A 59312-nucleotide genomic window follows, 5' to 3' on the forward strand; every position below is an offset into this window, starting at 1 on the left:
AACACATGTTCTAACTTATGCATTTGACAAATAGTTTGTATGAAATTTATGTTGTTAAGGAGCATATTTTCAAGGACACTACAAATCAATCATGGAGGTGCAGGAGACCTGAATTTTCCATGATAATCATTGTCATTTGTTAGGCTCAGCAAATGATGATATTGTAGTAGATCTTCAGCTCCGTCTTTTTTTTTTTCCTTAATACATGCACACACACACCCCATACACTCACGCTGGTGGAATTTCACCACCTATGAGTACTTGAACCCTTGATCGGGAGTTGAAACTCCTGAGAGTCTACCACCCGAGCAAGAGTAAGGACCCATCTTCGGCTCCGTCTTACCATCCAAATAATGGGGAATCTCATTGCTTGAATAGGATAATCGGAGAGTGGACCAAGGCTGTTCATATATAGGTATAGATTGGCTGTGGAAACTCCTATGCATTCAAATTTCATCGTTGAATCCTCCTCCTCCATGCCTCTCCAATGGAAGAGGAAACTTTTACATGTTGCAAGTCAAATACATAAGTTAAAATGGTACTTTGGGGCGTAGACGTAAACTGTACATCACGCCTTTGTGGACCCTAGCTAATGTTGAGAGCCATGGAAGCAAACTTTGAATTTGAATCAAACATGCGAAAGATAAATGCAAATAAATAAACACAGAAAACACACAATTTTATGTAGAAAAAAAATCCTTTGTGAAAGAAAACCACGGCATAAAGCGACAAGCAATTCACTAGAAAAATAAATTAACAAGAGATAGAATTAACTTACAAATGTGAGTACCCCTCTCAAAACCCTAACTCTCCCTTAGAACAAGCCTCTTGATTACTTAAGATTACTCTAGTCCTGCATTACACCCATATATATAGTATTACACTCAGAATAGGAAACAAGTTGCACAATTATGCAAAACTGCACTTGCCATCGATCGATCGACATCGATTGAGCAATCCTTGATTGATTGAGTCTACATATTTGATCAATCGAATATACTCAAAAGTGTCCAGAGAGTTAATTTATTTTTTTCAATTTTTCCTGATCGATTGAATCTAGATGGTTGATAGATCGAAACTTCCAAAATCTGTCTAGTGAGCAAACCCGTATATTTGGGGGTATTATCGATCGATCGAATCAGACTGTCAATTGATCGAAATTCTTTGTTCCAGCATAGTTGGAGACATCAATTTCAACAATCTACACAGTGACTTCAATCTTCATGCTCCATTGCTTCAAGTTGCTATCATTGTCTCTAATCGTCTCAATTAGAATATCAACACTGTCGTCACTTTTTGTGCACACTCTGTCTTCATTACACCTTTTCAAATCTTAGAGAAGTAGAATAGAATATGAATTACTCTGCAAGAGCTACCTTTATAAGCATATCCGTCAGATTCATTCTCATGTAGATCTTCTCAAGAATAACATCATCTTCCTCAAGCACTTGTTGGATAAAGTTATGATAAACATCAATATGTTTAGTATTAGAATGATAAACCGAGTTCTTCACCAAATTAATAACGCTTTCGCTGTTACAATTTATAGGTACGACCTTCTACTAAAGACAACTCATTCATCATTCCTTTCAACTAAACATATTTTTTGAATTCTTTTGTCACTGCCATATATACTGATTAACTTTGGTTGTAGAAAGAGCAACGACAGACTGAAGTATCGACATCCAATTAATCGCTCCACTCGCTAATACAAACGAGTAATCGGAAGTCAACCTTTTATTGTCTATGTTTCTTGTGTAATTAGAATCCATATAACCTATAAGTTTTTCCTCTGATTTTTCGAATGTCAAGATTTAGTCCTTCGTACCTCGTAGATACCGAAATAGTCATTTCACTACCTTCCAATGTTGTTTGCTAGAGTTTGGCATGTATCTACTCACAACACTAACAGTATGTGAAATATACAGTCTCATAGAGACTATGACATACTTTAAATTGTCAATTGCGCTCGAGTAGGGTATACGAGACATAAAATGCTTTTCTTCATCTGTAGCAAGACATTGCTATGAAAAAAATCGAAATTGAGTATCATAGGGTGTGCTAACTGGTTTAGGCTTGTCCATTCTAAACTTAACCACTACTTTCTCAAGGTATTCTGCTTAAGACAATCGCAACCTGCTCCTTTCCTTATCTTTGTGTATATCAATGCCAATAATCCTTTTTATAGTCCCATGACATTTTGTTTGACCAAAGGTTAGACATGTCCTTTCAAAACGCTATAAACTCTCCCAATATTCCTTCATTAATTAATTGATTAAAGGATATGTTTAACTACTTGATTATCATAACATTATATTTTGATTATCACGGAGGTTTTCAGGTTGCATTTATTATTATTTTTTAGGATTCGACGCAGATGTCTCATGTCCTTTAAAGGCCACATGTTTATATGGATACATGTTTTTCTTTTCCTAAATGTTATAACGGATACAGTCGTCTCTAAAAGTGATGTCGCTCTTTTGTTCGAACTGTAATGATTTGTACATTATCTTTTGAGGAGTTGGACCTTTAGTGACATTTTCCTCACCTGTATGCTCATTTGTTATTTATATTGCCATCATTTGTATCCACATTCCCATCAAAATATTGGAGCATTGAAGCTTGATCCAATGTCCAAATTCAAAACCACAGTATTATTTTATTTTGAGAATCAATACATATAAATCAAAATTAACGAGATTCAAATATAAATTAACTCTTATATTTAAAAGGAAAAATCTAAATCTTTCGGTTTCAATTTTTCACTTTAGTGTTATACCCTATGATCACATAACACTCTACATCATTGGATCTCTGGCTCCCTATAAACTTCTACAAGGAATTTAGGATGTGTGTTTTGACTCTGAATTGATGCACTGTATAATACCCCGATAATTTGTGTGGTCGTGTAGGTACACGAGTACGTATCTTAGTACACATCCCAGATTGAACCCATACCTTACGAGAATAATACATAAACTTATGCTCACGTACACACACGTAGACCTTCGTACACCATACAATGACCTTTGAAACCTAAAACACCTTTGTATACTTAGACTAATTATCTAACCAACCATTGAAATAATTACACATAGTGGAAGACATCTGACCATTCATCTTGTTATCGGATTGCCCAATCATTGTAAACCGACTTACGAGATCGTCCTATCCATTCATTTGCCCATCCATCTATAAATCTGACCATTCATCTCATCTACTAACTCACGTATATACCTACCTAACCGTCGAGATCGTGATTTAGTGACCCCTACCCCACTCTCAATTGGAAGTACATTCACACCCTTCTAGTCATCCCAAGCCGACACATTATTACACACTTGATCTACCATCAATCCGAATCATTAGAATTACTCTTCAAGCCCATTATGCTATCCAACTTAATTTTGGTCTCAATCTAGACCGTTAGAACATTCCTAGTAGACCCTTTCAGTAATTCGATTGTCCATCTCAAGATGGACCCTTATATCATTATAAACTATAAAACCATCTACCTAAATGTAGATCCAAACCACCTAATCATCAACATCTAAACCTAGATGGTGGTTCAGCAATCAAGCTAATGGCGTTAAATATCAATTCATCCCAATAAGTATTACCACATGAACGATATATACATAGCTATTTATATAGCGTATAAATGTTATTCTAGTCGTTTCATTGCCGGGCAGCCCACTTGAGTTTCAAATCTACTTCATTTTCAGACCCACGTCTTAATATGGGCCGATGGATGGCTTGGATACCTTTCAAACCACACAAGTGGGGTCTATAAGACCCTGTTGTTAGGAAAAGAAAAAAAAAAAAAAAAAAACTCAACATGAGTCTGCATGTCACTACGAGAATAGAAGAAAAAAATCAAAGTAAGATTCTTGCACAAAATGGTTAAGAATTTTGTAATCTGAACACATGGAGGTATATTTGCTATTTTTGGGATTCCAACAAGGACCTTCCACTCTAGTATCATATCAAATATTGCTATGATACCATGTCAAATAACTACTTAATTTAAAAGCTCAAACTGTTAGAGGATGGCGCATGAATGTATATCAATGGAATTTAACAGAGAGCACATTCAATATGCTGTCCATTGTCTGCAAGATCATATATATGATTAGCTGAACAGTGCAATGGAAAAAAAATACTTGATTGGTAGGCATTGGATAATGTTTTTATAACTGTGGGCCTTAAAAAAACCCATCTACAAGGTTCATATTTGATGGGACCACCTAAATAAAGGGCCTAGATGATCACATGGTGGGGCGGATGGATGGAGCAGATTGGGTCAGCCACCTTAACATTTCATCTATTAACCTCACATGCTTACTTTAAAAGTTGCTATGTTTCATTTAGTTTGTAACGCTTGCGAATCATTGGTTTTAAGTGGACCATGACGTTCGCCATATTGGAAACCATCCATACTCATGTCCACAGCCCCTACCTACATCGCACACATGATCTCCAAATCTAACCGTCCAAATGTTGGGCCCCACATGGCATAAACTTACTCATTGAATTTGGGCATAGATGTACAGGTCTGGCCTCAGTTGATACACCGGCCTTTCGATGGCAAAGATGAAATGTACAATCGCCCATGGGTTGCAGCAGATGTAGCTCAATGTGTCGCATCTTGCCATGCTAAGGTTTGATGTTTGGGGTCCCACTCCCCAGCATAGAAACACCCAAAGCACATTTGACACGCACCACACAAGCGCCCCACACGTGTGGCGATGGAACGTGTGAATGATCTAATTCCATGATCAAGTAGTGTCCACTGCCCATTCATCATCTTAACCATCGTAAATGAGAGTACGACTGGTTGTCCGTTGTCCAACTTTTCATCAGTCCATACATGTACGGTTCATGTGATTTGATGGCCCATTCGATGAATGGCCAGTCAGGATTTTGGGCCAAAGATAGATGAAATGGGGGCTGTTGGAGCTAATAAAAGTGCAGCAATCAAGCCCAGCTACAAGGCCCATTAAAAAAAGATCGGCCCAATAGCAATCACAGCTCAGATCTCTCACACGTGTGAGAACAAGAGCGTGCCACAAGGGTGCACCTACAGGCGTGAAGCTGACTGCCGTACTGAGATTAGGGCTGAACATCGGCAAGTTGGGTCCGGTTGGTGCTCAACCCTAGCCCAACCCTAGGTTCCTATACCTTAAAATTCTATTCCAACCCAAACCAACTTTGGGTTGAAAATTCTCGACCCAAGCCTAACCCAAGCGAGCTTGGTTAGGTTAGAATGGGTAGATATATGCTAATATTTTCATTATTACATTAGTATATTGTATTTTCAATATGTATTTTATTTTTATAACTATAGTTTTATTAATTATATATGTAGTTTTTTACAATAAAGAAGTTCATTATTTCTAAACAAATAAGTTAAAATATAAGATAACTAGTCCTTTAAAAGTCATATTGCATATCAAGCAGTCTATTTGGGAGAGAGAAATACAATGTATTTGTCTACAACAAGGATGATCTGCATTCAATTATAATTAATTTATAAGGAACTTATGTATTGATCGGGTTCGAGATTGGGTCGGGCAACCCGAGATTTCAACCCGAGCCCAACCCAAGTTTTATCAGGCTGGTGTTTGCCCAAGCCCAAGACCAAACACGGTACATCCTACCCAAGCCCAACCCAATGTCGAGTGAGTCATGCGACAAGCAGGTTCAACTCGCCCAACCTTCAGCCCTAACTAGGATAGTATGCCAGTGTACCAAGTAAACTCTGTGGGGCCACCATTATGTATTTGCTATCATCCATGCCATCCTTCCATTTTACAAGCTTGTTTCATCGCTTGAGTCCAAAATTGAAGCATATCCAAAGCTCTAGTGGACCACACAACAGAAACACAAACGAATAATGACATCCACTATTGAAACCTTCCATGGCATATGATAATCTTTATTTGTTATCTAATATGTTCGTAAGGTCACTCAGATTGTCATGGCTTTGACGATACACCAAAATGGGTTGATCCTTGAGTGTTAGGCTCACTTTGATGTATGTGACTTATATCCATGATCCAAATTTCAAGTGGACCACATTATAAGAAACCGTGATAATTGACTATTAAAAACTTTTTGTGTGGTCTCTTCATTTGAGTCTCTGTGACCTTATCAATAGGTTGGATGGTAAAAAACATTCCAGTGGCCTCAAGAAATGGTGGAGATTAAATCACAATTGTATATGTAGTGTCGTCCACTTAAGATTTCAATTTGCTTCATTTTTTTGTAGGGCCGTACATGAGTCGATCTAGCTCGAAAAGCTCGCTCGACTTCGCTCGAGTCAACTCGGATTGACTCAATTTGAAAGGCTGACTCGGGGCGAGTCAAACTTATTTTCTAACGCTCGAGTTAAGTTTGAGCGGAGTTAAAGCATGGTGCATTTCAACTCGACTTGACTTGACTCGAAGCTTGAGCTCAACTTGGCTTGAGTAATATATTTTAATATTATATGTTATACATATATATATATATATATATATATATATATATATATATATATATATATATATATATATATATATATATATATATAACTGTAAAAAAAAGTTAAAACTTAATATTGTTGACGTTTAATTTGATAGTATCTAAATGTTTATGTGACACTCTTTTTTTTCTTAATAATGTAGTATATGAAACATTTTGGACTTAATATTGTTAACATTTAATTTATGTTTTTTAGTAAAAAATATAATAAATTGACATATAAACAAATTCCACTCAACTCAAGGTAAACTCGAATCAACTCGAACCACTAACTCGACTCAATCTCAAAAGCTTTGGCAAACAAGCCAACCTTCAATGTTGGGTTCGAGAGCAAGATTGAGTTCAAACTTGAGTATAGCATGGATGAGACGAGTCAAGCTTGGCCTACCTCAAGTCAACTTGGCTCAATGTGCAACCCTATTTATTTGGGACCATGACCTAGAATGAATGGTTGGACAGTATAGATTCAAGGAACATACAACAAAGCTGGGCCATAGTTAAACCTCTACGAAAACCATGCCCCACACATACATGCACGAAGGAACAACGCAAATATCAGCTTTAACCTTTGCTTCTTTTAACTTCCTAATAAGTTTTCACATGTAGACATACACTGTTTCATGTAGTGTGGTACACTTACCTTTGGATATGCTGGTAAAATAGATGGACGGAGTGAATAAGAAACATACATCACGGTGGGCCCCACAGACGCAATACACTGCACTAAGGGTCAGTTTGGGCGGTGGGATTAGAAGGGATCGGGTAGGATGGGATTTTAAAAACATAATTATTATCAGGGGGTTGTCCCATGTTGCCATGGGATAAAATTAATGCCATGCTTTGTTGATAATATGGTGGTACATTGAATGGATATACCCACCATCATTTAAAATTATTGAGAATAACACACATGTGTTATATCTAAACCGTTCATTTGTTTTGTAACTTCATTTTATGGCATGGGCCTAAAAATGAGGTAGATCCAAAACTTATGTAGTCCTAAAAAAGTTTTCAAAGGGATTGAATGCCTAAAAATGAGGTAGATCCAAAACTGACGTAGCCCCAGAGAAGTTTTCAACAGTAAGTATTCAGTCACTGTTGCATTTTATGGTAGGGTCCACTTGAGCTTTAAATTTACCTAATTTTTTGGCCCATGCTTTAAAATAATCTCGATAAATGGGTGGACGGTGTGGATATAGCCCACACATCATGGTGAGACCTACCCAACTTCTCGAACATCGAGTGAAATTGGCACAAGACCCAATGCAATTCCATTTAGGGCCTATTTGGGAGCGTGGATTTGGAACCCCCTGGATTCGCAACCGCCAGGATTGGAAACCCCCTGGATTGGCAATCCTCTCTGTGTGTTTGGCACCCTGGAGTGTGAATCAACTTTAATTCAAAAATACCTATATATGGTATATTTACAGGGGTTTGAATTTAATTACTAAATCAACTTTAATATCCCCAATTAGTGAGATATATAATTTTTGACACTATGGTTGTGATAAGCCCGCTAAAATATATGTTTTGCCTAAAAATGATGAAATTCCAAGTCTCAAATGGACCGCAAGCACAACATCATGTCTGAGTGACTAACCAATGATTTTTAATCGTTGATTAGTATAGACAATGTTTGGACGGTGCTGGACAATATTTGGACGGTGCTGATCTATATAAATAATGTTTGGACGGTGCTGATCATTGTTAGTGGGCCATGTGCCTAGTAGAATGATAGTGTACAGTGACATAGATTTATCCCTGCAACTATTGAAATGATTTTAGGTGTAATCCAAGCTCCCACCTTGGATTACAAACCCCCTCAAAGAGGGGATTCGGAACCCCCTGGATTGGCAATCCCCAGTTGCTTTATGCTGCCAAACGACCAAGGGAATTTGAAACCCCCTCTAATCCCCTCCAATCCAAGGTGCCATACGACCCCTTAATGTACCATTTAATGTAATTCCGAGCTTTACCATTCTGGTTTGGAGTGGAATCGGCACGGGACTAGATGAATCCCATCCCACCGAATCCCATCTAATCCCACCGCCCAAACTGTCTCTAAAGGCGTACTAAAATTAAAAAAAAACAAAAAGTGACAGCGACGTCTTCATCACAAAAGCCAGGATTTCTTTCGCGTGTCTAGCGTCTTGCCTTTATTCTCTCACAGCCGAAAGCGACATACGAATGTCTTGAAGAGATGATTCGCGGCACACATGCCTCTATTTTACACAAATACAAGATCCGATCCATTCATTAAGTGGACCCAGATGTGATAACTACAAAATTAAAAGATCACATCAATCAAATTGTTGAGTGGGGCACCTCTCGCATAATTAAAAATGTATGAGTAAAAATCACCAACTGTTCGAATATACCAGCTGGGACTCTGGAAAACGGCAGCATCACACACAACCCCACTTATAAATGGACACGACCTTCCACACGTATTCTAAGTAGTCCCGTGTGCCGCGATTCACCTCTTCAATTGCTCATAAGGCGAGTAGCTTTTGTATTTCTAAGAGCAGCACACCTAAATAGGCATGCGCGTAACGCGGCGTATTGCGATTGGCAGTTGAAAACAGACTCTGGAAATGATGACGTCAGCGTCGACACTGATTCCTGGCCGTTCATCAATCAGGACTGGAAATAAAGGCCCATCTTGGTGTCAGGCAAAAACCGGAGTAGTCTCTGCTCACCCGACTCCGATACTCGTTAAACTACGCCCTGCTTCCCCTATCTTGCGCCTCTCCCCCGACATCCCTCTCTACTCTGCTCGTAGGGTGCGCATGGCGCAAACCTTCACCACCCGAGCCACTCTCGGCCTCACCAAGCCTACTCCCAGCGTCATTCCTCATGTCACTCTCTCTCTCTCTAATATATGTCTACCATCTGTTCGATAAAATGGCTGAGATTTTTATTTATTTATTTATTTATTTATTTTTTTGATGGGTTCTTTCTGTTGGGGGAGTTGCGTACTACGTTTGCTCTTCGGGGAGTGATATTTACACTCCATGTTTTTGACGTATACACCAGTTTCCTTTCTTGTTTTCTCATATTTCCATGGAACAGAAAGAAGTCGAAGTAAAGAGTATGAAATGACACCATTTGGGGGGTTGCAGATATCGTATCAATTTTTTTTCCTACGGGATGTGTGATGGTTTTGTGGATTTTTATCTGGACTTGGTTTTGTTGGCAATCAGTTTGATAGAATTTCTTAATGTTGTATGTACATATCAACTGTCTTCTGCATAGCCTCAGGGGGTCGTTTGGATGATGGTAAATGGGGCAAGTGGTAAATGATTTACTGGTAAATCACTTAAAGGTTGTAAATGATTTACAGCCTGTCTGTTTGGCTTTAAGTTGTAAATAGTAAATCATTTACAGTGTTTGGATAGCCTGTAAATTGTAAATGAAATCTGCTTTACAGGCTTTCATTCAAAAAAAAAATAGAGCGGTTGTCATCTCCTCATTTACTAGTAAATGAAAACTCAACTTTTTGCAGGTAAATGAAAAGAGGGCTTTGCTGATAAATCATTTACAAGTAGTAAATGATTTACTAGCAAATTAGAGTATCCAAACACAAGTTGTAAATGGTTTGCTAGTAAATCATTTACTACTTGCCCCATTTACCACCATCCAGATTACCTCTTAGTGTTGTATTCCATTCTTAAACCTGAGTTGCATTGTGGCGGGTCAGATCAGTTGAACCTATCCCACTTGAAATTAAATGGGTGAGTCAGGTTTGGTTGGGTTGGGTCAGAGGGTAATGGGTTGTGGGTCAGGTTTGGGCTGAACCCGACCCATTGCCAACCGTAGATGTATGTGTTTCGTTGATAGATGCAGGCTTTTAACTATCTTTTGAATGTTCGTTTCACATTGATTACAGGCTTCTTTGTTCAAGCTTTTCATTTTTGAGTTATGCATGATTTCATGTGTACTTTGCATGGTGCTATTCCATATCTCCTCCTTAAAATATCCTTTCAATGTATGTATCTGTATGTATTCATTGTGGACTTCAGGGATCATTTGAGCTTTTAAGAAGCACCATGTTTGTTTTTAATTTTACTCTTCCAAAAAAGTTTTTTTTTTTTTTTTTTTAATATTATTTTTTTTAAAATTTTTTTTAAAGTGCTTGAATTGAGGTTCTCTTGGGTTCATTCATATGGCTTTTGTTTTTTGTTTTTTTCAACGAAACTTCAGAATAATTTGGGCTTTCAAGACTGCATGTGGTTCGGTTGACCTGGCACTCCTTCACAATTATTTTTATTTTCTGTTTGGATCCATTTTTTAGTTCCTTTTCTCCATTCTTACTGGATGTAAGTGTTTTCATATGCATATACATTTGTGTTTTTTGATATTGTTGGGATGATTGTTCTTTCTTAAGTTGTTCTTTGGTATGGCATTCCCACATGCTTGATGATTGAAGCATTTCAGATACTTCTTGAGTGAATTTTTATAATCTTTTAAAAATTATTATTTGATATATTTATTTAGATTCTTAAATTTTTATGGCTTTTTTTTTTTTCTTCGAAAAGTAACACTACCAGGGATTGAACCCTAGATCACTCACACACACTACATTGTCACCCCCAAGCTCTTCTAACGAGCGGGAGACCTTAATTTTTATGGCATTCCATATGTTTCTTGAGAAATTCTTGTTATTGAGACTAACTATGGTGGGTGCTGAGTCTACTACATTTGAGAGACCAATATCTCTACATCCATGAATATTGTGTTTCCCTTATGCTTAGATTTTCATGATTTTAACCATCCACATGTTGATTTCACTTGGGAGAATAAAGGGCAAAAAAAAAAAAAAGAATAAAAATAAAATGATTGTTTTGTTCTTTTGATAATCTTTTGCCCACAGATTGCTTTTTCTGCGAAAGAGATCGAGTTTTCAGAATGGAACGGAGAGTTACTTGCAGTTGCTGTGTTGGAGAAAGACATGTCTAAAGACGAGAGTTCCAAGTTTAAGAATGCAATTCTGAGAAGGCTAGATATGTTGCTTGGTGGTCTGTTGGGTGACGCATCAGCAGAGGAGGATTTTGCTGGAAAAACTGGGCAGCTAACACTTATCAGGCTTCGCGAATCAGGTTTCAGAAGGATTGGCTTGTTTGGACTCGGGCAGTCCACACTTTCTCCTGCACCGACCACCTATCAAGGCCTTGGTGATGCCATTGCAGCAGCAGCTAAAGCTGTTCAAGCGAGTAATGTTGCTGTTGTTCTTGCTTCATCTGAGGGGTTTTCTGAAGATTCCAAGCTCAACACTGCTTCTGCAATAGCATCAGGTATATATTCAATCGTTCCGATCTTTTGCAGGAATGAGAATGAACATTGCATTAGTCTCTCACGTTTTCTTTTAAGAAATATCCAGTGTTTGACTTGTGCACCAAATCATCAGTTTGCGAGTCATTGAATGTTGATGATACGTGTAGCATTTTCCCAACTGCTCTTGTTCTTTTGCTAGGTGATGGAAAGTGTTGGGCCTCGGTCTTGTTGACATCTGATCAACATTGGGCAGTGATATGACTTGTACTCTGATGTTTCTGTGTGCAAATCAGACACTGGGTCATGGGTGAATTTTATTTTAGTCGATTAAACTTCATTGAATACCAATTGTCTCCTTCCACTGAAAAAAAAAAAAAACTCATTGAATAACAAATCTTCCCATTGTGTGCCAATTCATTATATGCCTAACTTTGGTTTTGATATTCTCCTGATGGTTGGACTACTCCAGGAATCTTGCTCGGTGTTTACGAAGATGAGAGGTTTAAGACAGAATCCAAAAAGCTGTTGCTTAAGTCGGTGGATATTCTTGGTCTTGCAGTTGGAGCTGGAATAGACAGCAAGCTCAAGTATGCGGGTGATGTTTGCTCTGGGGTGATTTTTGGAAGAGAGCTTGTAAATTCACCACCAAATGTACTCACCCCTGGTCCGTACTAGTTACCCATCCAATAAGGATTTCCTTTCTTATATACAAGAATGTAACTGCACGATGTGCAGTGCACATTCAATTGTTTGTTTGGGTGGAAGGTGGGTTGGTTGCTTGGGCCCTGCATGATGTTTGTGTGAAATCCACTCCGTCCATCACATGAACCATATCATATCCACAGAACCTAACAAAATCAACTCTGTGAAAAACTTTGGTGGGCCCACACACAAACCTCTAGTCTTAGTCCTCTCTTGATTATTGCATGTGGTGTAGCCCATCGGAATTTTGACCAATCATATTTTTAAATCCATGGCATAATAGCGTAGGGCTCACCTGATGGAGGGATGGATGTGACACACACAACATAGTGAGCCCCACTAATCTCCTGTGTTATATGGTGCGAATGAGAAAGTTTCCTCAGGATTACCATCGGTTACCACTTACGAAGACATCACTCCTCATCTCATTGAGTCAAAAGAAAGAAGAAAAGGGAATAAAACCCCCCAAAAAACCATTAAAAAAATGGAGAGATGCTTAGGAGAGGGCTACCACGTAGGCAGCCCTACGTAGGAACAGGGATTCATTTAGTATATGTACAAAGCCCTGGATTTTGCTGGTTAGTGAAATGCTCTCCTCCGAGCAGTACTGCACAAAGGCAAAGGCATTCGCGTGGTTTGCTTGGGATGGGCCACACAGATATGTGTTTCTTACATCTGATCCAACCACAAGTGCGCCACCCAATGTGAGGCCTGTGCCCAAAATCAACCCCATCTATGATTCAGGTGGGCCACACGACAGGAAGCAGTTGGCAAGGGGACGTCCACTCTTGAATATTTCATGGGGCCCATCATATTGCGTATTTGACATCTACTTTGACCATCAGATGCATCCCACCACTTTCGGCCAAGGGCAAAAAAATCAGCCCCATCCATGATTCGGTGAACCATACCAAGGGTTACGGTTGGAAGTTGGATGTTCCCCTGTTCATTGTTTCCCTATGGTGTAGCCCACTTAAATCACAGATTAGACTGATTTTTGGGCCCTAGGCCTAACTTTATGCGACAGATCTGATGGTTGGCTCAGCTGTGAGAAATGCATCATGGTGGGGCACACCCCAAGAAGACCTCTTGAATTTCTGTGTGCAGTACTGCTTGCAGTTGATCAGTTCTTGTTGGTTTTGCTATATTATATATTTGTTTGGTGATGCTTTTCTTTATAATTCTGTCCTAGGAATGAGGATGACTGTGGGTTCTGCTGACGACTTAAATTTTATTACTCTCATCTTTCAGTTGTACTGGCAGACGAGGCTTCAAAAATTGCCTCCATGTATTGTGATGTTCTTACAGCAACAATATTGGACGAGGATCAATGCAAAGAATATAAAATGGGTTCGTATTTGGGCGTTGCAGCTGCATCTGCATCTGCAAACCCCCCTCGTTTCATCCACATCCATTATAAACCTCCAAATGGGCAGGTGAAAGCCAAATTGGCGATAGTAGGGAAAGGACTGACCTTTGATAGGTAGTCATTCTTTTGCTGGATGGTCTTCTTTTCTTTTTTTTTCCCGTTGGGTTACTTTGCAATATATAAAATGTGAGGGTTCTTAATTTTATAAGCATTATTGATTGTTCTTTGTCTTCTACGTTGTCAGTGGTGGCTACAACCTTAAGACAGGGCCAGGCTGTTCTATTGAGCTCATGAAATTTGATATGGGAGGTTCTGCAGCAGCTCTGGGTGCAGCAAAATCCATAGGGCAAATTAAACCGCCAGGAGTAGAGGCAAGTTGGAAAAAATTCACGAGTGTCGATGCAATTTCTAGAAGTTGAAAGTGGCGTGGCATGCTACTAAGTCATCATCGTCTTCATCTATGCCTTATCCCATCTAATTGGTCCATTGACATGACATGCTATTAAATATGGGTAACAAAATTGTATTTTCCAGGTTCATTTCATTGTTGCTGCTTGTGAGAACATGATTAGCGGTACTGGCATGAGACCTGGGGATATAGTCACAGCTTCAAATGGAAAAACAATTGAGGTAATTCTTCTTGTTGTTTGTTGGGAGGAGTATTCAGTTTTTGTTTGTCTGTAATGTTTGTTGTGTTCATCTCATTTCAAAACTATTCATCATCCATCAAAAAATGATTGCTCCAGATTCACGCATATTGTGACCAACTTATTGTTAGAAAAGTGGTTTCATGTGTTCTTTATTATCTTTTCTATGAGATCATTTCCATTATATGTAATGTTCTACTTGCTTCTTCTTCTTTTAGTTTTCTGTATATACATATACGGTCGATCAAGGTTTTTAACATTGTGGGGTTGAGTGGGTCTGTCCTACAAGGCAAGGTGTAGGCCTTATGTGTTCCGGGTTGTTAACATCAAGAGATAAATCCAAAAATATTTACAAAAAAGAAAAATGTAAGAAGTAGAAAACTTTGAAATGAGTAAAAAATCATTAAAAAATATATTGTAGACACTGAGTATGGTATGAGGCTAGTTTTTAGAGCCAAGTGCCTCCTGCCTCAAGGCTTATGCCTTAAGGGAAGGTGGAAGAAAAAATATTCAAGGGAAGGCGGATGAAGAACGACTCAAGGCTGTTCCTGAGGCTGAAGCCTCATATAGCAGATGGATTGATCCTCTTAGAAATTGACAAAAAAAAAAAATTATAGTGGCCAGTTGTATTCTATCTCAGTAATGCTGAATCAATGAACCATTTGTTTGTGCACTATCCCTTGGTATTGGAATTGTGGTTGTGGTGTCTTAATCAATTTGTTACGGTCTGGCGCATGGAAAGATTGCTAGGATAGCTTTTTTGCATGGAATCTAGTGGGTCTAAGGGCAAGAAGGTGAGGATTCTGTGGAAGCTGTATTTGTTGGTAGTATGGTCCACTGGAAGGAACACAGCAGGACCTTCCAAAATAAGTCAACTTCCCTGAGGCAGGTCATTGAGAGGGTTAAGGGGAGACTGATAGCTTGCGCTAGTGTTTTGGAGACCTTTGAGGGTTTTAAGAGTTAGGGTTTATGTGGGGAATGGGACGCTATCTAATTCATATCTTTGTATGGTCTGATCTGATTCTTGTCCTTCCTAGCCTTTTTTCCCCATTTTTATTTTTTATTTTTTGAATCTTGGAAAAAAAAATCCACAAGTTGTCTCCTAAAGTATGGGTATTTACTTTAATTCTTTGTTGCAGGTCAATAACACTGATGCAGAAGGTAGACTAACGCTTGCAGATGCTTTAGTTTATGCTTGTAAACAAGGTGCTGAGAAGGTATTGTCACCTCCAAAAACACAACTCTATTTTGTTGGCTGGTTCTGTTTAGGGCTGTCAACAGGCTGAGCCTGGGTTGGTGTTGGCCCGGATTTTGAACTGTTTCAGGCCGGGCTGTTGGACCGACCCTATTCAAAATTCTGATTTTGCAGGCCCGAGCCCGGCCCATTGACACCCTAGTTCTGTTTATCTTTTAGAATTAATTGTCATCAGCTATCTTAATAAAGTATTCTGATATGTATAAAAAATTGCAATTCATGGTGGGAATACCTAAAATAAATAGAAGTTAGGCTTGTCATGGGAAAAAAAGAAGAAGAAGATAAATAGAAGTGAAATGTGTCTCATGCAGCATTTTACTGAAATGTGTCATGGGAGCTCAATATTGAAGTCATCCACTTCTCAATTGTCCAGAGGATGATCAGACAAGGAGGCATTCTTTTGTACCGAAAATAAGGAAAAGTAAGAACAGATCAAAAGGAAATTAAAGAAATTTCAGTTTATTTTGAAGCGATTTCAATGTGAAAAACCCTTTACCAATCAATTACTCTTGATGATGTGCGGTCTGTGTTGATAGGGGTAAAAGCAGTCATGCAATAACCATTTCAAAGAATTGCAGACTACATAAATATCATTCTATGGCCATAGATTTGTCTAAATCGACAAGGAAATGATATGAAGAACAGCTAATTGTCCTAAAAAGTGATGGAATTTACAAAGTCCTGATCAAAACCCTGTGAGTAAACAGGAAACAAATTGGAACAATTCCCAATCACAGTTCCTCACTATGCTTTTCCAATAATCATTTACATTGTACGTATTGTGTAAGTATGATGGGTATATCCTGGAGGTTTCACTTGATTTTTGTAGGTTGTTTATGAACCTTTGTTTTAGCTTGATATGTTGATCAATCTTGACATGGATCTAAAGTTTAATCTCAGAAGCCATGTTGGTAGTCTAAGTATGTAGATCACAACCTTGAAGTTGGATGGGATGAGTTATCTTTTGTGGTCTCACTCTCCGCAGATGTCTATTGGCATTTGGTGGTAGAAAGAAGTTAGGATATATTAATTGCAATGTTAAGGAGAGCCTTCTATGGAAAAAGATGGTTATACAATTTGCATGTCTGAGAACTAAATTGTCATGTCATGGCTTCTTCACTCAGTGAAGCCTCGAATCAACGGTGGGCTTAAGTTCCTTCGTACAACTAAAGAAGTGTGTATTATAGATTGCTCAAAATTACTCTCAGCATAGGAATATTGCCTGTCAAGACACTGGAAACCATCTCTTTGGGATAAATTCCTAGTAAAGTGCTAGACAACTGTGTGTGATAAGTTGGAGGAGTTATATACTGCAACACTTTGTATTGTCTGAAGAGGGAAGGATGAGGTTTGAATTGTGAGCCGAACTAAATGCTGAGTATGAGTTGATTCGTGTTCAGATCTTAGGGAGATATTTCTTCTACCCTTGGGTGATGTATTATGTATATGCTGTTTTGCACGATGAGGCTCCACATGCAATTATGCATCCTTACCGTGGATGATCATGATGTGCATTCTAGATCAAAAAATTCCAATAGATCTTAAGCATGCCTTTTTGTTTTGATTCTCTATGACCTTTCGTAACATTGCATGCGGGTAGTTGATCTGGCAACACTAACTGGTGCATGTGTAGTTGCCCTTGGGCCCACTATTGCAGGTATGTATATCTTAGGATCATGGATTTCTTCTACATCTTCAGGATTGTTGTTATCCTTCCAGGTTTGCAGTACATAATGCACTTTGTTGCTGCCTGAAATGTTTTTCTAATTTTTCTCTGCGGAAGTTTCTACAATAAAATAATGAGAAAAAAGGAAATCATCTTTTTGATGGACCTTTTCCAAGTAATCCTTCACGGTTTGTCATGATTGAAAATCCATGGTTGTGGTGATTCTATGACCTTAAAGCCAGCGGCAGTCAGATTTTTATTCTTCCTGATTTTACTGTCTTAAAATTTTCCTGTTCCTCCCCCTTTTTTTTTTTTTTTCATTTCCACGGTATTTTAAACTAGTCCTTTTGTCAGTTCTTATTATTCAATTGGGCTGATTTTCAATAAATGGAAATTGTTTGCTTCTACATTGGATGAAGTGTATTCAACTTTTCAGGCTCACCCATTTCCAGTTCCACATGTTTGTACCATGGTGTTCAGCCTCTCAACAACAAACCCGAATAGACAATGCATAATGCTGTCAACGGACCAGGCCAAGGTCTGTCCAAGCCCGACTTGCAAAGTAAAACTTAGGCCATGATTATGCACACCTTGAGCTTGAGTCCAGCCTCCCATTTTTGTGCAAGGTCTGGTTTGTTCACTAAGTCTGCCTAGTGTTGTTTTATGCAATCTTGGACCGCATATGCGGTTTTTGGACCATTGGAGCTTATGCGATCACATAACCTCCCAACGGTCAGATTTCTAACTGTTGAGGCCCTTTTTCATTCCATTTCTCTCCCTTTTTAACCTTAGGTTTTCTTTACTCTAATGCTCTTACTCTCTCACTCTAATATACAATCTCTCATTTTGTCTCTTGAGCTGTCTCATAAACTCTTAATCTCATTCAAGAATCAATTCAAGACTCCTTTCTCTCTTTCAAGTTTCAAGAATTAAGAGTTCAAGACTCTCCGTCTCTCTCTCATTTTTTTTCCTTAACTCTCTTAGTCTCTCCTTATTCTCTTACTCTCGTACTCTTTTATCTTCTCTCATAATCTGTTCTCTCGTAAGTACTTGTTACTTTGTATATGTATCATTTGAGTACTTATTACTTTTTTACCTTATTTGTTGTAGTCTAATAGATGTAATGTAATAAATAAAACAAAATATGAAAATTTAATGAAATGGGTAAAAAACTATTCCAAATAGTAATTTTACACATTTTTTTCATAAATTTTTGTTTTTTATTTTCTTTTATTTTTTGATATTTTGATATTTTCCAACAAGAGGAAGAAGAAGAAGTTTAGGGGTGTGTGTGCCCACATATGTGATTATGTGATCGCATATGTGCACAGCCACCCCAGATCACCTAGGATGGCTTATGCAGGTTTTCCCTATCATGCATGATATATCACTAAAATACCCTTGAAAATTTAAATCCTAAATGGGTCGGGTGGGATTTGGCTCGGGCTGGGCTAGTGAATTCTTAAACCTAGTCCATCCTAGTTATCAAACAGGCTTAAATTTTAGGCCTGACCCAGTCATTGGACCTAGTATTCCACCCAAAACCCAGACTGAAGCTTAGCATAAAGTGGGCCAGGACCAAAACCCCGATGGGCCAAGCCTGCCCATGGACAGCCCCAATTATGCATAAGAGCAAATTAGGCCCACAATCTACAGAAAATGATCACTAGACCAAAATTTGCTAAGATGATCAATGGAGTCTTATCTTATTAACTTGAATGTCTTGTCACTTTGACCACATTAATCAGGCCTATTATTTCTTTCAAGGTAATTGTGCTTTTAGTTTTTTGGCTGAGTTAGTTCTGTCAATTGCATCTGACTAAGTCTAGCTATATACATGTAGGCATGTGATCTCCTAGTTTTTGTACCATTTCCATCTCAAAATCATGGTGAAAACTGGCACGAGGCTTGTTGTATCTGAATTGATTCCAATTTATGAACTATGGTCCACATGAATTCTTCATACCTTACCAGTTATCACGGTGCAAATTTTGTATGTCAAACCTGAGTACCCCACCTATGATAGGATGGAAAGTTGGATAGGAGGGGTCCACCATGGGTTGCACATGATCCCAATATTGTCCTGATTAGATGATCACAAACATTCAAATGAGTGCCTGGGAAATGGACGGGAAGGCTAGTTTCACTCTTACCATCCATGTCATATGCCTTAATTCTATGGTTAGGGTTATCCAATAATGGCCATGTTTTTAGTTCATATTAGTGTGGTTTCCTTCCATCAAAACCTTTGTTGATCGTAAGCGGGGCCCACGTGAGCCTTGGACAGGAATTCTCACCACAAGAAGGTATGGCCCGTGTGGTAAATCCATCCAAGACAAAGAGCTTCAAATTTGTAAAGGAAAAACGTGTGGTGTTTTCATGTGATATGTAACTGCAATGTTCTTCAGTATTGTTACATGTATTGCTAATTGCCGATACCCACGAAAATATCCTTGACTAAGGGAAACAAGGGGAAATGGTGGAATTCTTCAGTGAAACTTCAGGAGATGGTAAAATACACATATTTGCATATTTAGGAATCAAATGATTGCAAAAAAGACATTTACATGATAAGTTTCCATTTAATGGGGGCTTAAAAGCAGTTGTTGTCGTTCAACCATCCATCCATGCATATATACATGTCTAATCATCCAACCATCCATGCATGCATGCATACATATATACATGTCTAACCATCCAACCAACCATCTATCTGATCCAACCATCCAACCATCCATGCATACGTCCATGCATACATACATGTTTAACCTGTTGTATTTGTGTTTTAAGATAGAAGTTTTTAAATATTTTCTTTTCCCTCCAAAATTTGAAAATTAAGTTGCTTTTGTGTTGTGGGTAGATTTGTCCAAGAAAAATTTCCGGCTTATTAGAAGGGCTTTTTACCTTGGGGCTTGAGCCCCTTTTAGGGGGCATGTGAATTTGGTCCTGTCGGGGGGCTATGCCATTAACTATAATCTATACCATAGACCACACATGTGCACGTGCCAAGCTGAGCCGAGTCCGAGTGCGTATGCACCGCGACACGACGGGATGGGCTGTGGCTGGGGCCACGAGTGCGGGTGTACTCTCATATGTGTGTGTGTGTGCGTGCGCGCCTGCATGTGCGTGCGTGTTTCTTGTGGGACTTTATTTTTGTGCGAGGTGAGTGCACCGTTGGGACTGAGGATGCTTGCTCTGGAAACTTGTTGCACTTGGGATGTTGTCCAATGAGAGTAGATTCGATTTCAACCCAAGTAACTCGCGTCACCTCGACTCAACTCTATAAGTTGCCTATGTCATTTTCTTTATTTTCTTTTTGGTTTTCCGTTTCATAGTCTATTTGATTTCAACCATATAATCCAACATAACTATCCATCCATGCATATATACATGTCTACCATCCAACCATCCATTCATGCACACATGCATGCATGTCTAACCATCCAACCATGCATGCATGCATGCATACATACATGATCCATCCAACCATGCATGCATACATACATTATTCATCCATCCATGCATGCACACACACACATACACACATGCATTTCATTATATACAACCATCCATTAAAAAAATGAAATGGAATTTTTTTAAATATACAGATTTTTTAATAGTTTTTTTTTTTTTTTAGAAAATATGATTTTTCACCAATAAATGCAACCCGTTGATCATAAAATGGACCATACATGAATGACTCAAGTACTATTTGAAGGGGTTGGGTTTATATGAGTTCAGGTTTTGGCTGGGGAGTGGGTACAGGTTGAAGGGTAGGCTTAGGGGATGACGGTGAGGTTCCTTGCGCAGGTGACTCTTAGGGTCGTAGTGGCACTTGCATGGTTTCCTTGTCCATTGAAATTCTTAAAACTTTTCTATAAAAACTTCATTCTTAGAGTCATTGATGAGAGAAACGAATTCATAAATAAGAAAACGTCAAAAGAAAATAGGAATTTTTTAAAAAAGATTGAAATTAATTATTCTAATTAAACATATATTTTTTTTTGAAAATAAAATAATAAATTTTTTTTTTCAAAAAAATCAAGAGCTCAACATCAATCAATAGATCAACCCCACATCATTATATTAAAAATTGGGGCCCCAATTACATATTTTTGGCAAGAAAATGGAGAAAAAATCGGATTTACCCTAATTTCCCAAAATTTCCCCATTTTGATCCTAAAATCTCTTGATTTTTCAGCCAAATCCATGCAAAATAAACCCCCTTTTTTTTTTTTTTTACAACATTCATACCTTGGAAAGTTTCAGCCCTAGGCTCTTTCAATCTAAGATTTGTAAGGTGTTTACACACCTCTCCCACAGAATCCCCCCATGTATTGACACTATCAGCAATGTTATTGTTGATGTAGGGAACCTTTATAAAGGAAAGGTGGTAATATCAAAATGTGTGTCAATATCAGCGATACCCAGACATAATGAACTTCATCGATGTTTTGGTATTGTCAACTCGGTGATAACCGATATTATTGATAATATCATCGATAATCTGAACTAAGACCAAGTTGTGCTCACGAAGCTCTCCATATCCATTCATGTGGCACGCATGCAGGGGATCCGGGCTTCTAGTCTATTGGGCTCAATTGTGGATTGGCATACCTAAAATTCACGCTAGTTGGACAATGCTAGTCACCAATTGGAGGACATTTGACAATTGCAAATAGATAGATGAAAGTCCAACCAATGGTTGACATTCAACGGGCCAAAGCCCACAAATTGGTGGCCACAATCATCTGATACCTGTGATTTTTTGGATATGTCCATCACGGTGAGACCCATGGATTAGTGGTATGGATTTGCACATGTTACACATTTACAGAGATAATGAGTGTTTGATAACCAACAACCAACTTTGTATGCGTTTAGCATTTGTCTGTAGATGAGGTACTACACAGTACCTCAGCTGAAGGATGATGATTTCAGCTTGCCAGTGTTTTTGGTTTTGTACAAGGTGCCCATGGTTCAGTGATTTAAAGTGTCGATAGGATGGGCCCTATCATGGATTCCTCACATACCAAAAGAACTCCAATATTGGAAATCAAATGCATAATCTAACTATGTTTATTCTTTTGTGCTGAATGCGGACCATTGTCATATTTTCTTCCTAATTGTGCATTTTCTGGACCCCCAATCTAAGGGTGAAGATTTTTCCATCTGGGATTTTTATTTTTATTTTTATTTTTATTTATTTATTTTTTTTTGCGCATGGGCCATTGACAAACTGAAAACCTGAGCAAACTGTGCATATCATTCGGTCCAGCATCATATGATAGCTCTTTTAAAATATCTTACATACTCGCAGTGCATTGAAGCTGACTTGTAGGACTGATTTTAACATTTCATGCTGATGAATCTCATACAGGAGTCTTCACACCCAGTGATGAGCTAGAAAAGGAGCTTCGTACAGCTTCAGAGGTCACTGGTGAGAAGTTTTGGAGGCTGCCATTAGAGGAAAGCTATTGGGAGTCTATGAAATCAGGCGTGGCAGACATGGTCAACACTGGACCACGCCAGGGCGGTGCTATCAGTGCTGCACTTTTCTTGAAACAGGTCTGACTTGTTTCTCCTTTCCTGCTCTTTGTTTTACCTCTTCTAAATGTGGCGGGAAGTTTGCTGGGCTCATGAAGACTTGTGGTGATGACTAGGGGCAGGGTATGGCATCATGTCTAATGGATTTACATGTGAGCGTGTGGCCCATTCTCTCCTCGGTCATCAGTTCAGCCCACCAATCTAAACCAGGAGTATTGAGTAATGTTCGATGGTTAGCAGGAATGAGGAATTATAGATATAATCCTCAGCAACTGGTGGTTTGCTTTGGTGATTGATTGCATACATGCAGGGAGCATGGCTTGAAACATTAATCTGATAGGTCCTGGATGGGGAACACTGCTCTCAGATTCCAATCCTAACCCTTTGATGTTTGCTCGTTTTCTTATTTTTCAAATTTCCATTGAACGAGGACCGTTGCCGCTTTTTCCTCCCTCGACCCTACTTTTGCTGGACTCTGTTTGATGGGTTATGATCTTCCAAACTGGGAGATATTTGGACCCATCAAATAAACAGGTCTGGATCTCCACGCCGTGGGCCCCACATGTACAGAATCCTGAACCCCTCAGCAAATCATACAATTGGTGAGGTGCATGACTGTAATTCCTCAGAAGAAAGTATCCTTGGCAGATGCCACCTTGGGTGGTAGCAACTCAGTGAATTTCTCGGCAAATGAATTCGATGGTCCTTGATTTCGTTCTTCCGAGCATTGCCCAGTTGCCACATGGTCTGATTGAAAACTTAGATTAGTAAGTAATGATGAAATGAAATGACGATGAATTCTCCACTTATGCAGTTTGTTGATGAGAAGGTCCAGTGGCTTCATATCGACATGGCAGGCCCTGTTTGGAACGAGAAGAAGAAAGCTGCCACAGGATTTGGGGTCTCCACATTGGTGGAATGGGTTCTGAAAAACTCATCTGCTTAGCTCTCGCTGAAATTCTCTGAAATCAGCATAGCATCAGGTTTAGTAATATGTGATAAAAAGCTCAATTGGGCTTTTGCCAAATCCAATTGTGGCGTGAAATAAAAAAGATGGATGTGAGTGGGAGAAATGCGCAGTTGAGTGTGTGTAAGTATTTATAATAACAGTGCCATCTGCTATTTATGATTTTGATCTCATAAATGCCATAAATGTTAGAATCAAATGACCTCTTCTTGGGGACTCTTGATTTTTATTGGTGAATGCTTGAAATGTATATGGATGCATCCTTCAAGGTATGTTTCACAACATACACCCAGATGCATGCATGCCCATTTTATACCTTAGAAATTTCGAAAGATCTGGACCGTCTAATGTCATGTAAATGAAGAAGGGTATCTCATGAGACTGGGAACTGCAATGGAAGAGTGGTCTTCTTGACCGTAGGGCGTCATTTGGGAAATGTTAATCAGCGTCTTAATCTCTATTTTTAACCGTTCAAAAAATGGGTTTGAGAAGCTTGATTAACAAGCCAATGTGAGGATTATCCGGGATCTCCACCATGTGCGGCTATGATCGAGAGGGAAGCTCATTGGCTGGTGTGGGTACGGGTCGTGTGAAGACCAGCGCTGACGCTACTCGAGCTCCAAGTTGTACGAACGGTTCAAAGGAGATCAAAGTTACATGGGCCCCAAAATGATGTATTTATTATATCCACATCGTTCATCCTTTTGTCGAGATCATTTTGGAGCATGAGCCCAAAAATGAATCATATCCAAAGCTGAACTGGACCACACCAGAAATAGCAGCGGGGATAATGATTTTCACCGTTAAAACATTCGTGAGGCCCACCATAACGTTTAATTTCCATCCAATCTGTTCATAAGGTCACAAAGACCTGGATGAAGATGAAAAACAAATATCATATTGATCCAAAACTTCTGTGACCACCAAAAGGGTTTCAATGGTAGAAGTTCAATCCCCCCCTGCTTTTTGCAGTGTGGTCTACTAGATCTTTAGATCTGTCCTATTTGTAGGCTCAAGCCTTATGATGAGCACGCCAACGGTTTGGATATAACAAATACCTAATGATGGGATCCATGGAACTTGGTGACGTCAACACACCAGGTAGATCGCAGGTGTGTGGTACACCGGCCAATCCGCTTCCAAATCATTTCGGGAAATAAGGGCCTGTTTGAGAGCGTGGATTTGTAACCCCTTGGATTCGGGACCCTAGAATTAGAAACCCTCTGGATTTGCAATGCACCCTGGAGTGTGAATCAACTTTAATCCAAAAGTACCCATCTGTAGTATATTTACAGGAATTTGAATTTAATTATTAAATCATCTTTAATATATCTAATTAGTAAGATATATAATTTTTGATACAATGGTTGTGAGAAGCCAGCTGAAATATATGCTTTGCCCAAAAATGATAAAATTCTAAGTCTTGGATGGGCCGCAGACAGTTATGAAATATGTAATTTTTGATACAGTGGTTGTGATGTTACTCTTTTGTTCGAACTGTAGTGATTTATACATTATCTTTTGAGGAGTTGAATGTTTAGCGACATTTTCCTTACTTGTATGCTCGTTTGTTATTTATATTGCCATCATTTGTATCTACATTTCCATCAAAATATTGGAGCATTGAAGCTTAATTCAACGTCCAAATTCAAAACCACAATATTTTTTTTTTTTTGAGAATCAATACATGCAAATCAAAGTTAATGAGATTCAAATATAAATTAACTCTTATTTTAAAGGGAAAAACTAAATCTTTCAGTTTCAGCTTTTTTACTTTAGTGTTATCCCCTGTGATCACATAACACTCTACATCATTGGATCTCTGACTCCCCATAAACTTCAGCAAGGATTTAGGATGTGTGTTTTGACCCCGAATTGATGCACTGTATAAGACCTTGACAATTTGTGTGGTCTTGTAGGTACACAAGTATGTATCTTAGTACACATCCCAAATTGAACCCATACTTTACAAGAATAATACATGGACTTATGCTCATGTACACACACTTAGACCTTCGTACACCACACAATGACCTTCGAAACCTAGAACACCTTCGTATACGTAGGTTAATTATCTAACCAACCATTGAAATAATTACACATAATGGAAGACATCTGGCCATTCAAGTTGTTATCGGACTGCCCAATCATTGTAAACAGACTTCGAGATCATCATATCCATTCATTTGCAGCAAGGATTTAGGATGTGTGTTTTGACCCCGAATTGATGCACTGTATAAGACCTTGACAATTTGTGTGGTCTTGTAGGTACACAAGTATGTATCTTAGTACACATCCCAAATTGAACCCATACTTTACAAGAATAATACATGGACTTATGCTCATGTACACACACTTAGACCTTCGTACACCACACAATGACCTTCGAAACCTAGAACACCTTCGTATACGTAGGTTAATTATCTAACCAACCATTGAAATAATTACACATAATGGAAGACATCTGGCCATTCAAGTTGTTATCGGACTGCCCAATCATTGTAAACAGACTTCGAGATCATCATATCCATTCATTTGCCCATCCATTTATAAATCTGACAATTCATCTCATCTACTAACTCATGTATATACGTACCTCACTGTCGAGATCATGATCTAGTGACCCGACTCTCAATTGGAAGTACATTCACACCCTTCTAGTCATCCCAAACCTACACATTATGATTCACTTGATCCAAATCATTAGGATTACTCTTCAAGCCCATTATGCTATCAAACTTTTGGTCTCAATCTAGACCGTTAGAACATTCCTAGTAGACCCTTTGAGTAATTCGATTGTCCATCTCAAGATGGACCCTTGTATCATTATAAACTAGACAACGATCTACCTAATTGTAGATCCAAACCACCTAATCATCAACATCTAACCTAAATCGTGGTTCACCAATCAAGCTAATGGCGTTAAATATCAATTCATCCGAATAAGTATTACCACATGAACAGTATATATAGCATGTAAACGTTATTCCAGTTGTTTCATTGTCGGGCAGCCCACTTGAGTTTCAAATCTACTTCATTTTCATACCCATGTCTTAAAATGGGCCGCTGTATTAGATCAATGGCTTGGATACCTTTCAAACCACACAAGCGGGGTCTATAAGACCTTGTTGTTAAAAAAAAAAAAAATTTTAAAAAATAATAATAATAATAATCTCAACATGCATCTACATGTCACTACGAGAATTTAAAAGTAAAAATTTTTAAGATGCATGTCACTACGAGAATTTAAAAGTAAAAATTGTTAAAAAGATAAAAGATTTAAGTGAGATTCTTTCACAAATCGTTAAAAAATCCACGAAGCAATTCAATGTCCACACTTCTCATCGCGGACACATATTTACTAGTTTTGTAATTTGAACACACGAAAGTATATTTGCTATTTTTGGGATTTGAACAGGAACTTCCTTTCTAATATCATGTATGAATGTATATGAATGGAATTTAACAGAGAGCACATCCAATATGCTGGCCATTGTCTACAAGATTATATATATGATTATGTGAACAGTGCAGTAGAAAAATAACTACTTGATTGATAGCCTTTGGATCATGTTTTTCAACGGCGGGCCTTAAAAAAACCATGTATATGTGGGACCATCCAACATCGGCCACTAGGGTTAACGCGTACAACCCACCTACAAGGTTCATATTTGATGGGACCACCTAAATGAAGGGCCTGGATGATCACATGGTTGGGCGGATGGATGGAGGAGATTGGATCAACCACCTTAAAATTTCATCTATTAACCTCAAATGCTTACTTTAAAAGTTGTTATGTTTCATTTAGTTTGTAACGCTTGCGATTCATTGGTTTCAAGTGGACCATGACGTTCGCCATATTGGAAACCATCCATACTCATGTCGAGATCCCCTACCTACATTGCACACATGATCTCCAAATCTAACCGTCCAAATGTTGGGCCCCACGTGGCATAATCTTATCCATTGAATTTGGGAATAAATGTACAGGTTTGGCCTCAGTTGATAGCAGCGCATGTTGCCGTGCTAAGGTTTAACGTTTGGGGTCCCACTCCCCAGCATAGAAACACCCAAAGCACATTTGACACGCCCCACACAAACGCCCCACACGTGTGGCGATGGAACGTGTGAATGATCTAATTCCTTGATTAAGTAGTGTCCACTACTGCCCATTCATCATCTTAACCATCCTAAATGAGAGTACGACTGGTTGTCTGTTGTCCAACTTTTCATCAGTCCATACATGTACGGTTCATGGGATTTGATGGCCCATTCGATGAATGGCCAGTCAGGATTTTGGGCCAAAGATAGATGAAATGGGGGCTGTTGGAGCTAATAAAAGTGCAACAATCAAACCCAGCTATAAGGCCCATTAAAAAAAAGACCGGCCAAATAGCAATCACAGCTCAGATCTCTCACACGTGTGAGAACAAGAGCGTGCCACAAGGGTACACCTACAGGCGTGAAGCTGACTGCCGTACTGAGATTAGGGCTGAAAGTCGGCGGGTTGGGTTGAGTTAGTGCTCAACCCGAGGTTCCTATACCTTAATTCTAATCCAACTCAAATCAACCTTAGGTTGGAAATTCTCAACCCAAGCCCGCGCCCAACCCAAGTGGGCTTGATCAGGTTAGCTGGGCTGGTCTGGTAGATATATGCTAATATTTTCATTATTACATTAGTATATTATATTTTCAATATGCATCTTATTTTTATACCTATAATTTTATTAATTATATATGTAATTCTTTTATAATAAAAAAGTTCAATATTTTTAAACAAACAAGTTAAAATATAAGAGATTTAGTCCTTTAAAAGTCATATTATGTATCAAGCAATCTATTTGGGAGAGAGAAATACAATGTATTTGAAATTTTTTGTGGCTACAACACAGATGATGTACACTCAACTATAATTAATTTATAAGGAACTTATATATTTGATTGCGTTTGAGATTGGATGAGGCAACTCGAGATCTCAACCAGAGCCTAACCCAAGTTTTATCGGGGGTCCTTGCTCTTACTCCAATGGTAGACTCTCGGAGTTTCAACACCTGGTTGAGGGTTTGAGTACCCATAGGTGGTGAAATCCCACTATGGCGTGAGTGTGTGGTGGTGTGTGCACGTGTGTAAAAAAGAAATAATCCAAGTTTTATCGGGTTGGTGTTTGTATGCCTCAAGCCCAAAACCAAACACTATACATCCTGCCCAAGTCCAACCCAATGTTAAGTTAGTCATGCATTGGGTAGGTTCAACTCACTCAACCTTTAGCCCTTACTAGAATAGTATGCTAGCATACCAAGTAAACTTTATGGGGCCACCATTATGTATTTGTTATTATCCATGCTATCCTTCCATTCTAGGAGCTCATTTTATTGCTTGAGTCCAAAATTGAAGCATATCGAAAGCTCAAGTGGACCGCACCACAGAAACACAAATGGATACTAACATCCACTACTGAAACCTTCCATGGCATATGATAATGTTTATTTGTAATGTACTATGTTCCTAAGGTCACACAAACTGTCATGGCTTCTACAATTGCAGCATAATGGGTGGATCCTTGAGTGTTACGCTCACTTTGATGTATGTGACTTCTATCCATGATCCAAATTTCAAGTGGACCACAATATAGGAAATCGTGATAATTGACTATTAAAAACTTTTTGTGTGGCCTCTTCATTTAGGTCTATGTAACCTATCAACGGATTAGATGGTACAAAAAACATTCCAGTGGCCCTAAGAAATGGTGGAGATTAAATCACAATTGTTTATGTAGTGTAGTCCACTTAAGATTTCAATTTGCTTCATTTTTTGAGACCATGACCTAAAATGAATGGATGGACGGTATAGATTCAAGGAACATAACATCAAAGTTGGCCCACAGTTGGATATCCACCAAAACCATGCCCCACGCATGCATGCACGAAGGAATAACACAAATATCAGCTTCAACCATCACTTCTTTAAGCTCCTAATAAGTTTTCAACCATAGACATTCAATTCACATGTAGTGTGGTCCACTTAGCCATCGATATGCTGGTAAAATAGATGGACGGCGTGAATAAGAAACGTACATCACGGTGGGCCCCACAGACGCAATACACTGGGAGTACTTTAAAAAAAAGTAACGGCAACGTCTTCATCACAAAAGCCAAGATCTCTTTCGTGTGTCTAGCGTCTTGCCTTTATTCGCTCACAGTTGAAAGCGAGTACGAATGTCGAGGCGCTTCGCGCCAGGAGATACTGAAGAGATGATTCGTGGCACACATGCCTCTATTTCACACAAATATAAGATCCGATCCATTCATTAAGTGGGCCCGGATATGTTAATTACAAAATTAATATATCACATCAATCAAATTGTTGAGTGGGGCACCTCGTATGATTAAAAAATGTATGAGTAAAAATCAACAACTGTTCGAATATACCAGCTGTGACTTTGGACAACGGCAGCATCACACACAGCCCCACTTGATGCATGGACACGACCTTCCACATGTGTTCTAAGTAGTCACGTGTGCTGCGATTCATTTCTTCAATTGCTCAGGCGCAGCGCACATAAATAGGGAACCGAATTGGCTAGTGTACCTCAACACCAGCTAAGCTGTATTAACGTCAGCAAGTCTGTGGGTCTTATCATGAGGTATTTATTATATCCCAACGGTTCATACCTTTAGCGAGCTCATATTAAGGCTTGAGACGAAAAATAATACAGATATAACTATCAAGTGGACCACACTAAAAAAAGCAGTGTAGGATTGAACGTCTACTATTAAAAGCCTTTTTTGGGTCACAAAGTTTTGGATGATTATGAAATTTGTTTTTCTTCTTAATTCAATTCTCTGTGATCTTATGAATAGATTGGATGAAAAATAAATGTTATGGTGAGCCTTACGAATTGTTTAACGGTGAAAATCATTATCTCCGCTTCTATTTGTGGTGTGGGCCAAATGATTTTTGGATATGATTCATTTTTTGGATAATAATCTAAAATGATCTCTAAAAATATATGAATGGTGTAGATATAATAAATACATCACTGTGGGGCCATGTAACTTTGATCTCCTTAAACGTTCGTACAACTCGGAGCTCGAGGAGCGTCGTCTTCTCACGACACGTACCTATACACTAGCCAATCCGCTTCCCATAAATAGGCATGCACGTAACGCGCCGTATTGCGATTGGCAGTTGAAAATAGACGCCGATAATGGAAATGATGACGTCAGCGTCGACACTGATTCCTGGCCGTTCATCAATAAGGACTGTAAATAAAGGCCCTTCGTGGTGTCAGGCAAAAACCGGATTAGTCTCTGCTCCCCCGACTCCGATACTCGTTAAACTACGCCCTTCTTCCCCTATCTTGCGCCTCTCCCCCGATATCCCTCTCTACTATGCTCGTAGGGTGCGCATGGCGCAAACCTTCACCGCCCGAGCCACTCTAGGCCTCACCAAGCCTACTCCCAGCGTCATTCCTCATGTCTCTCTCTCTCTCTCTCTCTCTCTCTCTCTCTCTCTCTCTCTCATATATGTCTAACATCTGTTCGATAAAATGCCTGAGATTTTATTTTATTTTATTTATTTATTTTTTGGGTTTTTGTGTTGGTGGGTTCTTTCTGTTGGGGGAGTTGCGTACTACGTTTTCTCTTCGGGGAGTGATATTTACACTCCATGTTTTTGACGTATACACCAGTTTCCTTTCTTGTTTTCTCATATTTCCATGGAACAGAACAGAAGTCGAAGGAAAGAGGAGTATGAAATGACACCATTTGGGGGGTTGCAGATATAGTATCCATTTTTTTTCCTATGGGATGTGTGATGGTTTTGTGGATTTTTATCTGGACTAGTTTTGTTGGCAATCAGTTTGATAGAATTTCTTAGTGTTGTATGTACATATCAACTGTCTTGTGCATAGCCTTAGGGGTCGTTTGGATGGTGGTAAATGGGGCAAGTGGAAATGATTTACTAGTAAATCACTTAAAGGCTGTAAATGATTTACAGCCTCTCTATTTGGCTTTAAGTTGTAAATAGTAAATCATTTACTGTGTTTAGATAGCGTGTAAATGGTAAATGAAATCTGCTTTATAGGATTTCATTAAAAAATAAAAAATAGAGCCGTTGCCATCTCCTCATTTACTAGTAAATGAAAACTCACCTTTTTGCTGGTAAATGAAATGGGGGCTTTGCTAGTAAATCATTTACAAGTTGTAAATGATTTACTAGCAAATTAGAGCATCCAAACACAAGTTGTAAATGGTTTGCTAGTAAATCATTTACTACTTGCCCCATTTACCACCATCCAAATGACCTCTTAGTGTTGTATTCCATTCTTAAACTTGAGTTGCATCGGGGTGGGTCAGATCGGTTGAACCTAACCCACTTAAAATTAAATGAGTGAGTCAGGTTTGGTTGGGTTGGGTCAGAGGGTAATGGGTCGTGGGTCAGGTTTGGGCTGAACCCGACCCATTGCCACCCCGATATGTTTGTGTTTCGTTGATGGATGCAGGCTTTTAACTATCTTTTGAATGCTTGTTTCACATTGATTACAGGCTTCTTTGTTCAAGCTTTTCAATTTTGAATTATGCATGATTTCATGTGTAGTTTGCATGGTGATATTCCATATCCCCCCCTTAAAATATCCTTTCAATGTATGTATTTGTATGTATTCATTGTGGACTTCGGGGATGATTTGAGCTTTTAAGAAGCACCGTGTTTGTTTTTAATTTTACTCTTCAAGAAAAAAGTTGAATCTTTTTTTTTTTTTTTTTTTTTTTTTGCTTGAATTGAGGTTCTCTTGGATGCATTCATAGGTTTTTGTTTTTGGTTTTTTGTTTTTTTTCAAGGAAACTTCAGAATAATTTGGGCTTTCAAGACTGTGCATGTGGTTCGGTTGACCTGGCATTCCTTCACAATTATTTTTATTTTCTGTTTGGATCTATTTTTTAGTTCCTTTTCTCCATTCTTATTGGATGTAAGTGTTTTCATATGCATATACATTTGTGTTTTTTGATATTGTTGGGACGATTTGTCTTTCTTAAGTTGTTCTTTGGTATGGCATTCCCACATGCTTGATGATTGAAGCATTTCAGATACTTCTTGAGTGAATTTTTATAGTCTTTTTAAAATTATTATTTGATATATTTATTTAGATTCTTAAATTTTTATGGCTTTTTTTTTTCTTCGAAAAGTAACACTACCAGGGATTGAAACCTGGATTACTCACACACACTACATTGTTGCCACCAAGCTCATGTACCGAGCGGGAGACCTTAATTTTTATGGCATCCCATATGTTTCTTGAGAAATTCTTGTTATTGAGACTAACTATGGTGGGTGCCGAGTCTACTAGATTTGAGAGACCAATATCTCTACATCCATGAATATTGTGTTTCCCTTTTGCGTAGATTTTCATGATTTTAACCATCCACATGTTGATTTCACTTGGGAGAATAAAAGGGCAAAAAAAATAATCTAAAATGATTGTTTTGTTCTTTTGATAATATTTTGCCCACAGATTGCTTTTTCTGCGAAAGAGGTCGATTTTTCAGAATGGAAAGGAGACTTACTTGCAGTTGCTGTGTTGGAGAAAGACATGTCTAAAGACGAGAGTTCCAAGTTTAAGAATGCAATTCTGAGAAGGCTAGATATGTTGCTTGGTGGTCTGTTGGGTGACGCATCAGCAGAGGAGGATTTTGCTGGAAAAACTGGGCAGCTAACAGTTATCAGGCTTCGCGAATCAGGTTTCAGAAGGATTGGCTTGTTTGGACTTGGGCAGTCCACACTTTCCCCTGCGCCATCCACCTATCAAGGCCTTGGCGATGCCATTGCAGCAGCAGCTAAAGCTGTCCAAGCGAGTAATGTTGCTGTTGTTCTTGCTTCATCTGAGGGGTTTTCTGAAGATTCCAAGCTCAACACCGCTTCTGCAATAGCATCAGGTATATATTCAATCATTCCGATCTTTTGCAGGAATGAGAATGAACATTGCATCATTCTCTCATGTTTTCTTTTGAGAAATATCCAGTGTTTGACTTGTGCACCAAATCATCAGTTTGCGAGTCATTGAATGTTGATGATATGTGTAGCATTTTCCAAACTGCTCTTGTTCTTTTGCCAGGTGATGGAAAGTGTTGGGCCTCAGTCTTGTCAGCATCTGATCAAGATTGGGCAGTGATATGACTTGTACACTGATGTTTCTGTGTGCAAATCAGACACTGGGTCATGGGTGAATTTTATTTTAGTCGACTAAACTTCATTGAATACCAATTGTCTCGTTCCACTGAAAAAAAAAAAAAAACTCATTGAATAACAAATCTTCCCATTGTGCGCCAATTCATTATATGCCTAACTTTGGTTTTGATGTTCTCCTGATGGTTGGACTACTCCAGGAATCTTGCTCGGTGTTTATGAAGATGAGAGGTTTAAGACAGAATCCAAAAGGCTGTTGCTTAAGTCGGTGGATATTCTTGGTCTTGCAGTTGGAGCTGGAATAGACAGCAAGCTCAAGTATGCGGGTGATGTTTGCTCTGGGGTGATTTTTGGAAGAGAGCTTGTAAATTCACCAGCGAATGTACTCACCCCTGGTCAGTACTAGTTACCCATCCAATAAGGATTTCCTTTCTTATATACAAGAATGTAACTGCACGATGTGCGGTGCACATTCAATTGTTTGTGTGAAATCCACTCTGTCCATCACATGAACCATATCATATCCACAGAACCTAACAAAAATCAACTCTGTGAAAAACTTTGGTGGGCCCACACACAAACTTCTAGTCTTGGTCCTCTCTTGATTATTGCATGTGGTGTAGCACATCGGAATTTTGAGCAATCATATTTTTAAATCCATGGGATAATAGTGTAGGGCTCACCTGATGGAGGGGTGGATGTGACACACAACATAGTGAGCCCCACTAATCTCCTGTGTTATATGGTGCGAATGAGAAAGTTTCCTCAGGATTACCATTGGTTACCACTTACAAAGACATCACTCCTCATCTCATTGAGTCAAAAGAAAGAAGAAAAAGGAATAAAACCCCCCAAAAAACCATTAAAAAAATGGAGAGATGATTAGGAGAGGGCTACCACGTAGGCAGCACTACGTAGGAACAGGGATTCATTTAGTATATTTTCAAAGCCCTGGATTTTGCTGGTTAGTGAAATGCTCTCCTCCGAGCAATACTGCACAAAGGCAAAGGCATTTGTGTGGTTTGCTTGGGATGGGCCACACGGATATGTGTTTCTTACATCTGATCCAACCATTAGATGCGCCACCCAATGTGAGGCCTAGTGCCCAAAATCAACCTGATCTGTGATTCAGGTTGGCCACACGACAGGTAGCAGTTGGCAAGGTTACGTCCACTCTTGAATATTTCATGGGGTCAATCATATTGCGTATTTGACATCCACTCTGACCATCAGATGCATCCCACCACTTTCGGCCAAGGGCAAAAAAATCAGCCCCATCCATGATTCAGGGAACTATACCAAGGGTAACGGTTGGAAGTTGGATGTTCCCCTGTTCATTGTTTCCCTATGGTTTAGCCCGCTTAAATTACAGATCAGATTGATTTTTGGGACCTAGGCCTAACTTTATGCAACACATCTGATGGTTGGCTCAGCCATGAGAAATGCATCATGGTGGGGCACACCCCAAGAAGACCTCTTGAATGCCTGTGTGCAGTACTGCTCGCAGTTGATCAGTTCTTGTTGGTTTTGCTATATTATATATTTGTTTGGTGATGCTTTTCTTTATAATTCTATCCTAGGAATGAGGATGACTGTGGGTTCCGCTTACGACTTAAATTTTATTACTCTCAACTTTCAGTTGTACTGGCAGACGAGGCTTCAAAAATTGCCTCCATGTATCGTGATGTTCTTACAGCGACAATATTGGACGAGGATCAATGCAAAGAATATAAAATGGGTTCGTATTTGGGCGTTGCAGCTGCATCTGCATCTGCAAACCCCCCTCGTTTCATCCACATCCATTATAAACCTCCAAATGGGCAGGTGAAAGCCAAATTGGCGATAGTAGGGAAAGGACTGACCTTTGATAGGTAGTCATTCTCTCTCTCTCTCTCTCTATCTCTCTCTCTCTCTCTCTCTCTCTTTCCGTTGGGTTACTTTGCAATATATAAAATGTGAGGGTTCTTAATTTTATAAGCATTATTGATTGTTCTTTGTCTTCTACACTGTCAGTGGTGGCTACAACCTTAAGACAGGGCCAGGCTGTTCTATTGAGCTCATGAAATTTGATATGGGAGGTTCTGCAGCAGCTCTGGGTGCAGCAAAATCCATAGGGCAAATTAAACCGCCAGGAGTAGAGGCAAGTTAGAAAAAATTCATGAGCGTCAATGCAATTTCTATAAGTTGAAAGTGGTGTGGCATGCTACCAAGTCGTCATCATCTTCATCTATGCCTTATCCCATCTAATTGGTCCATTGACATGACATGCTATTAAATATGGGTAACAAAATTGCATTTTCCAGGTTCATTTCATTGTTGCTGCTTGTGAGAACATGATCAGCGGTACTGGCATGAGACCTGGGGATATAGTCACAGCTTCGAATGGAAAAACGATTGAGGTAATTCTTCTTGTTTTTTGTTGGGAGGAGTATTCAGTTTTTATTTGTCTGTCATGTTTGTTGTGTTCATCTCATTTCAAAATTATTCATCATCCATCAAAAAATGATTGCTCCATATTCACGCATATTCTGACCAACTTATTGTTAGAAAAGTGGTTTCATGTGTTCGTTATTATCTTTTCTATGAGATCATTTCCATCATATGTAATGTTCTACTTGCTTCTTCGTCTTTTAGTTTTCTGTATATACATATACGGTCGATCAAGGTTTTTAACATTGTGGGGTTGAGAGGGTCTATCCTACAAGGCAAGGTGTAGGCCTTATGTGTTCCGAGTTGTTATCATCAAGATATAAATCCAAAAATATTTACAAAAAGAAAAATGTAAGAAGTAGAAAACTTTGAAATGAGTAAAAAATCATTAAAAAATATATTGTAGACACTGAGTATGGTATGAGCATAGTTTTTAGAGCTGAGTGCCTCCTGAAGGTGGAAGAAAAAATATTCAAGGGGTGGCGGATGAAGAACGCCTCAAGGCTGATCCTGAGGCTTCAGCCTCATATAGTGCATGGATTGATTCTATTAGAAATTGACAAAAAAATTATAGTGGGCAGTTGTATTCCTTCTCAGTAATGCTGAATCAATGAACCATTTGTTTGTGCACTATCCTTTGGCATTGGAATTGTAGTTGTGGTGTCTTAATCAATCTGTTATGGTCTGGCGCATGCGAAGATTGCTAGGATAGGATTTTTGCATGGAATCTAGTGGGTCTAAGGGCAAGAAGGTGAGGATTCTGTGGGAGCTGGAAGGAACACAGCAGGACCTTCCAAAATAAGTCAACTTCCCTGAGGCAGGTCATTGAAAGGGTTAAGGGGAGAGTGATAGCTTGCACTAGTGTTTTGGAGACCTTTGAGGGTTTTAAGAGGTAGGGTTTATGTGGGGAATGGGACGCTATCTAATTCATATCTTTCTATGGTCTGATCTGATTCTTGTCCTTCCTAGCCTTTTTTCCTCTTTTTTTTTTTTTTTTTTCTTTTTTTTTTTTTTTTTAAATTTTTAAATTTAAATTTTTTTTTTTTTTAATCTCAGAAAAAAATCCACAAGTTGTCTCCTAAAGTATGGGCATTTACTTTAATTCTCTGTTGCAGGTCAATAACACTGATGCAGAAGGTAGACTAACGCTTGCAGATGCTTTAGTTTATGCTTGTAAACAAGGTGCTGAGAAGGTATTGTCACCTCCAAAAACACAACTCTATTTTGTTGGCTGGTTCTGTTTAGGGCTGTCAACGGGCTGAGCCTGGGTTGGTGTTGGCCTGGATTTTGAACTGTTTCAGGCTGGGCTGTCGGACCGGCCCTATTCAAAATTCTGATTTTGCAGGCCCGAGCCCAGCCCATTGACACCCTAGTTCTGTTTATCTTTTAGAATTAATTGTCATCAGCTATCTTAATAAAGTATTCTGATATGTATAAAAAATTGCAATTCATGGTGGGAATACCTAAAATAAATAGAAGTTAAGCTTGTCATGAAAAAAAAAAGAGAAGAAAAGAAGAGAAGAAGATATATAGAAGTGAAATGTGTCTCATGCAGCATTTACTGGAATGTGTCATGACAGCTCAATATTGAAGTCATCCACTTCTCAATTGTCCAGAGGATGATCAGACAAGGAGGCATTCTTTTGTACCAAAAATAAGGAAAAGTAAGAACAGATCAAAGGGAAATTAAAGAAATTTTAGTTTATTTTGAAGCGATTTCAATGTGAAAAACCCTCTATCAATCAATTACTCTCGATGATGTTTGGTCTGTGTAGATTGGGGTAAAAAAAAGTCATGCGATAACCATTTCAAAGAATTGCAAACTACATAAATATCATTCTATGTCCATAGATTTGTCTAAATCGACAAGGAAATGATATGAAGAACAGCTAATTGTCCTAAATAGTGATGGAATTTACAAAGTCCTGATCAAAACCCTGTGAATAAACAGGAAACAAATTAGAACAATTCCCAATCACAGTTCCTCACTATGCTTTTCCAATAATCATTTACATTGTAGGTATTGTGTAAGTATGGTGGGTATATCCTGGAGGTTTCACTTGATTTTTGTAGGTTGTTTATGAACCTTTGTTTTAGCTTGATATGTTGATCAATCTTGACATGGATCTAAAGCTTAATCTCAGAAGCCGTGTTGGTAGTCTGAGTATGTAGATCACAACCTTGAAGTTGGATGGGATGAGTTATCTTTTGTGGTCTTACTCTCCGCAGATGTCTATTGGCATTTGGTGACAGAAAGAAGTTAGGATATATTAATTGCAATGTTAAGGAGAGCCTTCTATGGAAAAAGATGGTTATTCAATTTGCATGTCTGAGAACTAAATTGTCATGTCATGGCTTCTTCGCTCAGTGAAGCCTCAAATCAATGGTGGGCTCAAGTTCCTTCGTACAACTAAAGAAGTGTGTATTATAGATTGCTCAAAATTATTGTCTGCATAGGAATATTGCCTGTCAAGACATTGGAAACCATCTCTTGGGGATAAATTCCTAGTAAAGTGCTAGACAACTGTGTGTGATAAGTTGGAGAAGTTATATACTGCAACACTTTGTATTGTCTGAAGAGGGAAGGATGAGGTTTGAATTGTGCGCCGAACTAAATGCTGAGTATGAGTTGATTCATGTTCAGATCTTAGGGAGATATTTCTTCTACCCTTGGGTGATGTATTATGTATATGCTGTTTTGCACGATGAGGCTCCACATGCAGTTATGCATCCTTACTGTGGATGATCATGATGTCCATTCTAGATTTTTTTAAAAATTCCAATAGATCTTAAGCATGCCTTTTTGTTTTGATTCTCTATGACCTTCCGTACCATTGCATGCAGGTAGTTGATCTGGCAACACTAACGGGTGCATGCGTAGTTGCCCTTGGGCCCACTGTTGCAGGTATGTATATCTTAGGATCATGGATTTCTTCTACATCTTCAGGATTGTTGTTATCCTTCCAGGTTTGCAGTACGTAGTGCACTTTGTCGCTGCCTGAAATGTTTTTCTAATTTTTCTCTGCTGAAGTTTCTACAATAAAATAATGACAAAAAAGGAAATCTTCTTTTTGATGGACCTTTTCCAAGTAATCCTTCACGGTTTGTCATTATTGAAAATCCATGGTTGTGGTGATTCTATGACCTTAAAGCCGGCGGCAGTCAGATTTTTATTCTTCCTGATTTTACTGTCTTAAAATTTTCCTGTTCCCCCCCCCCCCCCCCCTTTTTTTTTTTCTCATTTCCACAGTATTTTAAACTAGTCCTTTGGTCAGTTCTTATTATTCAATTGGGCTGATTTTCAATAAATGGAAATTGTTTGCTTCTACGTTGGATAAAGTGTATTCAACTTTTCAGGCTCACCCATTTCCAGTTCCACATGTTTGTACCATGGTGTTCAGCCTCTTAACAACAAACCCGAATAGACAATGCATAATGCTCTCAACTGACCAGGCCAAGTTCTATCCAAGCCCGACTTGCAAAGTAAAACTTAGGCCTGAGCCCAACCTACGATGAGTATGCACACCTTGAGCTTGAGTCCAGCCTCCCATTTTTGTGCAAGGTCTGGTTTGTTCACTAAGTCTGCCTGGTGTTGTTTTATGCAATCTTGGACCGCATATGCTGTTTTTGGACCATTGGAGCTTATGCGATCACATAACCTCCCAACGGTCAGATTTCTAACTGTTGGGGCCCTTTTTCATTCCATTTCTCTCCCTTTTTAACCTCAGGTTTTCTTTACTCTAATGCTCTTACTCTCTCACTCTAATATACAATCTCTCATTTTGTCTCTTGATCTGTCTCATAAACTCTTAATCTCATTCAAGAATCAATTCAAGACTCCTTTCTCTCTTTCAAGTTTCAAGAATTAAGAGTTCAAGACTCTCCCTCTCTCTCTCATTTTTTTTTTCCTTAACTCTCTTAGTCTCTCCTTATTCTCTTACTCTCTCGTACTCTTTGATCTTCTCTCATAAGTACTTGTTACCAATGTTCGAAATATCGATATCACGCAATGTATTGCACCCTTGGGATACAGATACATATCGGTTATCGCATGGGGCACATCGTTTGTATCGCGTAATTTATCGCACCTTTTGGAAAACATGGGAAAAAATTGGGAAAATGGTTGAATTTTTCAATGAAACTTCAGGGATTATTAAAAAAGACCTTAATACACACTTTTAAATCATATAATCGCAAGAAAGAAGTGCACATCATAGGTTTCCTTTGTATAGGGTCATAAACTATGCGTTGTCCGATTGAACTAAGACCACTATATTCAAATATGATGTAAAACATTTATAAATGTATTAAGACATGTATGAAAATACAACCAATTGATAAGGTCATATAAATATGGATGAAAGACAAACAAATATCACCTTGATGTAAAACTTTTGTGGCCCACAAAAGGTTTTTAATGGTCATTAACTACTCTTTCATGTAGTGCGGTCCACCTGACACTTTTATGTTATTCATTTTTGGACCATGGTCTAAAATAAGTTGAAAAAGCATATGAATGGCTTGAATATACAATTCATACATCAAGGTGGCCCACTCAATCAAGGGTCCCGCCCACATTGCTGGTTCAAAGGTCTCACCCAAGTTGGGCTTTATTACGCAAGAGATAGACAGACCTAACCTATCAGAGACTGTATGGGGCCCGCTATATTGTATATGTTTTATCCACGTCATCCATACATTTTGACAGGTCATTTTAAGGCATGATCCTAAAATAGAGGTAGATTTAAGGCTTAAGTGGACCACACCACATTAAATATTGGTGATTGAGTTATTTGTTGTCCAATCTGTTCGAAATGTTTTAGGGCACATCTTGATGTTTATTTGGCTCCAACCCGTTCATAAGGTCATATAGACCTAAATGAAGGTAAAAAATAAATATCGGCTTGATCCAAAACTTGTCCCTACCGAAAAGTTATCAATTGTAAGCGTTCAATCTCCACTTAAGCCTTAAAAAAGTCCCATCTTTTATGATTGATGCCTTAAAATGATCTTCTAGATTGAATGGATAGATTGGATAAAACATATACATCAAGTGGACACCGCAACCAGCAAGTTCGCAGTTGTAAAGGGGAGAAGTAGATTGGCGGGTGTAGCAGACACCATTGACTTGCTTGGTGTGTTAACGTTACCAAGTTCTGTGGGTCCCATCATGAGGTATGTGTTCTATCCAAACCATCTGTCCATTAGGTGAGCTTGTCATAAGTCTTGAGCTTAAAAATAAGACAGATCGAATGATCAAGTGGACCATACTATAAAAAGCAGTGGGGGATTGAACGTCTACCATTGATACCCTTTTACGGGTCACAAAAGGTTTGGATCAACATGATATTTGTTTTTCCTCTTCATCCAGGTCTGTGTGACCTTATTAACAGATTGGATGGAAAATAAACGTTATGATGGGCCCTACAAATGTTTTTACGGTGAGAATAATTGTCCCCACTTCTGTTTGTGGTGTGGTCCACTTGAGCTTTGGGTATGACTCATTTTTGGGCTGATGCTCTAAAATGATCTTGGAAAATGGATGAACGGTGTGGATATAATAAATACATCATTTTGGGGGTCATGTTATATTGATCTCCTTTGGAACATACAACTTGGGGATGAGGAGCATTAGCGCGAAGGACATGTGCCACGCCAGTTGAGTAGCCATTGGCTACTAAAGCGATGTCACCAAGTTCTGTGGGCCCACCATAATGTATGTATTATATCCACACGGTCCATCATTTTGGAGAGATTATTTTAGGGCATTAGTCGAAGAATGAGGCAGATCCAAAAGAATGAGGCAGATCCAAAGCTTGAGTGGACCCACCACAGAAAACAATGGGGCTTGAACACCCACCATTAAAAAACTTCTTGAAGGCCACAGAAGTTTCCGATCAAGCTGATATTTATGTTTTCCCTTCGTTCATGTCCGTGTTAACTTATTAACCGGTTGGATCACAAAAAAATCTCATAATGGCCCTAGGAAGGTTTCAATGGTGGACATCACTGTCTCTACTGTTTTATGTGGTGGGGTCCACTCGAGATTTTTGATTGCCTCGTTTTTTGTCTCATTCCCTAAAATGATCACTCCAAAATGATGGACGGTGTGGATACAACACATACATCATGGTGGGGCCCACAAAACTTGACGATGTCACTTTATTTGCGCCACTCTACCTATTAGTAGCTAATCCGCACCCATTTTAGAAACAGAGACTGGAACCCTAAAATCTCTCAAAAATCCCCAAACTCCCTCGTTCAAACCCAAATCTATAGGTTTTTTTGATAGATTTCTTGCCGAAACCTCGTGCGCAATTTGAATCTTTCTTCTATTTGAAGCAAAAAGGTAAGACATCGAGATTGTTGAATTCAAAGCTCTTTCCTGTTTCTTCTTCCTTTTCTTTTTCAATTTTTTTCTAGCAATTATGCAAGCCAAAAGGAATAAATCTACAGATAATATCTTTGATATCGCAAAAAATGGTGTGATACGTGCAATATATCGCACGATACATAGAAATCTGTTTTTTTTTTTTTTTTCTAAATTTCTGAGGGATTTTCGGCTGATATCGTGTCGCTGGCCAGCGATAACGATAATATCAGCCGATAGTATCGATATTGCGAACACTGCTTGTTACTTTGTATATGTATCATTTGAGTACTTATTACTTTTTTACCTAATTTGTTGTAGTCTAATAGATGTAATGTAATAAATAAAACAAAATATGAAAATTTAATGAAATGGGTAAAAAACTATTCCAAATAGTAAATTTACACATTTTTTTCATAAATTTTTGTTTGTTATTTTCTTTTATTTTTTGATATTTTGATATTTTCCAACAAGAGGAGGAAGAAGAAGAAGTTTAGGGGTATGTGTGGCCACATATGTGATTATGTGATCGCATATGTGCACAGCCACCCCAGATCACTTAGGATGGCTTATGCGGGTGTGCTCCATCATGCATGATATATCACAAAAATACCCTTGAAAATTGAAATCCTAAATGGGTCGGGGGGATTTGGCTCAGGCTGGGCTAGTGAATTCTTAAACCAAGTTCATCCTAGTTATCAAACAGGCTTAAATTTTAGGCCTGACCCAGTCTTTGGACCTAGTATTCCAGCCCAAAACCCAGACTGAAGCTTGGCATAAAGTGGGCCATGACCAACACGCCGATGGGCCAAGCCTGCCCATGGACAGCCCCAATTATGCATAAGAGCAAATTAGGCCCATAATCTACAGAAAATGATCACTAGACCAAAATTTGCTAAGATGATCAATGGAGTCTAATCTTATTAACTTGAATGTCTTGTCACTTTGACCACATTAGTCAGGCCTATTATTTCTTTCAAGGTAATTGTGCTTTTAGTTTTTTGGCCGAGTTAGTTCTATCAATTGCATCTGACTAAGTCTAGCTATATACACTTTGGCATGTGATCTCCTAGTCTTTCTACCATTTCCATCTCAAAATCATGGTGAAAACTGGCATGAGGCTTGTTCTATCTGAATTGATTCCAATTTATGAACTATGGTCCACATGAATTCTTCATACCTTACCAGTTATCACAGTGCAAATTTTGTATGTCAAACCCAAGTACCCCACCTATGATAGGATGGAAAGTTGGATAGGAGGGGTCCACCATGGGTTGCACATGATCCCAATATTGTCCTAATTAGATGATCAAAAACATTCAAATAAGTGCCTGGGAAATGGACGGTAAGGCTAGTTTCACTCTTACCATCCATGTCATATGCCTTAATTCTATGGTTAGGGTTATCCAATAATGGCCACGTTTTTGGGTCATATTAATGTGGTTTCCTTCCATAAAAGCCTTTGTTGATCGTAAGTGGGGCCCACATGAGCCTTGGATAGGAATTCTCACCACAAGAAGGTATGGCCCGTGTGGTAAATCCATCCAAGACAAAGAGCTTCCAATTTGTAACGGAAAAACGTGTGGTGTTTTCATGTGATATGTAACTGCAATGTTCGTCAGTATTGTTACATGTATTGCTAATTGCCGATACCCACGAAAATATCCTTGACTAAGGGAAACAAGGGGAAATGGTGGAATTCTTCAATGAAACTTCAGGAGATGCTAAAATACACATATTTGCATATTTAGGAATCAAATGATTGCAAAAAAGACATATATATGATAAGTTTCCATTTAATGGGGGCTTAAAAGCAGGTGTTGTCGTCCAACCATCCATCCATGCATATGTACATGTCTAATCATCCAACCATCCATGCATGCATGCATACATATATACATGTCTAACCATCCAACCAACCATCTATCCGATCCAACCATCCAACCATCCATGCACATGTCCTTGCATACATACATGTTTAACCTGTTGTATTTGTGTTTTAAGATAAAAGTTTTTAAATATTTTCTTTTCCCTCCAAAATTTGAAAATTAAGTTGCTTTTGTGTTGTGGGTAGATTTGTCCAAGAAAATTTTCCAGCTTATTAGAAGGGCTTTTTACCTTGGGGCTTGAACCCCTTTTAGGGGGCATGTGAATTTGGTCCTGTCGGGGGGCTATACCATTAACTAATCTTTACCATAGACCACACATGTGCACGTGCCAAGCCGAGCCGAGTCCGAGTGCGTATGCGCCGCAACACGACTGGAGGGGCCGTGGCTGGGGCCACGAGTGCGGGTGTACTCTCATATGTGTGTGTGCGCGCGCACGCGCATGCGTGTGCATGTGTGTTCTTGTGGGACTTTATTTTTGTGTGAGGTGAGTGCACTGTTGGGACTGAGGATGATTGCTCTAGAAACCTGTTGTACTTGGGATGTTGTTCAATGAGAGTAGATTCGATTTTAACCCAAGTAACTCGCATCACCCCTCGACTCAACTCTATAAGTTTCCTATGTCATTTTCTTTATTTTCTTTTTGGTTTTCCGTTTCATAGTCTATTTGATTTCAACCATATAATCCAACATAACTATCCATCCATGCATATATACATGTCTACCATCCAACCATCCATTCATGCACACATGCATGCATGTCTAACCATCCAACCATGCATGCATACATACATGATTCATCCATCCATGCATGCATACACACACACACACATGCATTTCATTATATACAACCATCCATTAAAAAAATGAAATGGAATTTTTAAAAATATACAGATTTTTTGAGTAGTTTTTTTTTATAGAAAATATGATTTTTCACCAATAAATGCAACCCGTTGATCATAAAATGGACCATACATGAATGACTCACGCACTATTTGAAGGGGTTGGGTTTATATGAGTTTAGGTTTCGGCTGGGGAGTGGGTACAGGTTGAAGGGTAGGCTTAGGGGATGATGGCGAGGTTCCTTGTGCAGGTGACTCTTAGGGTCGTAGTGGCACTTGCATGCTTTCCTTGTCCATTGAAATTCTTAAAACTTTTCTATAAAAACTTCATTCTTAGAGTTATTTATGAGAGAAACGAATTCATAAATAAGAAAATGTCAAAAGAAAATAGGAATTTTTTAAAAAAAGATTGAAATTAATTATTTTAATTAAACAAATATATTTTTTTGAAAATAAAATAATAATTTAAAAATAAAAATAAAAATCAAGAGCTCAACATCAATCAATAGATCAACCCCTCATCATTACATTAAAAATTGGGGCCCCAATTACATATTTTTGGCAAGAAAATGGAGAAAAAAATCGGATTTACCCTAATTTCCCAAAATTTCCCCATTTTGATCCTAAAATCTCTTGATTTTTCAGCCAAATCCATGCAAAATAAACCCAATTTTATTTTTTTCTTATTTATTTATTTTTATTTTTATTTTTACAACATTCATACCTTGGAAAGTTTCGGCCCTAGGCTCTTTCAATCTTAGATTTGTAAGGTGTTTACACACCTCTCCCACAGAATCCCCCCATGTATTGACACTATCAGCAATGTTATTGTTGATGTAGGGAACCTTAATAAAGGAAAGGTGGTAGTATCAAAATGTGTGTCAATATCAGCGATAACCGGACATAATGAACTTCATGGATGTTTTGGTATTGTCAACTCGGTGATACCGATATTATTGATAATATCATCGATAATCTGAACACTAAGACCAAGTTGTGTTCATGAAGCTCTCCATATCCATTCACGTGGCGCGCATGCAGGGGATCTGGCCTTCTAGTCTATTGGGCTCAATTGTGGACTGGCATACCTAAAATTCACGCTAGTTGGACAATGCTAGTCACCAATTGGAGGACATTTGACAATTGCAAATAGATAGATGAAAGTCCAACCAATGGTTGACATTCAACGGGCCAAAGCCTGCCAAAGCCCACAAATTGGTGGCCACAATCATCTGATACCTGTGATTTTTTGGATATGTCCATCACGGTGAGACCCATGGATTAGTGGTATGGATTTGCACATGTTACACATTTACAGAGATAATGAGTGTTTGATAACCAACAACCAACTTTGTATGCGTTTAGCATCTCTCTGTAGATGAGGTACTACACAGTACCTCAGCTGAAGGATGATGATTTCAGCTTGCCAGTGTTTTTGGTTTTGTACAAGGTGCCCATGGTTTAGTGATTTAAAGTGTTGATAGGATGGGCCCTATCATGGATTCCTCACATACCAAAAGAACTCCAATATTGGAAATCAAATGCATAATCTATGTTTATTCTTTTGCGATGAATGCGGACCGTTGTCATATTTTCTTCCTAATTGTGCGTTTTCTGGACCCCCAATCTAAGGGCTAGGATTTTTCCATCTGGGATTTTTTTTTTTTTTTTTGGCGAACGGGCCATTGACAAACTGAAAACCTGAGCAAACTGTACATATCATTCGGTCCAGCATCATATGATATCTCTTTAAAAATATCTTACTTACTCGCAATGCATTGAAGCTGACTTGTAGGACTGATTTTAACATTTCATGCTGATGAATCTCATACAGGAGTCTTCACACCCAGTGATGAGCTAGAAAAGGAGCTTCGTACAGCTTCAGAGGTCACTGGTGAGAAGTTTTGGAGGCTGCCATTAGAGGAAAGCTATTGGGAGTCTATGAAATCAGGCGTGGCAGACATGGTCAACACTGGACCACGCCAGGGCGGTGCTATCAATGCTGCACTTTTCTTGAAACAGGTCTGACTTGTTTCTCCTTTCCTGCTCTTTGTTTTACCTCTTCTAAATGTGGCGGGAAGTTTGCTGGGCTCATGAAGACTTGTGGTGATGACTAGGGGCGGGGTATGGCATCATGTCTAATGGATTTACATGTCAGCGTGTGGCCCATTCTCTTCTTGGTCATCAGTTCAGCCCACCAATCTAAACCAGGAGTATTGAGTGATGTTCGATGGTTAGCAGGAATGAGGAATTATAGGCATAATCCTCAGCAACTGGTGGTTTGCTTTGGTGATTGATTACATACATGCGGGGAGCATGGCTTGAAACATTAATCTGATAGGTCCTGGATGGAGAACACTGCTCTCAGATTCCAATCCTAACCCTTTGATGTTTGCTCATTTTCTTATTCTTCAATTTTCCATTGAACGAGGACAGGTGCCGCTTTTTCCTCCGTCGACCCTACTTTTGCAGGATTCTGTTTGATGGGTTATGATCTTCCAAACTGGGAGATATTTGGACCCATCAAATAAACAGGTCTGGATCTCCACACCATGGGCCCCACATGTACAGAATCCTGAACCCCTCAGCAAATCATACAATTGGTGAGGTGCACGACTGTAATTCCTCAGAAGAAAGTATCCCAATTAAGTAATGAGCCACATTGGCAGATCCCACCTTGGGTGGTAGCGACTCAGTGAATTTCCCGGCAAATGAATTCGATGGTCCTTGATTTCGTTCTTCCGAGCTTTGCCCCAGTTGTCAGATGGTCTGATTGAAAACTTAGATTAGTGAGTAATGATGAAATGAAATGACGATGAATTCTCCACTTATGCAGTTTGTTGATGAGAAGGTCCAGTGGCTTCATATCGACATGGCAGGCCCTGTTTGGAACGAGAAGAAGAAAGCTGCCACAGGATTTGGGGTCTCCACATTGGTGGAATGGGTTCTGAAAAACTCATCTGCTTAGCTCTCGCTGAAATTCTCTGAAATCAGCATAGCATCAGGTTTTGTTATAGGTGATAAAAAGCTCAATTGGGTTTTTGCCAAATCCAATTGGGGCGTGAAATAAAAAAGATGGATGTGAGTGGGAGAAAAGCGCAGTTGGGTGTGTGTAATTATTTATATTAACAATGCCATATGCTATTTATGATTTTGATCTCATAAATGCCATAAATGTTAGAATCAAATGACCTCTTCTTGGGGACTTTTGATTTTTATTGGTGAATGCTTGGAATGTATATGGATGCATCCTTCAAGGTATGTTTCACAACATACACCCAGATGCATACATGCCCATTTTATACCATAGAAATTTCGAAAGATCTGGACCGTCTAATGTCATGTAAATGAAAAAGGGAATATCATGAGACTGGGAATTGCAATGGAAGAGTGGTCTTCCTGACTGTAGGGCGTCATTTGGGAAATGTTAATCAGCGTCTTAATCTCTATTTTTAACCGTTCAAAAAACGGGTTTGAGAAGCTTGATTAACAAGCCAATGTGAGGATTATCTGGTGTGGTACGGGTCGTGTGAAGACTAGCGCTGACGCTACTCGAGCTCCAAGTTGTACGAACGGTTCAAAGGAGATCAAAGTTACATGGGCCCCAAAATGATGTATTTATTATATCCACATCGTTCATCCGTTTGTCGAGATCATTTTGGAGCATGAGCCCAAAAATGAATCATATCCAAAGCTCAACTGGACCACACCAGAAATAGCAGCGGGGATAATGATTTTCACCGTTAAAACATTCGTGAGGCCCACCATAACCTTTAATTTCCATCCAATCTGTTCATGAGGTTACGAAGACCTGGATGAAGAGGAAAAACAAATATCATATCGATCCAAAACTTCTGTGACCGCCAAAAGGGTTTCAATGGTAGAAAGTTCAATCCCCCACTGCTTTTTGCAGTGTGGTCCAATGGTAGAAGTTCAATCCCTCACTGCTTTTTGCAGTGTGGTCTACTAGATCTTTAGATCTGTCCTATTTTTCGGCTCAAGCCTTATGACGAGCACGGCAAATGGATGGACGGTTTGGATATAACAAATACCTCAGGATGAGATCCACAGAACTTGGTGACTACAACACACCAGCTAGATCGCTGGTGTGTGGTACACCAGCCAATCCGCTTCCAAATCATTTTAGGACATAAAGAGTTCAAGTAGGAGGGAGATCTGAAACTCTAAGTGGGCCACGCTACACGCAACATTGGAAATTGAACGGCCATTATTGAAACATTCTTGGATTTCCTTACATACAGGTTGGATGGCGTATAAACCTCACGGTGGGCCCAGGAATGTTTGAAAGGTGGACGTTTTCACCCCCACTATTTTCTATGGTGTGGTCAACTGTTGTTTTGGATCTTCCTCATGTTTTGGGATCATGTCACAAAATGAGGTGGAGAGACGGATGGATGGAGGGGATATACCACAAACATCACGGTGGGCCCCAGCAGCTGCTGATGTACCTCCTCCCTTGTGCACGTGCTAATGCACGTGACACGCTCCTGCGGATTAGGTACTACCCCGCCAGTTCGTAGCTCCCGACAGGCGGAGGCTCGGAGAGCCACTGAGAGGCGATCGAACCGTCCATCCATTTTTCAATATCATTTTAAATTATTCAACCAAAAATGGAGAATATCAAAGCCTCAAATCGATCACACCTACCTTTGAAAATTTCATGGGGACGACAGAAGTTTTGGATCAAGACGATATTTATTTTTTCAATTCACTCAGGTGAATATGACCATATCAACAGGTTGGATGGAAAATAAAAAACACGGTGGACCCTAAGAAGGTTTCAATGGTGGTCGTCCTAAGCACCGCTGCTTCCTGTGGTGTGGTCCATTTGAGCATTGAATCTGCCTTATTTTTGGTCCAGAACTCTAAAATGATATTGAAAAATGGATGGACGGTTTGGATAAATTCATACATCACAGTGGCCCCTCAGTGGCCCTCAGAGCCTCCACCTGTTACGAGTTCCGAACAGGCGGGTAGTACCTAATCCGCGCCCAAAATATAAACCAATACATCGCATTCGACGCCGAAGCAGCTTCTGCTGTGATTCTCCCTCCGATTTACTCTTTCACCCGATTTCTGGTATAATCCTCCTCTAGATCTCGTTCTGAAACCCTAGAAATCGTTTTTTATTTTTTTGCCCTTTTCTCCAATCGCGTTCTTGATTTTTTAAGATTTGCAATCTGATTTCTTTAAGATCTGTTGGAATCCAACCTGGTACTTGCTTATTTTTTAATGAATTTGATGTTCTTTCGTTCGATACTGTTTTGATTTATTTTTTTTGGTGTGTGAATTTCTTATGATTATGAAAAGATCAAATGTTTGATCCTCCATATGATTATATAAGCCATTGTATCTTTGTGATTTGGGGGTCACTTTCTTAGCATGGATTTGGTGGTAATAGCAAAAGGTAGTTGTGTCTGGCATCATCACCGGTAACGTCAAGTATGAAAATGATGTGAATTTGACTTCAAGAATTAGTGGGCCCCACCATGACGTTTAAGTGAAATCCACCCTGATCACGAGGTGCGTCACCCTATTTTAGCTGTCTGTGATTCAGACAATTGGGAGTGGGACTCCCGCCCTTGATTTTTTCAAGGCCCACTGCGATGATCTTATAAAATCCACTACAACCGTTAGATGTCAAGTTAAAATTTAGGCCTTATGACCAAAATTAGGCCCATCCGTGATTCAGGTGGGCCACACGAAGGGAAACAATTTGGAGGGTGAATGTTGCCCCATATATTGTTTGGGAGTCATTCAACCCTGGGTGTGGGTACCACGTCCAATGCACAATGATGATGTGTGGGGCTAATAATCACCAGTGTGGCCCCCATGATCATGCAATCTATGTTGTTGATCATGTTATTTCCCCTCATCGTGTTGTTACAGGCTTGGCCATGTCACATGGATCTGATGGAATGATGATCTATCGTTGGGCGATCTGTATATGTGGATGCCCTTGTAGGATTGTACACGGATCACGGAAAATTTGGTTGGTTAAGATTGATTGAAACTTGATTGGGTCATATATCATTCATTGGGGGGTCAGATTGACATGAAATCTGAGCTGAAGATTGCCCTCAATATGCACTGCAATGTGGATGGATTGGATTTGATGGTGGCCGGCTAGATCTGGATTGGGTGTGATTGTGGTCATTCATCTTCTTTTCAACGAATCTCATTTGTTTGAGATCAAATTGGGCAGAAACTTAAACGCCACCCGGTGATGATGTGCTGAAGGCATCTAACAGCTTGGATCAACCGTTTGATTGCCCAATCTAGGAGTTTCATCAGATCAATCCATGGTTGTCACATGGCGAGATCTGAGCCGCTCATTAATTTCTAATTGTTTTGAGCATTTTGAGCATGGTCTACATGCCTTGTTTATGTAGTGATTTTTATCTTGTAATGTGGATGGTTATGTGATCCCCCATGTTAGTAAGAGATGATCTCTCTATTCAGTGCATGAAGAAGGACACCTTGGTCTGTATTGAGCTTTATCTATACTTGTATGGTCATTGGTCACTGCTTTTCATGCATGGAAAGAGGGACACTGCAACCCCATCCTGTTTTGATGTACGGTCACCCATGAAAATCAAAGGCAATATATTCAGTGACAAGTTGGATAACCCTATGAGTGTGTAGGCAGGAACATTACAAAAATCCCAAGTGCATGCTTATTGAGATGTTACTAGTTCGGGTAATACATAAACCTCCAGAGGCAACATAGTGGATATGATAGAAGTATATTGCACATCCATTCAGTTACCGTGATTATGCAATGCAAGATGTTATGAGTGGATGTTTATGGTCACATAGCTTGAGCAATCATATTGGTCATATGGACATATGCCATAAGTGAGTTTTATGGAGGTATCGGCACCGTAACATGCAATTCACATAACTCTGTGCAGGAGTTGTTGATTCCTGTGGGGGCATTACTTGATTGACTCAGTGTCTGAGTAACTAAAATGTATCCCTAGCACAAAGAACATGATACGTCTGCATATATTAATTCAGGGCATTGTTTTTTGTGTTCATGCGATGCGATGAAAAAATGTCGAAACTTTATCCATTATTTGAGTTCATTACCACTGAGAAGTTGGTTGGAAAAAATATAAACTGGTCTCAAAACTGAAAAGCTAAAGCTGGTGCTCAAGATGGAGCGCGTGATCTATGTCATTTGTGATTTGTCCCCTATTCCTCCTAATGAGGATGATGATCATGAATCCCTGACTGTCTATACAAAATACACTAAGTGAGAAAGGGACAATGAAGTGGCCATAGTCTACACGTTGGCCTTTATATTTGATTTTGATATCCTCCGCAACAGTTGTGGAACATGATAAATGTGAGGGACATTTACCTACAGTTACAGGAAATACTCGATTCTCAGATTACAGCCAAAGTTTATACCTAGGAGAGAGAATATAAAACTTGAAACTAGAAGAGGATGCTCCTATAAGCGATCATATACTTAAAATGTATGAGATCTCTAACCAGCTTGAAATGTTTGGAGCAGCCAAGGAGGAAGTCACTATGGTAAACATGGTTTTCACGTCATTGACTCATATGTACAAAAGGTTTGCAGACAATTATAACATGAATAGGCTCACCTATTATGAGATGGATTTGCACACCCAGTTCGTCATCTTTGAGGCTAACAACAAGACTGAGAAATCGCATGTTGCTTATTTGACTAAATGTTCCTCTGATAACAAGCCCAAATCCAAGGAACTTAAGGAAGGAAGCCAGAATCATAACCCTGAAGGCCCACAGGTGGTGTCCAGAAGCCTGGGTAAAACATCAAGTAAAACACCGTTTCTCAGATGAATGGTCATTGAAAGGTATAATCATCCAATACTAAAGAACATATCTAAATGCTCACAGACCGAAACTTCCTCAAATAGGGTTTGTGTGGTGATTGAGCTCCCATCCTTGCTACGCTCCAAAGTTCAGGCTCTTGCAAGCTTTTGTCCTCTCTTCACTTCCTATCCCATTCTTTTTTACTATCTACACATCACAGTCACAGTTTGGCAGTAGTTAGGAAGTATGCATGTGATTATTAATTTAGAATGATTACAAAAGCAATACCTACATTTACCTCACAAGCAAACTCTCTTGAGTACGAAGCACTCACTCTTGAGATGTTCGGGTTTCCCATAGAGCCAACAAGGTCCTTTCTCTTTTCTGCCATTGCCCCTAGCTGACCTTTCTCTGACTTCTTGATAGATTTTAATTAACCTAGTTTTATAAATCCCTATATAGATATTGTCAAGTTTCTACCATGAAAAACTATAGAAGGGGAGGATTTCTTGTAGATCACCATCATTCGAAACTTTATTGGTTGTTGATGTCATTCCTTCAATCGAGAAGGCTCTCTCCCAGATCTATCCTATTTAAAGAAAGGAGCCAACATGCCACTCACTAGAGTAGGGCTAGTGTGGCGCGTGAGAGCCATCCACAAATGGATGTCTGGATGGAAGCAAGAGAGAGAAGATAGATTCTCTCTCTTTCCTCTTTTGTTGTCTCTTGCTCTTTCTAGTGATGATGCTCAGGGGTTGAAACGTCCAAGGATCTCTCCAATCCCTCTGGCATAGGATGTATTTAGTAGGAATTAGGCTTTTAGGGAGCGACACCAATATAGTGCTCCACTACCCTACAAACTTTTGTATGCGCTATTACCCCTAAAGTTTGTAATCCTGCCTAACCATGTACCCCAATCCCTCCACTTATCATGGCCATCCATCCCTAATCCAATAACCGTGCAAGTCAAGTGGTGTACCACAAGATCTCAACTGTTGAAATTACCATCAAGTACAATTAAAACCTTGTAACGGTTAAAACAAAAGATCAACAGTCAAAAACAGTTATGAAACCATTTAAAACTTTTTGAGTACCAGTGCCAGCGAAAAACCAATTAATGGATGGTTCGATCTACTAGGTCTTAGTCATAAGAATGTTACTTAGTAACCAATGGATCCCTTGTTGGATCATATGGGCCTCAATCGTATCCTAATGTTGGAATGCAACAATATACATATAAAGGAATTCAAATTTTCACTCTTTCTTTCCATATTTCGAATGAACATGCATTTTTTTAATATTCTTTTTGATACACTAATATGCTAAGGTGGCATGCAAACTTGTATATCTGGTGTAGTAGTTTCTCAAGTTCCTATGAATGATTTGTTCTTCCTACAGTTACTTCATATAATTCCATTTTCTAATAATATCTCGCCTTTGACTTCAATCCTTTTAATAGTGTTATTCCCTTGTGATCTAACATTGGCTTAATGAGGTTAAATATTCCTTTCATTTTTCAGTTCATATTTGCCATCATGGCCAACATGAAGGGACAAGGTGGTATTCAGATGTTGTTGACAGCTGAACAAGAGGCTCAACAAACTGTCACTGGTGCAAGAAATAGTAAAAACTTCATCTTTACACTTTTAAGTCTGAAACCCTTTTTTTGTAGTGCCAAATGTGGTGATAATCGTTATACTGATCCCTGTCGAACCAACTGTGTTGTTGATGGGTTAGAATTCAGGAACAAGAAGGTTCAACTGGAAATATCGACAAATTATTACATGATCTAAGGAAATAAAGAACAGTCCATTTCTACAACTTCATCTCTATCGATATTTTATATGAGAATATCTGATATAGTAATGATTCAATGGCTCAAATCCACTTTTCCTTTTCTTGATTTTAATTTTTCAGATGGATTCAATTGGAAGAATGTAATAGTAAGACGGTTTGTTGATTCATAATCGGAATTGGGTATTATCTTTATTATCTATGTTCTGGGAACAGAAATATCTTATTTAGATGCAAGATATATCAATGAAATGACTTCTTTAATTTCTAAAGTAGTCTTTAATCCAAGTGTTCAAACTCTAGGGCTGTTTTGGATGCACGAGTAAAATGAACTGGAACAATTCATTTTACTCGGAGGAAATGACACAAATTATGATGTTTTCTAGTGTTAATAATGAGGATGAAGCCCTCAAAGCGCACAAATAACGTACGCCAATGAGCATGTGTAGCATTGTGGGGAAACCATCTCCTACATCAGTTGGTAGTTCAGGGGAATCCTATGCTCTTTTCCTGCCTTATTTTTAAAGAAGTTGAAGGGAAATGTGCATAGGGAGTTACCTGCGTTACTAGCTTACAGTGGGAGATAGCTTCTACACAATATTGGATGTGGCCTTGGGCACATGTGATATCTTCCCAGCTCTTAAAATAGGTGTTGGGTTTCTTTTGAGCATGACTTGGAAGTACCCTAATTGTTGCCTGTAGACTTGGCTCTCAATATAATTACTGAGGGAAATTATAATTTGGTCATTTCTACTTCATTAAAAATAACTGCAATTCACATCCAAACACACCCTAGATATTTGGTATCTTATTAATCATGTCAATTGAAATTCAAAAATTATTATGCAAGTATCTACAATATGAGAGGCTTATTATTGCGTACTAGATTCAAGATAGTCGGTGTCTTGAATTTCAGATGCTATTTATATAGTTACATGTGGTTTGTTCTAAGGAAACTACTATATTTGTTTCAAACCCATCAAATCTTCTCCCCTTTTTGCAGTGAAAATGACGAGGTTGAGGCAAGCAAAACAGGAAGCAGATAGGGAAGCTGCAGCTTATCGTGCTTATTTGGAGGATGAGCATCGACGAAAAGATTTGGAGGTAGCTTTCTTTTGAATTTTTTCCTCTGTACTCTTTTATACCCCAAGTTATTTGAACGATATTGAAAAATGTTTATGGTATGGGTAGATAAGAGATCACTCATCGAACCATACATGGGGCCATGGTCCCAAAAAAAAAAAAGAGAGAGGCTGATTGGATGACCCTGACAACTCAGTCAGAGACATGGTCTAGAAATGGGCTCTTGTCCTTCCTTTCCTCAAGTTTTGCTAAGGATAGCTCAATCAGTCTCATTTTGGAGCCATGGCCCATATATGGCAGTGCCCGTGAGATGATCCAGATCTTGCAGACATCAGACATTTTCAATGTTCCCAATGGAACTCGTATGCAATAAGTTGTATGCAGGGTGAGAGTAGATAGATAATAGGATCGTATGAATCTTTTGATTTTATTATGCGGTTTGAATTCTCTGTTGTTTTTGTTGATTTTCTTCCCTTCTTTTTTTTGGTGTCTCTGTAGAGCAGTGGTTATTCTGGGTCAACTGTGAAGCGTCTTGAAGAGGAAACCGAAGTGAAGATCCAGAACTTGAAGAACATGACTGAAAGAATTTCATCTGATGTAATTAGCATGATCATGAAGCATGTCACAACCGTTAAAACTTAATACAGGTCCACTAATCCAACCTCTTTACTTTTTTTTGAACCGGGCCACTTCATCCTTGCTTGTTGTGCATCATCCAGGAGTCGGATGCATTTAGCACTAGATGTGGCATGCTCCATTTCCTGTTATATCCCGACTTGTGACATTGGGTGGAAAAATCATGAAAATAGTATGAATTTGGTTTTCCTTCTTTCTGTGCCACCCTATTTCATGAAACAAATCCTACTTCAGTGGTGGTGTTTCCAAATGGGTCGTAATTTTGGGGCCGTCTTAAGGCAATTTATTTCTGATATTATGATCCAAACCCTGTACGCAGTGTTACCGGCAAGGAGTGATAGTCAATATGAAAATACTTGTGTTTCCATGCGTAGTCATGTGGGGGTGTGATTATTCACCAACATGGATGGAGGACTTAATGTGGATGAGATCCAGCCCATCCAACAGATGGGCCATCCTATGTTTGGACCAGGGCCCAAAATCTGGCCAATTCGAAACTCAGCTGGACTACACCTTAGTTGCAGGGTCCTTACTAGGTGCTTCTCCCTTCAGATCCCCATTTCTGAATCTCTCTCCCGCTCCTGCTTCCTACATATTTCTACCTTTTTTACATTTTGAAAGAGACGCTTCCTGCTCCCATACCCGAATTTGTTGCAACTTCACTTCACGCTTAATCCAACGATAAGCCACACCAAGGATAGGAACTGAGATTGGAAGTCCCACATTAAAATTGCCCGAATTGTGTGGGTTCCACCATGGTGTGTATATGCCATCCAATACTCTCATTTGAGTTGCCATGTCAGGATGAATGGATTCCCCGAAAATCAGGAGATTTCAAGCATGCAGCCACTTACAAATTACAACTGTCCAAAGTATTCCCAGTTTAGATGTATCATCAACCGGAAATTACACTCACTTGATTATCTGACAATTAGATTGGTAGACATTTATTGGACCACAAATGAAAAGCATCCAATGGTCCTATTTCAACAAGCATCCACCAGAGGTTAGGATTGTTCAACCAATCTGATTTTCGGACTGTGACCAGGTTCCCCAATTTAGCCTGTTTAGTTTGAGGTAATGTATGCCATGCATACAATTTCCATGTGCCTGTATATCCAGCATTATACACTGCCTGTATATGATATAACTCCCCATGACTTAAAGCAGCCCTTGTGACAGGCATTATATGATGTTTAGATCCATCAGAACCTTACATGTGGAAACACTAGTATAATCATCCGCTCCGTCTGTCAAGTGTGTATCAATCATGGAACATGTGGAGAAGTGATCTGGTGATCCAATTGGTCCATCCTACCATGATGGATGGTCAATCCTAATTGGTGCACTTCTGATTGTTTCATGTTGGCCATTGTGATGGCTAGAAACTATTGGCAAGGGGTTGGATGGATTGTCTAGATTACCAGACTGTTGTGCTGCATTTATCGTTTTGGTGGAAGCTGCTACATATGATGCTAATTCGTTTCTCTGTTCATAGTGAGATGATCTGTCTTTGTGTTGCAGGTAGCTGTGGTGAGCATAAAGGGGAAGATCCTTTTTGGGCTACTTTTCTGATGGTTTGTCTCTTATTCATTATTATTTTTATTTTTTCAGAATTATTCTTTTGAATAGATTGTAATAAAGCCTGAGAAAAAGAGAAATCATTGGAGGACATGGATTGTCGGTTACTGACCGTTGGTGATTTTTCTTAAATTTAATTTCTCTATTTTTCAGTGGAAGTGATCTGTTTTTGTTTTGAAATTTTTATTTTTATTTTTTCAGAATTATTCTTTTGAAGAGATTGTAATAAATCCTGAGAAAAAGAGAAATCATTGTTGGAGCACATGGATTGTTGTAGGTTACTGACTTATGGTGATTTTTCTTAAATTTAATTTCTCTATTTATCAGCAGAAGTGATCTGTTTTGTCTTGAAAATGAATGCCGGAAATAATTGTAATATTTTTCTTAGAAAGAAGGAAAGAACAGAAACTCCCACAAAATCTTTTAGGGTGCGTTTGGATTCACCAAACATCCTGATATTTCAGGTAGGTTTCGGGTGCCCATAAGGTGGGCCTGATGCCTTTGCAAAAAAAATCAGTCTGGTCCACTCTTCAGTTGCGGTCAGTGTACGGAGCAAAGGAACAGCTAGAGAAAACAATGGTCTACTGTGGATTTTGTTGTTCTGTACGCTGGCCCACCTGATGGATGGTCAATCTTGTCTGCATGGTGGGTCCCACATGAAACAGTTTTGATGTTGCACATGCAGAGGTGTGAACATGTGGTTTGTCTGTACATGCACGAGAAATACCA

General features: G+C 39.0%; 2 protein-coding genes across 10 annotated transcripts; both read left to right on the forward strand.

The window, feature by feature from the left end:
* The first annotated feature begins 9053 nt into the window (after positions 1-9053).
* LOC131217002 (leucine aminopeptidase 1-like) lies at positions 9054-48888 on the forward strand. 6 transcript variants are annotated; one of them, XM_058211676.1, is made up of 10 exons: positions 9054-9383; positions 11399-11819; positions 12269-12394; positions 13753-13984; positions 14115-14241; positions 14405-14500; positions 15657-15733; positions 17368-17429; positions 22819-23006; positions 23800-24238. In XM_058211676.1, the coding sequence occupies exons 1-10, from the start codon at positions 9120-9122 to the stop codon at positions 23929-23931; spliced, it is 1725 nt and encodes a 574-aa protein (XP_058067659.1). In that variant the 5' UTR covers positions 9054-9119; the 3' UTR covers positions 23932-24238. The 6 variants fall into 6 exon arrangements, with proteins under 6 accessions (XP_058067659.1, XP_058067655.1, XP_058067657.1 ...); XM_058211672.1 differs by having other exon boundaries at positions 9057-9383; positions 12269-12463; XM_058211674.1 differs by lacking the exons at positions 11399-11819; positions 12269-12394; positions 13753-13984; ... (4 more) ...; positions 22819-23006; positions 23800-24238 and adding exons at positions 33464-33884; positions 34335-34529; positions 35774-36005; ... (4 more) ...; positions 47497-47684; positions 48499-48888 and having other exon boundaries at positions 9080-9383.
* Positions 48889-50686: 1798 nt separating this feature from the next.
* LOC131217003 (V-type proton ATPase subunit G-like) lies at positions 50687-58845 on the forward strand. Of its 4 annotated transcripts, none has more exons than XM_058211679.1 (5): positions 50687-50762; positions 55010-55112; positions 56287-56387; positions 56865-57013; positions 58527-58845. In XM_058211679.1, exons 2-4 carry the CDS (start codon positions 55025-55027, stop codon positions 57006-57008), a joined length of 333 nt encoding a protein of 110 aa, XP_058067662.1. In that variant the 5' UTR covers positions 50687-50762; positions 55010-55024; the 3' UTR covers positions 57009-57013; positions 58527-58845. The 4 variants fall into 4 exon arrangements, 3 of the variants coding, with proteins under 3 accessions (XP_058067662.1, XP_058067663.1, XP_058067661.1); XR_009157153.1 differs by lacking the exon at positions 50687-50762 and having other exon boundaries at positions 54870-55112; positions 58527-58579; positions 58785-58845; XM_058211678.1 differs by lacking the exon at positions 50687-50762 and having other exon boundaries at positions 54882-55112.
* Positions 58846-59312: the final 467 nt, after the last annotated feature.

Source organism: Magnolia sinica, chromosome 10 (genome assembly GCF_029962835.1).
Source record: "Magnolia sinica isolate HGM2019 chromosome 10, MsV1, whole genome shotgun sequence".
NCBI lineage: Eukaryota > Viridiplantae > Streptophyta > Magnoliopsida > Magnoliales > Magnoliaceae > Magnolia > Magnolia sinica.

Excerpts from the sequence above, each read along its gene's own strand:
- LOC131217002 (XM_058211671.1), top strand. The coding sequence starts at position 31,160 with ATGGAAATGATGACGTCAGCGTCGACACTGATTCCTGGCCGTTCATCA. Across the intron at positions 36,006-36,147 it reads AAAGGACTGACCTTTGATAG|TGGTGGCTACAACCTTAAGA; the intron begins GTAGTCATTCTC and ends CTACACTGTCAG. Across the intron at positions 36,534-37,679 it reads CGAATGGAAAAACGATTGAG|GTCAATAACACTGATGCAGA; the intron begins GTAATTCTTCTT and ends TCTCTGTTGCAG.
- LOC131217003 (XM_058211678.1), top strand. The coding sequence starts at position 54,980 with ATGAGGTTAAATATTCCTTTCATTTTTCAGTTCATATTTGCCATCATG. Across the intron at positions 55,113-56,286 it reads TGTCACTGGTGCAAGAAATA|TGAAAATGACGAGGTTGAGG; the intron begins GTAAAAACTTCA and ends CCCTTTTTGCAG. Across the intron at positions 56,388-56,864 it reads ATCGACGAAAAGATTTGGAG|AGCAGTGGTTATTCTGGGTC; the intron begins GTAGCTTTCTTT and ends GTGTCTCTGTAG.